At 39.8% G+C, this 72,089-nt stretch overlaps 3 protein-coding genes across 7 annotated transcripts in view; 2 read left to right on the top strand and 1 right to left on the bottom strand.

Annotated features, from left to right (window-relative positions):
- Positions 1 to 13,388: 13,388 nt before the first annotated feature.
- On the top strand, positions 13,389 to 45,235 carry si:ch211-57n23.4 (immunoglobulin superfamily DCC subclass member 3). The gene is made up of 14 exons (XM_042435742.1): positions 13,389 to 13,431; positions 23,145 to 23,450; positions 26,118 to 26,262; positions 26,774 to 26,904; positions 27,165 to 27,302; positions 27,414 to 27,572; positions 35,545 to 35,710; positions 37,095 to 37,345; positions 37,468 to 37,632; positions 39,306 to 39,494; positions 41,469 to 41,582; positions 42,414 to 42,540; positions 42,750 to 42,864; positions 44,807 to 45,235. The coding sequence occupies exons 1-14, from the start codon at positions 13,389 to 13,391 to the stop codon at positions 44,882 to 44,884; spliced, it is 2,127 nt and encodes a 708-aa protein (XP_042291676.1). The 3' UTR covers positions 44,885 to 45,235.
- Positions 45,236 to 50,790: 5,555 nt separating this feature from the next.
- Positions 50,791 to 59,576, bottom strand: LOC121912408 (gonadotropin-releasing hormone II receptor-like). 5 transcript variants are annotated; one of them, XM_042434535.1, is made up of 5 exons: positions 59,185 to 59,576; positions 58,347 to 58,441; positions 56,605 to 57,145; positions 53,756 to 53,957; positions 50,791 to 51,427 (listed from the first exon to the last, which is right to left on the bottom strand). In XM_042434535.1, exons 3-5 carry the CDS (start codon positions 57,142 to 57,144, stop codon positions 51,012 to 51,014), a joined length of 1,158 nt encoding a protein of 385 aa, XP_042290469.1. In that variant the 5' UTR covers position 57,145; positions 58,347 to 58,441; positions 59,185 to 59,576; the 3' UTR covers positions 50,791 to 51,011. The 5 variants fall into 5 exon arrangements, with proteins under 5 accessions (XP_042290469.1, XP_042290466.1, XP_042290468.1 ...); XM_042434532.1 differs by lacking the exon at positions 59,185 to 59,576 and adding an exon at positions 58,601 to 58,692; XM_042434534.1 differs by lacking the exon at positions 59,185 to 59,576 and adding an exon at positions 58,540 to 58,673.
- A 6,120-nt stretch (positions 59,577 to 65,696) lies between these two features.
- Positions 65,697 to 72,089, top strand: part of gatad2b (GATA zinc finger domain containing 2B) — a 47,155-nt gene continuing 40,762 nt past the window's right edge. Inside the window, exon 1 of the mRNA XM_042435634.1 lies at positions 65,697 to 66,477. The gene's annotated coding sequence lies outside the window, so the exon portion shown is untranslated. The remainder of the gene's footprint in view (positions 66,478 to 72,089) is intronic.

Here is a 72,089-nt window from a genome sequence, read left to right as displayed (position 1 = left end):
AGAGTCCAGGGTTTGTGCTGCCCTAAGATGATTAGGAAGGCTGTTCCACAAGCATGGTGAAGGTGAAATAAAGGTTCAATCACCCATGTTGTGGAGCTTGGTACTGGGCCCCGGAGGAGCAAGCTGCTGGCAGATCTAAGGATGCAGGTGGAGGTCTGTGGTGTGATCAGTTCCTGTAGGTAGGGAGGCACATGTCCATTGATGAATTTGTATGTGAGTAGCAGGACTGTATAGTCTACCTTGAGGGAGACAAGGAGCCAGTGCAATAAAAACAGAGTTGGTGTTATGTGTTTGTCTTGTCGCACTCTCATCAGGATTCAGGCAATGCTGTTCTGAGTATACTAGAGCTTCTGGATGCTCCTGCCAGGGATCCATGTGAAGAGTGCATTGCAGTAGTCCAGTCTTGAGGACATAAAGACATGGACAAGTTTCTCAGCATCTAACAAAGTTAGAGAGGAGCAGAGTGTAGAGATGTCTCTAAGATGGTAGACAGAGGTTTTGAACAGATGTCTTATATGGTCATCAAAAGTCAGGTGAGGGTCAAACATACCACCCAGAATAGTGACTGAGGAGCAAAGGAGGATGTCCTGGCCGTCAAAGGTGAGATGAGGTATGAGGGATGACTGGTGAATCTGGTGTGGAGTGCCAACAAGGAGAGCTTTAGTTTTGCTGCTGTTTGCATTCCTCTCTATTGATGTAACAAGGTCTGTTTCTTAAAATCCTTAACTTTTGGAACATTTATTTGTGTTTTTATGCAGCCTTTATCAGTTTTTGCAACTTCATGATGATGCCCTTGTCTTGCTTGTGAGCAAGTTGTTATTAGGGGTGTGCCCGATTACAAATACATTATTCGACAAAGCACAAATAGTGGGGGGGTTTTTACGAATATTTGTTTCATACAAATATTTTAAAAATTATTTGTTTTGGGGAAGAAAGAAAAAAAACATGTCAAATACCAGCGCGCATGTTGGTTACATCTCTATCTCAGTATCTCTCCTCAGCTCCATTGTTACTTGTATCAGCAGGTCTTAATGAGGGGAGTCACATCCACCTGCTACATGACGCACATTTCCTAATTTGGACATCCCCTAGTAAAGCTGCGCTACTGACACATGTGAAATGCTTACAAGGGAATTTCCATAACTTGTTGTTCCCCTTCTCCTTTCCACAAAGTTGGGTTGTAAAAAATAGGCAATAAATGAAAAGTGCAAAGCAATAATCGCCTTTGAAGATCTTCCTTAGATGCTGTGCTGTCTCTGTGTTATGGGTGTATAAATAGGTCTGTCTGCAATGAGGCAATGAGTAAAGATTTAGCTCAGTAGTCAGCGCAGTCTATGATCTGGAGACTCCAGAGACCCGGTGTGGGGACCTCCTTCATAAGGTAGTTTATTCATGAACACTTATTGTAACACTTTAATTTTCTAAAATTAAAAGTGTAATAAAAACAAAAACAGGATTTTTAGGCCTCTTTCTACTTTTATTCGAATACAAATACAAATAATTTTGCTGCCACAACAAATACAGATACAAATACAAGTACTGGGCTCTCTGCACATTCCTAGTTGTTTTACTTAATGTAGTGGCTATCTCCAGTTTGTATCATACTTTTTTCTTATTCTTCTATCATTTCTGTTGGTGACCACAGCTTTTTACACATTGAGTCAGTACGGTGGCAATGTCAACAGTAAAACAGCCTTATTGCTCTGCTATCCATTCGTCTATTAACAACAGACTTTTACAACAACATTCTTCTTCTTCTCTGTTTTTTTACATGTGTATGGAAGCTGCACAGGATGACCTCAAAACTCAAAGGGGCCAAACCAAAACTCATTTCCTCGCCATATTTCAGCAAGCTATAAAATTTCAAACCAAAAAAATCTGTCACTAGGAAATGGTGCTTATGTGGGTTGAACCATACAGACAGACTTTGTCACTGAGTTTGTCTGAAGGGGGTATTAATGGGCCCAGAGGTCAGCCAAAACAAAGAGCAAAGCAGAACAAAGTAGAATCCACACATCGTTCTGCCAACAGCCATGGCTACCTCTCATAACCAGAGATAACATCTCATCAACAAACACAAGTGAGTGTGCAGATGAGTGTGTAAAGTCTAGATGTGACTTAGATTCACTATGAGAAGTTAGATCTAACTTGCTACCTGGACGTCTGGATTTTTACTGACACCACATTCAGACTAACATTAGGGTAGCCCTCTCATTCATTTGATCTGAGGTGCCAACACAGAGGGTTCTGGCAAAACAACAAAGGGTCGTCCCACAAAAATGTTTAACCATGCTCAACGCAGCATGACGTCATCCAGCAAGACGCTGCACTGGCCAATTACATACACGCACATTCCTGGTGATTACTTTGTAACATGAATGGAATATTTCTACTGTTTACCATGCAATTGTTGTAACAAAAGATAACATAGTTCCCACCATGATAACTTTCTAGACTTGTAGAATCCTGTCTGTGAGTATTGTTAACTGCTGTGCAGCATTTTGGTGTACATCTGTACACTGAACTTCCTGAACTTTATTTTATGTCTCGCTGGTTGCCTGGAGCAGTTGTGGTAAGGTGAATGTAATAACTGGGCGGAGGGTGGTGTTGCAGTAAAAGTCCTTGGTAAACTATATCAAAACATAGCCTGAAAGTGTTAATAACTATGCGTGCGGCAGTATTAAAGTATTACATGTTTTTTGGGTGTGGATGGTGCAAGTGTAAAATGAAATTATTGCCCCATGAAGAGTGCAATGTTCCCCTTAATGTTATACACTGAGGGTAGCCAGAGAGAGCAGGCACACACACTGGAATGTGTGTAACATAACAGGAGTGTGCATTTACAGGAGATACAGAAACATGTTCTCTTTCAAGAGTGTAGCGATGTCAGCACGTCCAGGCATCGTGTGACCATGACAGCAGTTGATGTGGAAGCAGGGCGCTGGGCGTCCTGTTAAGTCTGAGCCAAGCTTGGCCTCTGCACTGATTTGAGCTGTCCAGCCTGTCTACAGGCCCCCTAGACAAACACACACACACACACTCCCTGCATCATCAAGCATGACCAACATCTGCAACCCATTGCACTTGTTAATGAACCTTATGGAAAATACGACACAAGACATTGGAATGTAAACACAACACTTTGGGAACTCCCATCTGAGTACAGAGTTTATGTTGTATTGGTTCTTATCAGTCAGGAGACATGGCAAGATCTTACACAGCGCACATTTTTTCCACTTCAGCCTGGTCTGGTATAGAAGTTACAGACAGCATGAGATCTAAGCAAGAACTCAAAAACATACATGTTGTGGATATAATTTATGTGAACGTGACGTTTCTCTGCTATGAAAGGGTTACACAACGTACTGAAGGTTGAATCAATTGCATTGGCTGTATACTATTGTGCCGAGACTGTGTACACTGTGTACTCAGCATATTTACCATTCCGTACCAAGAACAAATTCCACTGACTCTGGTCTTGTGGCCATTACAGTGACGTGAAGCATACTTTTTGCTACCCTAAACCAAAACATCTCAATAGATCAAAAATGAATTGAATATTACTAATATCCTGTCAACCTATCCCATATTTAAGGATGCATAACATATCTGCAGCCTGCTGGCGAGTGCAAAATTAGCATGACCCATAGAGACATAATAGCCACATATATGGGAAATACATGAAATTGAAATAAACTGGAATTATCTTTTAATGTGAAGCAGCAGCAGTAAGAAATGTTGGGGTTTGCTTTAGCAGTAACTTAATACAAAGTAACATGAATGTACACAGTGAGGCTGTGAATCACTTGTGTGTGTGAAGGCGATTTGAATCCATACATTTGATTAATAAATCAGAGGCAGTAAGTGTTCTCCTCTGCACAAAGTCAATCACAAAAATAACTACTGTATCTTTTAATAAACTCATCACACATTCACAAATGATCCAACCTCCAACAGATTATTTCTCTCTGACGTTCATCTCATGGTAACATTACAGGTTAGAACACTTCTCCTTAATATCAGCAGGGACAAGAGTAATGTCCTAGCTTTTACTCATCTGATTAAAAGAAGGAGTAAACATGCGTCACTGAGAATTTTTGGCAAGTTAGAACTGAGTTCCTGCTCTGGACCGGTCTACGTCTGGGGTCAGGTCAGCAAACTGTGTTGAGTGTTTTCAATCCCAGAACATATGAATTTGAATTTCAGGCATTTTATTGATGCTTACTTGTCCAGTGTGTTCTTATGCTTTGAACAGTCGTGCGTGATTCTCTCACACAACATGAAGTGAAAACAAGATGTCACAATAATCAGAGATGCTTTATGTGTTGCAACACATGTAGGCGGAGTTCTTTCCCTTCCAGTAAACTGCTCTTGGTTTTCCACTGATACCAAAGTCATCCAGAACCAAGCTTTCACTACAGGAATGTGACTGACACATTACCATTACCAAAGTACCTCAACCAGTTCAGTTCATATATTTATTTCTGTATGGACAACAGCTCTAATGTCATCACTATGGAAAAGAGCAGGTGGGAAAACTGGTGGAATGCCAGCTAGCAAAATCTAATGCTTAGAATGAAAAACAATGCGAGCCTGTGGAGGGTTATTATGTGCTATGATCAGTCTGTTGTACTACAGTAGAACTGATCCTGCTGTGCTCAGTGTCATATGTTTCGAAACTGAAATACAAGTTCCATATGCTAAATTAAAAATGTTCAAGACAAGTTTTTTCCACATAATTCACTGTAATGTAATGTAGACAAATCATAACATTGAACTAATTGGTGCTAAAAGCTAAAATGATGGCTGGTGTTATATTTGATGTTTTACATTTTTGGCTGTATGTTACGCTTTAGTTCCAGCTTTTCAGCTGCTATTGAGCTGGTGAAGCAGCTGGATTTAATTCAAACCTGGACATTAGTGGAGGGTATGTTGGAGGGAGACCTGCCACTCTTCTGCTCTGAGTCAAACATCCCCATCTGTAACACAACCCGACAGCACACAGGGAAAAAACCAGGACACCAGAAACTTTGTGCCAGTCACAGCCAAGACATGTGAGCTCCCCCGAGTCGTCAAACTCTTTCTACACCACATCGTTCTTCCTTCTCACGCACCTCTGTGCTACTGAAACACAGATGGAGGATTGAATCTGGCAGCAGTGAGCGGTTCCGATTAGCTGCTCTGCATGGAGGCCAAAAAGATTAAAGACAGACTTATGTGATAAAAAAAAGAAAACCAATCTAACAGCAAATGCAGTCATTTGCTCTTGTGTAACTCAAATTTACTGTGCAGTGCAAACAGCATAGTGTCGTTTTTGTCACTGACAAATGGAACTTCAGATCTATCCATCCTTTTTATATTCCCTTTTCCGGTTAAAGGTGAAGTAGACATCAGGAGTCATATCCCCTTAGCATCAGCGTTGAAGTTGTCAGCTAGGAGCTGTCATAAATTGACTTTTTATTGAGTTTTAAATTACATTTTTATGATACACTTTTTACATCTTGGTTGTTTTAAACAATATCTTTTAACCAGATGAAGGATTTTAGTAATCGGATGGTCTGAATCTTAAGTTATCAGAGAAACAAGCTGAGCAAACGTTAGCAGCAGCTTGGCTCACAGCCCCTCTGGACGTCCTGTGTCCGCCAAACAGCGCCAGAGAAACACAGATTTTTAAGATGAAACTGCTTTATTCGTTGTTTTTACCTGTTCTGATCACCAGGTCTGTTTGTTTTGGAGAGGAGGAGACTTCTGTGGATAATTCAGCTCCTGGTAAAAACCTCCTGAACGATGAACACTGAAGGAATCCTAACCAGGAGAAGCTGACTGCAATGATGGTGGTTGTTTAATACCGAAGACAACAACTCCCATGATCCCATGCTACTTCACTATGTCGTCAAACTCCGTCTTTTGTTATTGTTTTAATTGAGAGATCTCTAAAATACATATCATGTGCTAAGTCTTTAAGCAGCTGCAAACAAAGCTAAACCCACGTTTAACCAACTTCATAATGCGTTAACTTAATGGTCTTTTGTAAAAACTATCAAAGATCTTATTAATGACAGTCTCATCTTTTAATCATATTGTCCAGTTTGGAGGACCGAGCCTTTGGTTGCACTGTTCTGCTGTTTATATGTGTTCCTTGTAAACATAGTGGAAAAATAGCTAACACTGTTCAGTGAAAGTCAGATGCATGAGTACAGTTTAAGCCTTTGTACTGAGACTTCATTCCAGTTCTCTATTTTTGTAAAATTGCAACATAAAGTTAAAATTTCTGGTTGCAAAACACTTAGAATATTTTTAACACGTTTAGCACATAGTGCATCAACAAGCTAACATTAAATGAAGTGTTTTTAAACTACTTCTTCAAACTTCTACTACTTCAAACTTTCATTTTAAAACCAAAACTGCTTGAAAACTGTGAACATGGCAACCCTGCTGGCTGCTGACCACAGCTTCACATGATCCCAACTGATCAATCACATCACAATCCACTTCAGGCTTTGCTTTTACCATAAATCAGCACAAGGTGGTGCTAACACAACAATCCTAAAGGCCACAGTACAGGGATAATGTCATGACATGCACTCAGTACACTTTTAAAACCTTTGAAAACCTATTTGAATCTACTGATTATTCTACTGGGACTAGATATATAAATATCTGTACTAGTATGCTGTGATACCAGCAGCCAGACAGGGCCGCACACAGATAGATAGAAAGCTGTATGGGCACAAACCAACTTTTAAGCTTTCAACATACTGTAGCATCTCCAGTTTCAGGGTAGGATGTCCAAATCATCAGCCCTGTGGGAAAAGTTGTGGAGTCACAGCATGTTAGTGTTCATTCTTTCTATTGTCCATGTTGGCCTATCAGGTAAGTTTGGTAAGTGGATCTGGTTGGCAGCTTTTTCTTATGTGGGGGTGTCACAGTGGAGTTACAATTAGAAGGTTTGACAATCCAACTGAAGGCAAAATAGACAGATGTAGAAAAGCTGTCTTAATCTAATCTAATCCCATTTACAGCAACTCAATTCACAAAGAGTATTTAAAAACTGAGTGACAGGGTCGAACGCCACCAGCAGCATGTGTCAACATTTATGGTGAATTTAATGTGTTATTTGGATTAATCTGCTGCCATTTATTGTTTCTGTTCTTACTCTGAAACAAAGTCAGGCCAGGCTTTTCAACAAAGTCAGGTAGTTTGAAGAGATATTTGAATGTTTGCATGGTATACTTGTGCAGGTAGGAAAACAACATGAAGTATATTTTGCACTTGTTCGTTCATATCTTTTAAGCCATACAATATGTTGTGGCATTATGTGTCTACCAAATGAGCAGACAAAGGTCAGAGGACTGAAAGTCTGAATTCTTTAAGTTGATCAAAATGTATGTGTATGGTAAATGTTTGAAAATCAGATTGTAAATCATTAGTATCAGTCAGAGGAGTAACAGTATGTATGTATGTGATTCAGAATCAGAGGAAACATTTTTTCTGTACCTTCAGTACAGTTTGAAAGAAGATAAACTTCCTTCTTTAAACCACTAGGTGGAGCAAAACACAGAGAATGTACTGTTGGAGCGGTGCATGCTGTGGTGGCCCTGCAGTGCAAAATACAACAATATTTCAGAAAACACTATGGAATTTCAAAAAACTAATCATCAACACAGAAAGCACAATTACATTTTGAGAGACAATTTAGAAAACTAAATGACTACTCACAAAACTAATTAATAAAAAATAACTATTTGTAAAACCAATTAACATTTAACAACAAAATTTCACAAAACAAATCATCAAAAGCCAAAACTAGTCTGCCCTGCTTGTATATTGCTGCTTATTTTGGCAGATAGCTAACAATTCTCCAAATTAGCCATAAACTTTGATGCCATGTTCAGGCTGTTTATTTTTGCATGCAAGTACTGTAAAAGTGAAAATACACAACAGACAGAAATAGAACTCACATATTTCCACTTTCATTAACAAATATAAAATATAGAATAATATTATAATAATCCCTGACACAGTTACAACAACCATGGGGACACATATGTACTTAATAGCATTATGATCATTTAAGACTCTAAAATACTGAATACATGTTTGTCTGTGCCTTCCAAAACCATAATACACCACTGCTCCAAACATGATTCATGTGACTGTACTCTGATCTGCCACCTCTATGCTTAAGGTTTGGTCACTAGTGTAAGGTGTAAATGTAGCTAAGTTTGAACACAACTTTGTCAAAATGGATTAGAAGTTAGTAAGAATGTAGAATTAAAATAGAACTTAAAATGTTCTTCTCCCCTCAGCAGGTGTAAGTCATACCATATTAAGAGTTATGGCAGAATGGTTAGAAAGATGAGATAGAGTGTTTTTCAGCCGGGCCCAGGTGCACCCCCTGACGCTCTGCCATTAGTGCCACTGTTTCCTACATTCCCTTCACACAGTAACTGTCTCATTATAGCAGTTACTGTTGACTCACAATCAAGTTGTGCAACTTGACTGATGTCAGCTTGTGCTGTCACTAACACACACATGGTGTTTATTAGAACAATGAATGGCTCAGAAAAGATTTCAACTATTTTTCACATTATTATTGTTTCCTCCCATTTGGTAAGAGAAAGATATTGCTGAATTCACATTAGAGGTTACATCTATGTGTGTTTATCTGCTGTTGTCTGTCTATGCCTGAGTGTTCCCATTTTCACTCCCTTCACATGTGCTGTCATATTTCAGGTAAATTACTGCACTGAATAACTCAGTTCTCATAGTTTTTGGTGATATGAAATGGTAGGGATCCCTACAAAAAGTGTAGCCTCTAGGTCCATGACCACCTCAATTCACCACTGAGTGTGAGAGTTACATTGAAACTCTGTAAAAACAAAGTGAGCTATATTACACTGTAAGATCACCTTCAGACATGTTTTAAGATGTATATAAAATACTCTACTTTATATTCTCTTTATATAATAACTTGTGTCGTATTGTTTAGTTATCTTGTTAAAATGCTTAAAATGACACTGTAAAGTCCATTCTCAGTGTAAGTGCACTGGAGGTTTCAAGTTTCCACATCACACTTGTGTAAACTGAATATTGTTCCAGGATTGGCTTCCAAACTATTTGTGATGTCGCAAGTCATGCTTGCAGACCCAACCCTTAAAATTGGATTTTCGATGAGCGCAGACAAACTTTCCACTTTAAACAGATGAATGTGAAAACAAACTCTGCACATACATCACTCTGCACAGTGAAGCTCAAACATACAACTGTAGGAACAAGATGAAAAACATGTTTTTGAGGGGAGGGGGACTTTAAAATGTACATGGAACAGTTAGAAAGATGGGAAAGACTCATGATGGAGCTTTTTTTAAATTTACATTGTTCTTAACAGACTACATTCTTTGACATGACACTAACATGCACACTCACTACTGTTCTGTGGAACAGCTGAGAGCCCAAATGTGATTTTATGCTGTGTTTGCTTGAGGTGGGAATGTTCACTGGCACCATTTGGTTGTAATAGAAACATATAACTATTGAGGTATTGATTTTGACAGAATGTTATGCACCAATATGGAACAACTGTTGTTGTTACTATTCAGGATCATATGTATGTGTGTTACAGCCATCTTCACATCAATTATATAGCAGGAATTATTATAGCGTCTTTTTTCAATAGAACAGCATGTTGTCAGTCTCTCACTTTCCAACACTGGGGCAGATAGTTGTCTCCCATTTTACCTGAATGTTTTACCTATTCCAGTGGACTTAGATTAAGTAGCAATGCTACAGTCAAACAAAGTAATGATTTCAGTGTGAAACTAACTAGTTTCAGCATATCAGATAGAGCTGACTTCACATTTAAACTTACAATCAAACAGTCAGGCGATGCATTAGGCTTCTATAAAGGACACACCAGCTCACAGTTCCTATAATTATATCATATAATACAAAAATCATAGACTCACTGTTAAAGGACATGTTCACAATTTTTCAAGTGTGTCTTTGTCCATATGAACAGTGAAATTTCCTCACTGTAGTCATTTTTCCTGCTCATATAGATAGAAGCTGATTTCATGGCCATTGCTGGACTATCCGGTTAAATAGGTGCTATATGTAGAGTTATCCCATCAATGAATGAAGATCTTTTTCAGTCAAGTGGAAAAAAAACATCTCAGTATAAGCATGTAGATGGTGTTTGTCAGATACAATCTACAGTTCAAATAAATACTTGACCTTGTATCTCTCTATACTGTATATCCATCGATCCATCCTGTTCTATCTGTCTAATCATGCTCTTATGTGTTGATGAATATTGTCTTTAAAGGGAAACTTTTTCAATCTGGACCCTATTTTTCCATCTTTTGACCACAATTTTTGGAATTACTCCAGTATTGAGCGAGAGTGTTTAAGCCAACAGCTGCAACAGGCTCAGATTGTTATTATAAATGTCTGACAACATTATGGAAAGGATCATACAGAGAAATAATATGTTTTTCTTTACCTTTCACTTGATCCGGTCTGTTATTGTGGCTAACCAAATCACACTCAAGGAGAGGTCTTGTTATGAAATCTTGTGAGAGAATTGTTGTCAAAATCAGCTAAATATTCAGCCATGACAGAGTTGGAGAGAGGAGTACCGGGAAGAGTTTGTTGTGTTGGAGTACAGAAAGTGTAGCTTAGTGTTATCTAAAAGATTTTCAAAGTCATGGATGAATATTTAGCTAACAAGACTTGAGCAAGACTTGCAAGACTTGGTTTGACATAATAACAAACAGACAGAATCAAGCGAAAGGTAAAGAAAAACATATTTCTCTGTATGGTCCTTTCCATAAAGTTGTCAGACACTTATAATAACAATCTGAGCCTGTCAGTGGCAAAAACAAGCACTTTTAGTTGACGTACATTGACGGGACGCTATTGACCCAAAGGATTACATTGCAGCCTGTTCTGTGGCTGCTGGCTGCAGTGTTCTCACTCAATATTGGACCAGTTTCAAAAATTGTTGTCCCAAATAGTCACTTAGACACAAAATGACGGAAAAATAGGGTCCAGGTTGAAAAATACTGATTCCCTTTAACATTCATTGATACACGGTCACCTCTCAACCAATCAATGTGGAGATAGGAGAGTAAGTTCAATGATGTCTTCTGTAGGAGTTCTCTCAGTTCCTTACTAAAATTGTCAGCAACAGCTTGGTGAATTGGTCTGAAGAGAAACTCTTAGTTAGGAGCTTTTAGTGCCATTTAAGAGGACTCCTAGTGGTGATGAGATACTTTGTGAATATGGCCCCAAATGAGCTAATGCACGCAGTAAATCTAATACCTAAGATAAGTAATGTTTTCAAAGTTAGATTTCTGAAAGGAATTTCACATTGCTGTATGGCATAGATAGACTTAGATTAAAGGAGCAGTTCAACAACTCTAAAGCTGTATTGTTTGATTCACAAGCAACTCACAGACAAGTGACAAATGAAAGAAAAACCTAAAGAAATGACAAGCTTCCATACAGATCATGGGAGCTCCTTGAATGGTTTGATGAGTATGAAAATGATGTGAATCATATGCTATGGCCTTCATAGTTACCAGATCTCAACCCAGCTGAATGACGTGTTAGACAGTGCTCTCTATCATCATCAGCAAAACAACAAATGCGGGAATATGTCTTGGAAGAATGCTTTTTATCCCTCCGGAAGAGTTCATACACTTGGAGAATCTGTCTATGATCTTGCTAATGCACTTTTTTGTTGGTGTACATCCAGCAGTTGCTCAACTACGATATATGTGAATCTACAAGTATTAAATGAACAAGACACAACATGTAAATCAGACGGCTTTAAAGATGTTCGGAGGGATAACCTGCTTATGTGCAGGTTTACTTCAACAAACCCTGACTTTCTCTGTCTCCTGCTGCAGAGCCTGAAGCAGCTGTCAGACACAATGTTTTATTTCCTCATTCATTTAATCCTTATCAAAGCCCATTCATTTGCAGAGGTTTATATCACAATCAATCAACATTTCACAAAACATAACAAATTAGAAAACACTACAACATTTTATTTTATTAAACAGAAATGATGATTTTAGGTTGGACAGAATTGAAGTCAATTAAGAGTTCCACAGAGTTCAAGGTTTGGTCAGTGATAAGAAACAAAAACTATGGATACACTGACATTGTAACCTCAGTAGTCTCATCAGTCCTACGTCTTTCAAGCCTGTTTTTAGGGCTCAAAGGGACATTTCAGAAAACACATCTACAAAATCAAACTTGGACCTGGAATATAATTTTCTACATCTCTTGCTAATGGTTAGGAAAGGTGTATGGCAAATAAACTATGGTTAAGGTATGGTTAAGATTAGGCAACACCTGGTTAAGATTGTGGTTATGGTTAATAAAAAGGCAAATATTAATTGCAGGACACAAACACTGATGTCTGATGCGCTACACTTCCACACACCATCCTGAACTCAATACCCATATTATCTGTAAAGGACACACTACTGAATCGTAAGGTGCGGAATCATCCTTTATGGATTTCTTTCCTGGGAATCAGAACACTGGGCACTGGGTATAAAATGTTCGACAAGTCCTCCTCTGTTAACACCCTTAAAGCTGAAAGTCAGCACTTGAACCTGAAAGTGAAGTGTTTTTTTTATTTTTGGAGTAGAGCCAGAACTATAGTATCTGTGTCACTATTGAATGCAGAATACACTGTACCTCCCAAACTGTGGAGTGTTTCCTAAAAGACAATCATTTTATGTGAATTTAGATAGAACTGCCGCCTAGAGAGGTCATTTATTTGAATAAAAGCTGCTCGGGGTCAGAGTTTGCTCCCGCAGCCTGGCTGACAGTTTTCTGGGATCAGTGTGTCCAGCTCAGGTCACAGCTGGCCCATCAGGCAGCAGGGGCGGGCGGGGCAGAGTGACCGGCCAGCAGCCCTCTGTTTAAATGAATATCAATTATGCCTCCCAGGCTGAGCCGCCACCCCTCCATCACCCCGAGGCTGCGATTGGTTCATAGGAGACCAACCTGCCATCAGCCGGTGAAAGCCGCTGTATCAGTGTCCATTCACTGACAACAATGAGGCTGAATAACTAATGAGCTTTGTCCAGGCTGAAGTGTCTTCCTCTCACTATTCTCAGAGTGGCTTTGGACATGACCAGCAGCCTTCCGTGGGCCAAGCGCTGGACCAGGGAATCTAAAGAATAGCAATGCTTTAATAATAACAATACAAATTTTAGCTTTATCAACCAAAGAAGACATATAGTAGGTGGAATAAGAATAAGACACCTTTCCATTTGGATTACTTTTTTGATCTTTTTGATTTTTGAGGGTTTTGGGGGGCAAGAAGCTTTGACGTCAAGAAGACTGGAGTGAAGATAACCAAAATGAAACCAAGAATCTTACTTACCTACCTGGCAGCTTTATTCTGTTTGAGTAAGTACAGTTTATCTTTTGAATTCAGTAGCTTGACTTGAGAGTGCTGGATGAGAACTGGGGGAACTTTGCCAAGTCAGCAAAGCACAGGATGCTGCTGCAGCTCCTGCTGTTCTGCACCTGCTTTGACTTTGACTTTTAGTAAACTGGAACTTAAATCTTGGCACCTAAGTTATTAATCATCCAGTTTATATACAGAACAACAGCTTGCTTGTTGAAGACCCAGTTATTCCCTAAAACCTGTCATGAAGTTTAACAAGGATTATGTTCTACCAGCATTAGTGTCTTGTCTCTATGTATTTTAAGGTATTAAAACTGTGAATTGGAGAAACAGACTTATTTCTCGTCTGTTCTCATTTGCTAATCCAGGTATTACCAACAAGGTCTGAAAGATCAATTCCACTCAGACCAAATGACTGGAAGGTCTTGTCAATGTCTACATGGATGTGAATTGATTTTCACTGATCCTCTGCACAAATATGCACAATATCAAATGACTGTAAATGTCTTGATATATATATTGTGGATCTGATAAACTTATTACAACATTCTCTGGATCTTTCACAAACTTTATTTTTCCAGCATTGTGTCAAACGACCATTTTCAAAGTCAAAAATGAATCTCCAACATAATTCATGTACAGTACTGTGCTGAATAAACATAAAAAAACACCTTATAGTCCATTGAAAGTTCTTCTAGCCTTAACACCACCATATAAATTCTCAGGCCACTGTGCCACTTTCATCCCATCAAAACAGTGTAAGTAGGAGGCTACTGAATGGACATCTATGTGGGGGTGGGGGTTCTCCAAATAATATACATGGTTGATAAGGTTGAATTATTGATCAGTGAATCAACATTATCATATCATATCATCATAAACTCATATTTCCAAACATTTTAAAAAAGAGCATTTCAAACAGAATTGAAAATCTGAGGGTCATTTTATCCTAGTTTTCAAGTTGTTTCCAGCTATACTCATCACATGATAAACCTCCAAAACCACCTCAGAAGTTATAGATGGCAACCACAAATTTTTATGAGGAAGAAAACCAGAGAAGCTTTGCATGAGGGGGCAAGCAGTGCAGACAGTGTGGGAGGCTCCGTCTTGAGTTCAGGCCACAGTGAGGGGTTAGAGTCAGTGACCTCTGACCTTTAGGGGAGGGGGTAGGGCTCTGGTTGTCCTGATCAGTGGTGCAGTCTATGGAGGTGGGACTATGGACACAATAGGTCCCCCCACGTCCTCAGTCTTTAGTGACCTGACCCTCACACCCTCATCTCCATAAGACTACCCCCAGTCTGCGCTCAGATTGAGACCTTATTAAAGATATGTGTGTAGAGGGTAATCCCCCTACAGCTGCCCATGACCGTGTCCTCGACAACCCCCTCCTGTCAGGGCTCCTCACTCTGTCACACACACACACACACACACACGGTGTCCATGGTGGAGTAGGCCAGCAGAAACACCCCTTGGTTTAATTCACAGTGGGGACACAAAGGGCCTGCGGTGGACAGCATTCCCTGCAGTGTGGCAGAAAAAAGGCTAACATCTCTATCTGTGGAGAGTTTAGGCTAATGCTAACAGGATTTGAACAATGTAAGCATGTAAACAATCATGTGGTTGATAGGACTTTCTGTATAGGGCTGACTGTATGAGGTGTTAACAAGTGCACACTACCTTGTGGACTTTAATGCACATATTTTATGATCATGTATAAAACTGGTTTATTGAATGCTTTGTAAAATCTACTTCCACTCAGGTAGAACCTTAGAATTCTAATGTCTCTTTCTCCATAACTAACACTGAGTTGCCTTTGAGCACAAACATCCAAAGTGCTTCAGTGCAGCCGCTGAGCTGGCTGTAGAAACATTACAGAGCAGCTCTTAGTGACTGACCAACCAGGATGAATATGTGCTCAAAATGTATCCAAAGCTGGTCAGCAGCTAACCCAGTAATCACTGTAAGAGCATGAACAGCAAACATTTCAGAATAAGTGCTGGTTAGAAAGTTTTATTTTGCTTTGTAAACAGTTTGACCAGCAGGACACCAGTATATAACCAGATCATCTTAGAAATGATAACATCTTAGACCAGTGGTTCCCAACTTTGTTGACTTGTGACCACATAAAATAAAGCAAAGACTACCTGGGGCCCCTCACACATGTTGCATTGTAATGAAAGAGGAGATAACATGCAGTAATCCACAAAAATAAGGCAAAAAATAGAGGAAATCTTGAAAGAAAAACTATTTTGTTTGTCAGAAATGATTTTTTTTCTGTTGTCCTATTCTGTCCTATCATCTCGCAACCGCTTAGATTAATCCATGGACCCCTTATGGGGGTCCCGGCCCAACCATTCTCTTGGACCATCAAAGAGCAGCTTTTTCAACCATCATCAGCTGGTTTGAGATGGATATTTCAGCAGACTGTGGTTGCACTGGCAGCTGCCTTTGACTGACAGAATGAATATGTGAAACATGGTGCTGCTGGAGAAGAGCATCGAGCTCATGTCTGGAAATGTTGTGGTGTTTTGGTGACAATTGTCTCTGATTTTGCACTGAGAAAAGATGTCTGAGTCTGAGGAGCAGGCCTGCTCTCAGTGCAGTGCTGCACACAGCAGCTGATATGTTTATAAAGTGCCCATGAGCATCACCAGTCTCAGTTTTGAAGACATGGTTACTTTATCCTCCAGGCTAAGGCTGCTTGCATTTCAGCCTTTGCTGTCAAACATTCTTTCTTTCAGTTCATCTCCCACAGCCACGTGTCATCACACTTTCATTTGGAAATATTTGCAGACAAATTCACTTTTCAACAAAAGCTTAATGTTGTAGAACAAATAATGAAGGCGATTTTCTGAGAATAAACAGAAGAAGTTAGCAAGGGCAGCAGTGGCCACCATGACTGAACAGAGAAAAATGTTGCACCTCCAGACAGCCAAACTATATTAACAACACATCCAAGAAAAAGAACAGCACAGCCTTGACCAACACAGCAATCCCCACCAAAAAAAACAACAATAAGCACTGAGCACTAAAAGACTGAGAACAAAATAAAAGAATAAAATCCAGTTCTTTAATAGAATTGGATATAAGTTTAATATATCTAAATTGCATGTGGGCAGATAGGGGGACTTTCAGCACAGCAGCTACTTGATACTATGTATCCTAATTTCCATGTAATCTGGAAGTCATTTTGAATTTTAATTGGTAAATTAATTGGTCCCATCTAATTCACAGCAATGGTATGGCAGCCTTTAACTTATAGTTACTTCTTCTACATCTACTATTGTCCCATTATGTGACAGTCACATTTGTCCAGTAGTACTTCCTCCAATGTTGCAGAAGCACAGTAAAGAGTCTGTGAGCGGTTAGATTTACAGCCTCACCTGGCTGTTTACCCCTCTAATCTGAGTGTCTTATTAGCTTGTGTTTTGTGTGGACTGAATGTCCTTCCAGGTTTTTTTGTAGTGGGGTGGTGGGGGGGCATTTTATGCCTTTTTTATAGGGACAGTTCAAAGATGACAGGAAATGAAAAGAGAGAGAAATAGGGGCAACATGAAACAAAGGTCCACTGCCAGATTCGAACCACGGATGTTGCAGTTATGTGGCCTGCATCTTAACCAGTAATGTTACTGGGTTGTGCCCTGCCAGGCTTTTGTTGTTGTTGTTGTTGTTTAATGAGATTTCCCTAATAAGAGTTGCTGCCCCACTCTGTGAGCTGACACCTCACTGATTAAAACTGCAGGACAAACAAAGAGGCCTCTTTTCCATCACATTATTGCTTATTGATCCACAAGGCTGTGGGGCTCCCTGTTTTTGGACAGGCTTCTTAAATCTGCACTGACCATTAGAAATAAAGCCCCAAATGCAGATGGGACTTACTGGGCCCCAGGGCCCATGAGGCCAATATCAGTTTATGCATAGGTAAGCATCTTATCAATAGGTCAGGAAACTGAGAGACGTTGCCATATAAAGAACAACACACTAACCCTTATATCACTGTTTTGTTCAAAAAAATAGGCTTTCACTCATCATATTTTATTCAGGTTATTTACAAAGTGAAGTGAGAACATGTTGAACAAGGCTGGGAAGCACCATCTTGTTTAATGGTTGATCAGATAATTCCTGATCAAAGTTTGGCTTCTAAAATGACAAAAAAGAAAACGGGTTTATATTTCTCAAAGTAAGGCATCTAAATAGGATTGTTTTGGTATCAGTACCAAAACTCAGGTGTCATATTGCCAGTACAGTAGTATGCAAAGACTTGCAAAAACTGAATTGAATTACTACTTTTGACCACTCTGAGCTTAAAGATATAACAGAAAGCGTTGTCAGAAAATTTTGCCTGTTATCTGTTAAAACTGCACTCTGAGTTTTATCTCTGTTCATTTCTGAGATAAACATTGAACTTGGCATAAGACACCCAGTAAATGACCATCAGTTGGCTTAAACAAAAGACCCAGGCAGACCCCCCACAGCATCTACAATAGCATGTTAAAGTAACACAGTGGAAAGAGCTTTCCGCCTCTTAGCAAGGAGAGTTTAACTCCCATTAGGAGGACAAAGAAGAAAGCCCCGGGGCGATGGGTTTCATGCCTGCCCAGTCATTCCATTCTTCCAGCCCAGACCTTCAACTGCACATTCACTGTTTAAGCTGCTCCCCTTTCTGAAACAGAGAGGAAGAAGTCAGGGAACGCAAAGAAGGCCAATATTGGTACATAATATTTACCACACATGCTGCAATGTTTAATGTGCTCTGATTTGCTAATGTTTAAGTCAATTATCAAATATTTGTTTATTATGTCTGCAGATTTGTGAATCCATAAAATAAGCTCCAGGATAACCCTTACAGCTTAAACTTTATTCCCAACCCTAACATTTCTCAGTTTCATTCTACTTCTCATTCCGAGCTGAAATCCATGCAGCCCCCCAACGCTGCCTTTCAATCTGAAATGTCTAAAGGGGAGAGTGGAGAAAGGAAAAGACACTGATGAAAGGATTTGTGTATGCGTACCTTATCCCTGCTGCCTTATCCCAGGATTTGTGAATGCTTCTCTTTCTCTGTCCCTTTTTTATGAGGGGGTGGACAGAAATCTGTGAAGTTCAGGGGCAACAGTCTGCTAAACAATAGCAGTGGAGGGCTGGGGAGCTGCAGGAGTACCTCTGGATGGACACAAGCTGCCCCCCACCCTCATCTACACATCCATCCTCCTCGCCTCTGACTCTCTCATGACCCCTGAGGGGCTCGGGGTTACAGGCACAGGGTGCTAGTGTGGGGGTTGCTGGACAACCCCCTCCCTTAAAAAAATCTCATTATGGTCCTACCACTATATTGAAAACGGTCCAATCTTGAATGCTATGCACTTAATCATACCCCATGCAGATTCAGCTTGTTGGAACTTGCACAGGGTATATTTAAGTCTTGCAGTCTGGAGTTGCCTTAAAGGTTGTTGTCTAACATCCTTTAGTCTCGACACTGTTATAACAGGTAATCACCCCTCATCCACCTTGATGCTCAGTCTCTCTGGATTTGAAGCTTCAATCTGGAAACAAGGCAAGGGATTGATTCTATGCCAATGCCAGTGTGTGAAGGCACAAATCTCAGAGGTTAGCTCAAAAGCACTATTGAGTAACAGCTTATTTGATTCACCTTTACAATGTAATACAATCCAATACAACAGCTCTGCAACAAATACTACCTTTATGAAACTTATCTTTTTTACTTTTTGTTGACAGTGGTGTTGATTCAACATTGTCCTTTCTGAAGCTGTGCTTTGAAACATGTTTCTAATATTTTGTCCACCCAACCCTAAAAAAAACACTTCACTGATACAATGTCAACAAGAACAACATTATAAGTACCACAAAGATAGGATTTATTGCACTACTGTTGTATTGGAGTACATTAGATTGTTGGTATCCCTAATTATAAACTGGTAACTCAGAACATATTATAGCTCTCTAGTGACAGGGTTTAGCTTTACCACCCATACCAAACCGTAGGATAGTATATGATCATATAACCCCCTGGCCCTCCTATATAGACGCTCTTAGCACACAAGCCTTTAGATTTTTATTCCAACCAAACACTGCAGCAACACAGATCAGTTTGTTTTTCCTAGATGAGGATGTGTAATGAAAACATACAATGGAATATGGCTGAGAAAAATTGTTGTTCCCATTAGTCACTCAGATACAAAATGATGGGAAATTAGGGTCCAGGTTGAAAAGTATCGCAGTTTCCCTTTAAGTTACAATACTTTGCGCTACATTGCCTTATGACACCTTAAGTTACCTTAATTACCTTAGGTAGCATTACTTTACCTTACTTTGCCTGTACACTACCCAACTTTAGCTTACGTTGCAGTATTTTTCACTGGTATTAGGTCTTAGTTAAGACTTGGCATTCATCTAAAAGAATGTTTTATAATGGATATACTGTATAGCAGTCATTAGAAGTCAAAGAGGTCAAAACTCCAGCAACACTTGTAGTATAAAGAACAACTCTATTGTTTGACCAAACAATAAAGTTGTTTTAAATACTACAAGTGTTGCTAGAGTTTTGACCTCTTTGACTTCTTTCCCTTCTCTGTACACCTTGGAAGTAGGTGAAGTTGTGCCAGAAACCCCTACTCTGCATCTATAGCAGTCATTAGAAGTTAATATATAGACAGTGTGATGCTGATTATCAAGTAGAAACCTGGTGCTGAAATGTGGTGTCTAACTGCATTTGTGATCTATGAACCAATAACCTCAAAGAGTCTTGCTATGACATAACCTTCTTTATGTACACCTCACTCACCATAACTGCTACTCAGCCTCTCTCCATAACACTCATACACTCTCCTGCATCAGAGATTAACACTGGCGCTTTAGGCCTTGCAGGTTGCAGCGCCATGTGTTCAATAACCGTGGCCACAGAATGCAATGCAAGTCCCCCCATGGGAGCCCTGAATTTCATCACCATCCCTGAGGGATGAGAGGCTCGGGGGGGGGGGGGGGGGGGGGGGAGGTTGCAGGGCTCTATCAGTCCATCCAGGCACAGCTGACCAGTAGACCCACAATCCTCTCTGCTGGCTACATCTGCTGGATGGGAAATCTACCATTAGAAGGGGGGCAGATGCTCATTAATTGATATGATACATCAGTAAAGCCAATGGCAGAGATCACAAGGAGGGGGGAACAGCTCTGCTGTATCTGCAGGCTGTGGGTAAACTCTATGGCTGTATTTTATAAGTGACAAACTATAATCTGATGGCCTGCGATAAAACCTCAGAGCCAGCCACTTCATCAGTTACTTTGTCAAAGAGTCATCAACATGCTCACATCCAAAAAAGTTGACAGAATCTTCCACAGAAATCAAGTATGCTGAACATAACTGCTGTGGAGGATATTTTATCCATATTCACTGGCATGTGCAGATGTAGGGCAAGGTGGAGAGTGATGACATTTTTAAAGGGCCAGTTGAAGTGCCTGCAGGATAACAGTTTGGGGTAAGCCATTTATTAGGAACATAACAAAAAATAGAATAAAATTAATGTATAAATGTGCACTGATGAGAATGTTCAACACAGGCCACCACAGGCCACCACAGGCAAACAGTATTAAGTGGCCTTCACGGTGGAAATTAACTTCACTGGGAAATACTCAGGATGACTGAAACTTTTCCAAAGTCAAGTTCAGCTGCAAGCTGCTGTGTGTGGGATGTGATGTGTGATGGTGTCTGGACAACAATAAAGGCTATGGTACAGCTCACAACTGAGTTGAGGGGATGGGTAAATTTGGTTGAACAGATGCAAGACTCCATAGTGACATTGATAAGGCATAGTGCAGGTTCAAGTCCAGACTGCCATTATTATGGTTTCACAGCTGGGAATGAGACAGCGGCTATTCCAAGGGTTCAAGGCTCTTTGCATATGAGGGCATTAACACCAAAAATGGCTGAAAGAAAATGGGGAAGGTCACAGAGGAGAGGGGACAAGGGTGAGGTGGAGAGATCTGGTGGCATGGGAAAGTCACCTCAGAGATGGATCTGAAAGGACGAGAAGGGACGGGAGGGGTGGAGGGGATGCATAAGAAGGGGCAGATGGTGCAATTGGGTGCATGGTGGCTGTTGGGAGTTTTTACAGAGGTTACTGGGGGTTGGGTGCAAATAAGCATAGTCACAACACTATTGTTACAATTGGTCCCTGGTTCTATACAGGCTCTCCTAACTTGACCCCAGCAACCCTTGCCAGTGTTCTCCTCCCCAGCTCTAGTATTGTTGTTGCCCTCTCTGGCTGGATGGCTTGCTGGCATTCATCACCATTGTGGGCCGTCTTCAGTAAAAGCGTTATAGGCCACAAAACCAAATGCACCATCAAACAAATGAGATGGTTTTTGGTGTTGAGTGAAGTTTTGTGGGTGAGCCGGGTAGGGTTCCCTGAGGCTTGGCGTCAGACAAAGAAGTCTCCCCCTGTGCTGTTGTCCTTGGAACCATGGAATGTTTGTGGGTTTGAGATGAAAAATAGATTGAATTTTATATGATCCACCATCATTTTCCCATGTCTTTATACAAAACACTCCTGCAGTTCAAGGTTGCTTTCCCACATACAAGTCATTCCATGTTAATGCAAGAACTTCTCATGGTTTCATATGACTATTCTTTTGGATTTGTTGAATTTGTTATTTTGGAAGCTGGGCTGTGCAGTCCAGGTTTATTAGCAGCAAAGAGCCAATGAACTAATGAACTAGCCAATGAATGTATTGCTGCAGGTCTCAGGTCTGTGTATTAGTATATCAGTCTAATATTAGACTGTTCTTACGTCCCTTTCAGTTCAGGTCTCTTTTTAAAAAACACAAAATGTATTCATCGACTGAGGCTAGGTTTTCCATGGGTCAATTTCAATTGCAGAGGTCATAACTGCAGCAACACTTGTGGTACACAGAACAATGTTATAGTTTTTCTTCATAACAATAAAACTGCCCTTTGTGCTGCTATGGAGTGCTTTCTTTGTGTGACAGATAGTTCAAACGTTCTGACTGATCTCAAAATTTACCTAGTAGTCCATTTCTTTCCATCGTTTTCCTCCAGTTCCTCTCCCTTTTCCTCTTGTCGCTCACTGTTCAATTACAGTCATACTTTGGAATAAACATGAGTGTTCACTGTATCTGTATGCATCCACTTGCATCTTTCCACTGACCCTAAATGCAGCCGTGCACCCTCTAAAATGTATGTTGTATTCAGTCTGAAGTCCTTTACAACCAATGTTTCTGAACTTTCCTGAAAATACTGAAAAAAATACAGAAACTCCTCTTAGTTCCAAATTGTAATTAAGTTCTCTGAGGGCCTGTTATATTTCAGACCCAGTACCTTTCCCAATATGATGACCAAAAAGGTTACAGATCTCTTTCTAAAATACATTTTGACTATAAAACACATTCACCATGAGTATTATTTTCTTGCTGTTTTGAAGAAGCATCATGATGCACGAGTCAGAGTTAGAGGTGTTCCTATCACAGAAATTTATTTCAATTTGTAGAGATACACACAGTATGTCTGGACCTTTATTGAGCCTCTTGTCAAGATGGTTTTATTGAGTTACATAAGCCTGATTACATTTTCTGAGTTTGAATATTCCTCTGGATTGTACCATGAGTTATAACTTTAAGCAAACCAGTAGTCATACAGCCTTTCTGATGAGCAGTTTTTCTCTCTTTTTGTCTCCAGGTGGCTGCCTGGCCTCAGAGCTGTCTTTCCTGCTGGAGCCCAGTGATGTGATTGCAGTGAGGGATCGCCCACTCATGCTGGACTGTCGGGTGCAGGGCGAAGAACCGATCATGGTTACGTGGCGTAAAAATGGCGTGCCTTTACCCACCAGTCCGCGGGTTCAGGTGTTGGCGAATGGCACGCTGTTCATCCAGAGCTTCCAGAAACGCAGAGAGGGGAGTGATGCGGATATGGGCGAGTACGACTGTGCCGCCCAGAATCGCTATGGCATGCTGGTCAGCCGCAAGGCCAAAGTCTATTTGGCATGTAAGTGTTTGACAGTGTAACACAACACAGAACTGTTGAAATCTATGTGTGCATGCTCTTCATAACAGTATAAACACTGATTGTCTTTTTCCCTAATGAGAAGAGCAAGTTTCTCACAGAACAAATGACTGCACTTCACTACCACAACATCACTCCCTACAGATACATTGATAAAATATGGAGATACAGAACTCATAATTAGTAGATTGATCTTAAATTTAAGATCATTTTGAGGTCATGAAGTGCAAAGTTTTGACCAGACACCAAAATCAAACATATGTTCTTATTTGGATTCTTCATATTCATTGTTCAGTTAACTGTTAAATTATATTTTCTGTAAATCAGAATTCCCTGTCACAGCCCTGTAATACTGATATACTTTAGTGTCCATAGTGTCAGCCAAATGCTGGTGGAGAAAACCCGAATTTATGACTTGAATAATCATTGGCATACAAGTCGTCAAATTGCTACAATAGCTACAACCCTGATTGTAATGATCTTGAAGGCCAGAAGCCCAGATAACTAGTTTACTTTAAAAAAAAAAGATAGCACAGGCTGTCATGACTGGTAAGATGAAATAGGGCAGACTAGTCTCCATTTTTTGGTTAGATTACAATCTTACAAGAGCATAAAGCTTTAAATTGGTTTTTCATTTAGAGTAACAGAACCGAAAAAGATTTTTTAATTTATTTGCAATCACAGTGGACTTTTACATCACATTTCCCAGATAGCAATTTAAGAAAAGAATTGTCCTTCTCTGTTTAATGTGGAATGATGGACAAAACTATAATAACAAAATCCAAATTCTAATAAAACATAATTACCTCAAAACTTTTAGTGTATATAATGAGCATTTGATGAAGCTGTTTATATGTCACAGATAATCACATAATAACGGACCCTCATGAAAGTGATTTAGAGGTGAAGACACACTCCAGCACTGCCCTCCTCACTTGAAGATAACAAACATCATTTCCTCAGGCATTTTAATATCCATATTATTGCATTACCCACAGGCTGTAATCCCAAACCTGCACAGGGAGCAGAGACCAGCCCACAGAAAGCCACCACATGTTGCCTTTCCTCTGTCAAAATATCCCATAGTCTCTGTTATAAATGATGCTTCACATGGTGAACACCTCTGCATCATACCTGGCAACCCAAACCCCCCTCAGACACTTTGATCCTTTGTGTTGTCACAGGGAACAGGCCCCTCACCAAAACATCCCAGCTTTTCATTATGGAAAACCCATCAATTATGCTGCATGTACAGTACTGCACATCGTACTGGACACACACACCTTCTACTCCCCACCCCCACTACTTCAGCCATACCAATAAAACCAGGGGTTTATGTGTAATCCAGGAGAATTATGGCTATCTTGAGGTGGTCTTACTTCAATGCAATGAGTTGCCATGGTGATGCTCTCTCATTTGATTAGCAAACCCCTCCTCTATTGTATACCCTTATTGATTATGGCCACCAGGTTATAAGGAATGTATGTGTGTGTGTGTGTGTGTGTGTGTGTGTGTGTGTGTGTGTGTACATGAATGAGTGGATGTCTTTGAAGTGGCAATACTAATTTAGGCTATTCCGAACCCTCAGTAGGACTTATGCCACATTTAACTTTTGAATACAGGACAAAGTATGATTAAACTGTCATGAATACTGTCATTATACTGTAAGACATACAAAGTAAGACGAAGGCTACATATAATTATGAAACAGATTGTAAATCAGATCTGTTTATAGTCTATACTACACTGACCAGCAGCTAATGTACAAAAAGTTTAAATAAAATGCAACAACTCACATGGTAATATTACCTGATGAGTTATATGCTACTCTCTAATTTGCTGAGCCCCTCCGGAGTCACATGGTAGAAATAAAAATATGTGAAAATCCATGTGCACAGATTGCTAAATGAGCACACCGACTACTAAACTGATTTCTGATTGTCACTTTGTGTTTCAAGTTTTTGCTCTCTGACAATGAAAACAGCTATTTGACAACTTGTATGCCAATGATTATTCAAGTCATAAATTCGGGTTTTCTCCACCAGCATTTGGCTGACACTATGGACACTAAAGTATATCAGTATTACAGGGCTGTGACAGGGAATTCTGATTTACAGAAAATATAATTTAACAGTTAACTGAACAATGAATATGAAGAATCCAAATAAGAACATATGTTTGATTTTGTTTTGTGAAGTGTTTTTACAACTTAGCCAGCTATACTATCCAAACAGTTTATATTAAAGTGATACTCCATCACAAGACACAGATTTTAAAAGAATGGTCATAATCTGTGTAGCAGAGGCTGAGAGATCCTGAATCTCTTGTATGGGTCAAGCTCCTAAACATTGCATCCTACATTTCCCATAATGCAACCAAAAGCAGCTTTTCATCAGACTCTCTCACTTTCAAACTCCACACCTCCAGTTTGTAACACAGGTGTTCTGTAATAAATTTGTACTCAAGGTGAGATAATCCTGATGACATCACTGTGACATCATCAGGGTTATTTCCTCAGACTTGACAAAACTCTTTCAGAGACACAGAAGACATAATACAACTGTTCAGTCCCCCCTCCTTGTTTCAAATTCATATCCATATCCAGCATTTTTCTGATGAAGGCTGAGCATTGTGTGGTTTCCTCCTCAGCTCTTCCTAAGTTCCATACACACCCAGTGTCCATGTCGGTGGATGAGGGAAGTGTTGCTCGCTTCCAGTGTCAGATCAATGGAGTCCCTGAGGCCAACATCACCTGGGAGAAAGACAGAGTACCACTTAGCACCAATGACAACAGGTAACACCATACACACATACACTAGAGTGTAGTACAATTAACTTAGACTGCACACAGTCTACACAAATATATATTCAATTTATGTCTATATTTCATCAATCCACTTCTTTCCAAATTTATGATGTAAGAGCATTCTTTTGATTTTGATGTGTTTTTGATGTACAGAGGTTTCCTCTGGTTAACTTGTATCATACATTACAAAAAGTGACATTTTCTACTATGGATTGATATTTTCCTCTAGTTAGTACTGAAATGCCGCCACAATTATTTCATGTTTTTGTCAAAATATTATTTTTAAGCCTACATGGGGTGAGCATTTGATAAGATTAGTACACTAAGTTATACTATTTGTTATCTGTAGAAAACAAACTGTAATCACTGTATAGTTTATATTTGCAAACTTTCTGTCTTAATTTTCACATAAACCAGATAAGAGTTTTTGTCATGCCTAAAGTCACTGCCTGTGATGCTCAGTGCCTCACCTGCACCCTGCCCTCCCCTCCATGTCCAGGTACACTCTCCTGCCAATGGGGATCCTCCAGGTGACAGGTGTGAGGCAGGTGGATGCAGGAGTTTTCCGCTGTGTCGCCACCAATATCGCCAACACTCGCTACAGCCACGAGGCTGTGCTCAACGTCACCGGTAGGTAGATGCATGTAACATACAATATAGTTGAGAAACCTCTGGGAATGAACAAAAGTTAGCAGCTCTGTTCCCTCTGGGACTAGCTAGCATCTATCATCTAGCATTATACATGCCTGTATGCAAGAATATATGGACTGTGTCCGTGTACTTTTAGAAGTAATTTGCCACAGTACTGTTCCTGTACAACAGTCCACTTAACTACAGCAGCTGCCCAGTTCCTCAAAACATCCATATTCACTCTTCCTTCATCCTTCCAGGTGGAGCTTCCAGAATCTACAAGGAGCCAGCCATCCTGTCAGGACCCCAGAATTTGACCATCACTGTCCATCAGACAGCAATCTTAGAGTGCATCGCCACAGGAAACCCAAGACCCATTGTTTCCTGGAGCAGGCTAGGTACCACTGGAACCTTCTAATAGAATGCATATGATAGGAAAGTCTTAAGCTTACATCCTCATAAAACTTTTATTTCACAACTTATGTGTGTCTCTGTTTTCTCTCCATCAGACGGCCGCTCCATTGGGGTGGAGGGTATCCAGGTTCTTGGGACGGGGAACCTGATGATCTCAGATGTGTCTCTGCAGCACTCAGGTGTATATGTGTGTGCTGCCAACCGGCCCGGCACCAGGATGAGACGTACTGCGCTCGGCAGACTTGTGGTACAAGGTCAGTACAAACTACTGCTGAGGTTTCCATGAGCAACGCACCTTGCTCTCTACTGGCCCAGAGATCCTCAGTGTTGTCCTCAGTGTTGTTCACTGATTTTTGTATTGATCACCTCCAAAGACAACCATTAGGTCAACAACTGTTAATAATTATATTTCATTCATGAAACATTACAGGAACAATCCAAAAGGTTTCAAATACGCTTCTTTGCTATCAAATCTACATCAGACAAGAAGATCATCATAGGTTTGATGATTTAGATTTAAGTCATTGCCTAAAAACAACAATACTGAGACAGAGAGATAACAGAATTAGCCATAAAAAAACCCACCATGTGAGCAAATGAAGAATATAAACCTGTCTTCAGGTCGTTAAAACTTCAAATTCCACAAACACTGTGTCCTCAATGCTAGCTATAGCTGAGTACAGAGAAAGATGTAATTTGTCATTTGTTTCGTCTGGTTGAAAAATACTCTTTCCAAGAACATCAAGGTTGTTATTGCTGCAGTTTACTGTCCACCATTTTGTTTGAGTGCCTTCAAATCCCACAATGCAATGCATCACATTTTATAGATCAGAAAATTACATGTGTGACACAGTGATGATGATCCATAGGTGTCTGATTTACTGCTCACTGTAGAGTCAACTACTGAGTGTCTGTTATGTAGGAAATAGTGGATGAGTGAATGAAGAAGTGGTCTCAGCTTAAAGCTGTCTAGCGTACATTGTTATGTTCTTTGGGTGCTAGTGAAGTTATTTACCAATAGCCTGCAACCAAAGTCACCTGGTCTTTGTTCAAATTTACAAGTACTCAAACTTGACAAAAACACTATTAAAATGTTGTATGCATTCACTGCACCCAGCATCTCTTACTATGTTGCTGTTCAAGACTTGGATGTGAGCAAATCACTGAGATTGGAACAAAGCTAGGCAGTTTCTACCTGCAGTATTTGTGCTCAGTGAGGCTAAAATGTCCAATCATAGACCTGTCTCTGTACTGGACACACAGAGATGAAACTGATACCATATTCTCATCTGAGTCTGGGCGAGACAGACAAACTTCCCAAATGTTGGACTGCTCCTTTAATATAAAAATACAGTGCAGTTCATGGTGGCAGGGAAGGGAGGGTTGTATGAAGATACACAAACCACTTTAAATTACATATAAACATACAATAATTGTCATACAATTGGCATACTGTTGTGATTCTGTAAACTGACCAACTGAACAGATTCATCTTCTCCAGCAAACATGCAGCCATTGTTGTAGCCTTTGTTTAATGACTTAAAAATGGCCAGTTCTTCATTAGACTTCCATGTCTGTGTGTGTGTGTGTGTGTGTGTGTGTGTGTGTGTGTGTGTGTGTGTGTGTGTGTGTGTGTGTGTGCACTTGACCATATTAACTGTGCAGTGGCAGTGAGGGGAGGGGAGGGAAAGGGTCAATAGCAAAGCTCCACCCTTTCTTCTCACCTTTGCCCCTAGCTGTTTAGTGGGGGTGGAGGCTGGGAGCTTGGGCCTGCTGTATGGTGTATGGTGACACTATTGGTGTGAGACCCTCCCTTCCTCCACCACGCACACACACACACACACACACGCACACACCCCTCCCAGTTCCTTTCTAACAATTAAGCACTGACACCAGTGTCCAGCTGGGTGTGTGTGTGTGTGTGTGTGTGTCCGGGGAATGAGGGGGGTGGAGGGCCCTCAATGACGTGGACTCATCCATCACCCTGCACATGTCCATACACTCAGCCCACTCATATTTCTCACTGTCATTAGCTTTGTTTTAATTGGCTGTCTTGAGGCCAGATCATTAGCAGCAGAGTGTTAGAGGGCAGCACAAGGGGACAAGACACAAACATGGAGAGCGTTTAAGTGTTCAATTCTAACTAGCAGTCTGTGTCTGGTTTCTCTGCACAGGTTGCATGTTCCAATACTCTATAATACGAATATAATATATTATATAAAATAGTTAAAATTAGCTCCAATTTGATACAACACCAAAATGCTGCTCACATGTTAATGTATTAATACTAATAAACCACTGATGTGCTAGAAAAATGTTGTTGAAATGTGTGGTGGCACTCTGTCAGCCTGTACACCTGCAACAAAGGATGTGACTGTGTTCAAATCCCAGTCAGAGATAAGACATTTTAACAATTCATAGACAATGTTATTGTTTCTGCATGATTTAGTCCATTTATTACAACTGACAGACTGTATACCTCACATTACTGCTGCCATTAAGCATGTAACAGTATTTAAAATATGTTACACTTTTTTTTTTTCATTTAAATTCATTTCATTATAGTGTGAAAATCAACTAGCAGAGACTTGAAACTTGCTTTACTGAGGTATGAAAGTTACATTAAAATTGGTTGGTGCTGCATTTGAAGTGAAACGTTATGCCTTTCTCTCTGGAAAATGGTAAGATATAATGTAAGCTAGGTAATGATTTATATTAAATGGGCAAAAACATGCAAATCCCCAAATTTCTTCCCAGCTGACTGATGTTCACTCAGCTGTTTTCTGTGTTGAGTTTCAGAACATTAACAGTGAGCTGAGAGGACATGCTGGAATCAATTGTTATTGTAGGGTACTGTAATGAAATCATTGAGTGTACCTTTAAAAAATGAATTGTATGTATTTTGAATTAGTGATTGAGAAAATTATAGTATATACGTTATCTTCTACATTTATAACTTCAAGCAATGTATTTAGAATGTAAAGCAAAAGAAAGAGCTGAAGCATATTTCATTGGATTTCTTCTAATCTCAGTGACCTAAATCTATATTCATATAATTCAGCTCTTTATCCATCCATCCCTCTGTTCCTGTTCTGTCCAACTCTTTGACCGGATCAATCAATATTTCCCCCTGTCAGTCTCTCTTTGGTGTAGAGGAGGGGAGAAGGGGCTGATCTCTAATATATTCATTAATTTATTGATCTATTTTCTCTCTTTTTGGGTTGAGAGAGAACAAAGAGCTTTAAGCTTTGGTCATTTGTTAACATAATCACCCACAATGTGGCTTTGAGAGCTTCAGTTGTGTTTTAGAAGTTGAATCTTCTACCATGCATTTGTTTTCAGACAATCCTACAATTCCCTGGGCCATATTAGAAAATGCCACTACATCTCCATTACCCCTAAAGCTCTATCTGTATTCTGATACATCGAAAAACTTGCTAAAAGATACCCATAACCCATTTGTCAGGAATACTGTAAGAGTCTGGTACAAAATGCAAGCATGTACCAGGTTTTACACCAATATGGGAACACTGTAGATTTTCTCCAGGCAGAGGTGACACAGGCTTTAGATTTTGGGCAGAGAGAGGGATTAGCAAAGTTATGGATATGTATAATGGCAATGACATACTTTATAATTTTGATGATTTGCAAAGAATTTACCCTTCAAAAGACTTTCAAAACACACTCACCCCCCTTGTAGCCTTTTCAAGGCTAGACAGGAGTGTGTGTGTTTGTGTAGACCTTTATAAGTGTATCTGTTGCGTTAAGAATGAAAAACCCAATATATATATTCAAAAGTAGAACCTTCCTCATTTACTGCATTAGAGCGTAGAGTGTAGCAGGAGAGAGTTGAGATTATTTCCTGTGATAATGAGATCAGATGAAACTGGATCATTGTAGGAAATATAAATTCTTTAATAAGGAATGGTGTTACATTATGTCATCACTCATATGATGTGTCAAGTCACATACGGTATATGGGATAAATCTTCATGGGTTATAGCATTATTCTCACAAGTATAATTATCGCACAATATACTTCAGCTATCCAGCTGTTTGTGATTGGGAAGACTTTATGGGATCAAATAACGGTCAAGAAGATTTTGAACTTGTGAATGTGCAGAAAAAAAACTGTAGTTGAAGTAAAAAACTGTCTAAATAGAATTTGTGCACAGATACAGTGTATCAACAGTAAAGTTACCCAAAGACTCTGAAACAAATGAGCTGCTTCTGTCATCATCTGAGAACCAGTTCAAAACAGAGAACTGAGATCACTCTCCAATTTGTGCACAAATCTTTTTCTACACAGCCACAAACTTACATTTCACACAACATTAGTTTATTAAGCATGATATACAACAGAACATCATTCACAAGCTCAACTTTTTGAAAATTGGAGAATTTTTAAATTTGAAAATTTAAATTTTTAAAAAAAATCTGGTTTTGAACTACTTAGACAAAACTATACATTGAGAAGATATTACATTGGAAAATGTTTGATCTGTCTCCTTTCAAATCTGTTGAGACAGTCAAGTCTTCCATTCCTGTTGTCAAGGTTCAAATGTGCAACACTGTTGTGATGACTCACAGCGAAGGTGAAAGTTTTATTATCCAGCAAAGTCAAGTTCAGAGCAGATCAGTGATGCTGGCTGCTGTTTGTGTTTAGTGTGTGAAGGTTAACAGAGGTCTGAACTTTCACACAGTCTGTGTGTCAGCCTGTCTGTGTGTGTCTGTGTGTGTGTGTGTCCATGGTCATGGTCAGCAGGATGGGACAAAGAGGACAAGAGACAGAGAGACAAAGAGCAGAAGACGACTAGACGGTCAATGCAGGGTGCAGGAGGAGGGATGCGAGGGAAAGGGAAAGGGGAGTGAGGAATGACCTACAACCTCTAACCTGCAACCCCAGCTGGGGTCAGGGGTTAGAGGGGCATATGTCTGAGAAAACGGTTGAGGTGAGATAGGAGGCGGTGGAGTCAGGACAGACAGATAGGGAAGTGAAAGGAGAAAGGAGGTGTGGTCTCAGGGTTAATTAGGGACGGCTGGAAGATGGATAGCATCCCGGCGGAGGGGTGAGGGCGACCAGGGTGTCACCATGTGGAGGGACACAAAGGATGGCCAGCCATTTTGGAGAATGGTGCGTTAAATACAACCACCACCCCCTCCTCCTTCCTTTCCTCTACGTTTTTGTCCACATTTTCCTCTGAAAAAAGATGAGATGAGTTCTTTTATCATGCAGATCCCACTGAGGCCTTCAGTTCTCACATTTTATATGAACCCCAGCACCAAAAATCTTCCCAACACTAACCGGATTAAGTATCACACACAGAGCCACAAATGTGATGACAAAACCATACAATTATAAATCCATGCTGAATTATGTATCACCATTTACTGCAGGGTTTTCATTTATCTTTAATAGAATGTTCTGTTTATTCATGCATCAAAATAGATACTTAAACACCTCTTCCACCACTGGTTATTGAAATACTCATTCATGCTTTAAAATTTAGCATCAAAAATGTTTCATTAAAATCTGACCCAGCTTAAAAACAAGTCAACATTTTCTAAAACTAATAAAGTGAACAGACATTAGTTGTGTTACAGATACTTTGTAATACATGTACCTTGTAGTAATGAAGGACTATGAAATCTGGCAGTAATTACACCTACAGAGTCACAGTCAGCAGGTCAGCTGAACGTGTAAGCGTTCAATCCAACAAATATGATGAATAAACTCTACAATAATGAATATGTACTGTGTGTAAATAATATGTGTAAATAGACCATTTCAATAAAACCAATAACAATAAATAAAAGAGTCAGTACATACTACATGTATTGTCACAGTACATTGTTTCTATTTCCCTACATTTACAAATGACATAGTATATGTTTCTTGGTAACATTATAGCATATGATTAGGAAATGACAGGACAGGACCAATGGAATACTCTTTGCATGTTATTGCAGTAATATTTAGAACCTCTGGGGAGTGCTGGATTTAGGGTTAGGGTTAGTACTTTTTTAACATTTCGATACATCTACTATTCTTAGTTGTTCTTTAGTATAAAAAATGGACTCATCATGGGCTGGAAATATAATGTTTAGTTTTATAAAGAAAGAAACACAGTATGGCTCACTGATATGTAAATCTAGTCAAGTTCAGTGCCTGTCTGTGCGGAGGACAGATGTATGGAACCCCCCCCCCCCCCCCAAATCAGGCTGCAAACAAAAGGGACTGAACATAATAAGATGTATGAGTGGTGGTGAAACTCAAGGTCAACAGAATCACTGATCAATACAGAGTATGGATCGGCTGATGAACGGTCAGCTGAGGACGCCTGACACTTTCTAACATGATGGTGGGACAGCTGAACAGATGAAGGGGTGGACAGATACCCCCCCCCCCCCCCCCCCCCCCCCCGAGAAATAATGACCACACACACACACACACACACACACACAGAGAGAGAGAGAGAGAGAGAGAAAAGAGAGAATGGCAATGACAATGAAGGAAACAATGCATTGAACTTGATCTTTTATTAAATATTATACTGGTGTGTTTGCATGTTTTAAGCATCTAAGACATGCTGTAGTTCTTTCATATATGATGGTGTTTTCACCTTTCATGCTTGTGTATGTTTCCATTCATTTGTCAACTCACAGAGACTTTAAACTGACCTGAGATAGTTCATGCATTACAGTCAAAGCAGTCTGCATTTAAACTGCAGCACCATGCACTGTACCATAGTCCAAGTACTTTTCGTTTTTAATGGGTTTTCAGTAAAATCCCATACAGGGACAACTCACTAGTTGTGACAAGGTATTAAACTACAGGTAGCCATAACAACACTCTCTGTCTCATGCTGTGTTACCAGTTACTGTAGTTCTCATAGGTGGAACTAACCTTTTAAACTGGGAGTTACAGACATGAACAAAGTCTGTGTTTGTATCTCCCTGAGATGTCTGTATCACACCAGTCCATGTCCACATCTAAGTAACTAACGCATGTAATGTTTTTGTAAGCAGATTTTCATCCTATGGTGAAATGAAAAGTAAAGAATTGCTAATTAATGCAGGATAAACACATGGAAAAATCTCAAACATATGCAGTAAATGGGCTGTAACATGCAAAAGCACAGGGATTAGTCCTTTAAGTGATATTAAAAAAAAACACTGCTATAGTTTGCACAGACTAAATCTGTTTCCTGACACCCCAAATTGACATCACCACTCTTATGCCTTGTCACATCCACATTTCCTGCTGACAGTGTAACGCCACAACCACACACCTGCAGGCTGCTATTATCACTGCTCCTACTCAAAGTGGTCTGAGCAAAACAAAAAGGAAAAAAAATCTGGCTGCAGTGATGAATGTGTCCTCATTGAAATGGTCATCTTGTTGACACATCCCCCTCAGCTTATAGGGGGATGGTTGGGGGTGTAGGGTCACAGTGGATGTTGAGGTCAACAGATCAATGAGATGCTGAGCTAGGGCTGAAGTGGGGAGGGGCTGTAGGGCTTAAGGAGCACTGCCTATATCCCAGAATATATATGCATGTCCATTGTGTCACTAATATTGAAGTGGGTGTCAGGAGGAGCAGTCAACCCAGCATCTGTCCTGGGACAGCTGAGGCAGGCTGGGGTTGGCAGGCTGTGTGGGTGTATGTGTGTGTGTGTGCTGTAGAGGGACCTGGCTATCCTCTGGGCTTTGAAGAGAGACCGATGACAAGTGCAAGCACTGACAGAACTAATAATAAAACCAGCAAAAACCCAAATAAATTATTATGTTTATTGATGGTACATAATGTTTTCAAAGAAAGAGTTTTACATATAACAGTTGTACTATTTTCTTTATTGAAGAAAAACACTGCTGAGTATTTTTGAGGGTTTTTATCCTTTTCAAGTTGAAAAGCTCCTGACACAGCATCTTCCCATTGCAGCAATGTTTTTATTTCATTTATTGTATATCATTTATTTGAGTCCATACAGAAGGGTTCATGGGGAACACAAGCTATTAAATGATTATTTATCATTTTTAGAATTATGATTCACAAGCCACACAAGCAGTAAGTTTCTAGAATCAGCTCCAGGAATTGCAAAATGTGAATCAGTATCCAACAACACCATCTGCAGTCAATGGAGTATCTATGAACACTTTATACTTGTGTTTTGTCTCATGTTAGATGTTAAAGTCCTCATCTCTCTGTTTGTGTTCTTCCTCAGCTCCTCCTGAGTTCCTGCAGTGGCCGCAGTCTGTCTCTAAACCAGCAGGAGGCAGTGCTGTGTTCACCTGTGTGGCTCAAGGTGTCCCTGATCCTCACCTCATCTGGCTGAAGAATGGCAAGGTCCTGATGCCCGGACACAATGTTAAACTGACCAATAACAACAGGTAGGTGATGGCAGTGTCTTTACTGGAAACTGATGAAGGACTTTAATTTCTCTATTTTTAACCCAACACTTAGAATGTGGACAGTCACACAAATGGAATGATCTTTAAAATACATAATTAAGTATTTAAATACTGTCTGACTCAACATGATTAATTCTGTATGATGCCTTTGTGTCAGTTACTGTGATAAGATAGATAGAAGTCATTTCAGTTCTCAGTATTCTGAATAACATAATACTACTGAACTCTTAGAAAACAGTCCTCAAGAAGGTCTAGTTCAAGCGTAAAAGGACATTACAAACATGTGAGGAATGCATATTGACTGAAGTTCAATATTTTAGCAACCCAGGATCAGAGCCAGCAATAATAGTGTGGTCTGGTGCTGTCTTGAATTATGTGATGTCTGTAACACTGAAAATAGGAAAAATCTAGATGTCAGTTATATTTAAATCTTTGAAAATAGAGAGAAGAGCCACAGACACAGGCAGCAAATACCAAGCAAGAGAAGAGAAACACATGCATTTGGCAAACACATAACAAACAAAAGGAAAGACAGACCTGTGTGTCACATAGGTCTCAGACATCTGAGGAGGATTTAAAAATCCACAAATTAGAGGGTTTCCTCTAAAAGAGTTGCAGTATTCTCAGATGGAGGCTTTGGCTTTCTATGAAATGCCCAATCTGTGCAAGTCAACCCTTACGCACAAAGAGCCTTTTTCAGCCATGCATTATACAGTTGTACCACATGGTGGCAGCACTGCACAGAGAGTGTGGAGTTGCAGCCTGTTAGAGACTGATGATCAGTGTGTGGTAGTAAATTGTGCCTATATTATGAATGATGAAATATTTGTAATGATATTTTAATTACCTCGTATCCCAATTATATAGCTGCAATGACTGTGTTACAGTTTCAAATATTTCCAACATTCATTGTAACCACATCTTTTGATGATGAAGCTGAGTTCTTTGCAGAGAGCCCCAAAAACAATCAGTCCTCCTACGGGAAGACTGCCTGTGTGATTAAACAGACCTGTAACAAGCATAAGTAGAGGTTTTATTATTAGTGATGCTGTTGTATTAGTATTAGTATCAGTGTTATTGTGTTAGTGTGTTTTTTTACAGTGTCAAAGATGTTGTTTTATGAGTATTCTGTAGCTGTTTTAGAAGTAGTAGTGGTACTGGAGTAGTCCTGCAGTAGTACTAGTGGTAGTAGTAACTGTAGCAGTAGAGCAGCTGAGGTTTTCAGTACTAAAAGTAGATATAGAAGTGCGAACATTATTTCTACTGTAGCATTTACTGCTTGTTTTTCCTTGCAGTCTCAGTACTGTAGAGTCTGGCAGTATGTGGCTGGCAGAGAAATAATCCCATTGTGTTGTCTGTGCAGTACTCTGGCTCTGACCCGTATCAGCTCCGAGGATGAAGCCATCTACCAGTGCATTGCTGAAAACAGTGCTGGGACCAACCAGGCCAGCGCCCGTCTGGCCGTGGCTCAGGCTAAAGACCTGCCCAGCGCCCCCCAGGGCCTCAAAGCCAGCAGCCTGTCCACCATCGCCCTGCAGATCACATGGAACCAGCCACCCGCCAACGTCACTGAAAGCATCATCGGCTATGTCCTGCACATCCGCAAGATAGGAGGTGAGTGTCAGCACGCCAACACACACAGGTAGACTTCTGTAGAGACACTTTCTGTACTTCATACTAAAAAATATCTAGTCAGAGTAATAACTAAATCAAACTTGCCTTTGTGTGTGTTTCAGAGCCAGACAGTCTGGAGCTGCAGGAAGCCATCAGTAAAGGCACATTCCAGCACGATGTGACCAACCTGGAGCCAGCCACCACTTACTCCCTCTACCTGAAGGCCTACTCTCCTCTGGGAGCCAGCCAACAGTCCCAAACTGTGGTGGCAACAACACTAGGGGGCGGTAAGAACATGAAACACTGATGAGGCATGCAGCAGATCAGACTGCAGGGAGTTCACCTCTGCTCTGTCTCCTGATTATCACAAGGAATGGATGCTTATCATCCTAAAAACAACAGAAGAGCAGTGGAAGTATTTGTTTTTAACAGTAGGGTCAAAAATGTGAGAAAGTGAAAAGATTTGTATTAGACATGTTGACCCCCTGGAGAAAAATTAAGCTAAATATAAGAAAGACATAAATTACTTTAAGATGCTTGACAGTCCTGATTTAGTTGTATAGCACATAGATTAGCATCTGGCATATTAACACACGGGTAGAACACATGAGCATTAAAGGTTGAAGATAAAAATTGAGGGTGCTTCACCATCTAAGCATCTAAGAAAGCAGTTATGCATAATTCTTTTGATAAATTGCGGGACGATAAAGATTTATGCACGATTCAGAAATTAGGTATCTGTTGTAAAATTGAAATTAGGTTTCATCACAGGTTCACAGACAGCTGAGGAATTAGGAGTTATTGATTGAAATATCCATCCAAAACTATTAAAGGACAGCAATTCCAAATTACATAGTAGAGTAGAGAATAATGTGTTTGACCATAATGGAGAAACAGAGTCATACAGCCAGTGTTTCCTCTAGTTAGAGCAACTGTGAGAGATGAGGAGAATGGAAAGGATTCCTTCAGTGTGTACCACTGCAAAGATATGTTTGATATGTACAAGATACAAAGGATAGTATACAGTCCTCACATTGTATCCTATCATAATTTATATAAAAAATAAAATGAAACTGACTTACTCTTCTAAAGTATGGACACACCTTCCCATCCACTTAAATGAGAATGTGTTTCCAAACTTTTGACTGGTACTGTATGCACACTGACAGAGTTGTGAGGTTTCAGATTTACAGAGTTACACAAATCAAGTGAGGATCTTGAAAAAGTTACAGACTTTTACAGACTGAAGGAATCACTTCATGATCAGTGCAGACAGCAGGAATGATTACAGCGATCTATAACTGTTTTAACATACAAATAGCATGTAATTGTTGTTTTAAGATAGACTTGAAAAACATTGGAACATATCCTTAAAATATGCACATCTTTTGCCATATATGCCTTCTCTAACAACATGCACAATTTGATTGTGCTGGTTGCATATTCACACCTTTATGTCTCCCTTGTGTTCGTTAAATAGGTTTCTCATTCATCAAATGTTCCTTTTCCTCCCCTCATTTTGCCCAATTACAATTCTGTCATCATTTCTACATATTTAATGTCATCATTTACTTTACAAAGTTTTCATAAAGAGGGATGGCTGCTTAAAAGGTGTAAAAACATTTTGACCCTTTGCTTGTATATAGGATATGTGGTTTAGGAATTATGAATGACACCTGTTACTTGACTCATTTGTAAAATTGAATTGCTTTTTTATGAAGTCCATCCTTTAATAGCTTCCCATGTTTTATTAGTCTTTATAATTTTCTTTAGTTGTTGTGTCTTTTTCTTTTCAGTGCTGAGTCCACTTCCTGTCAGCTGCTTCAATTGTCACATTTTTCAACCGAACCTGCTCTTCTTATTGTCTCCTCAGAGAGCAGTTTATTTTACTTTTTTGTCCTCTCTAATCTATCAGCTCATCTTTCATCACTCTCTTTCTCTGTGTGTTCTATCCGTCCAGTTCCGACCCCTCCCACCTTCTTCACCAAGGTGGTGAACTCTAGCGCTGTGCAGGTCCTGTGGGAGCTCCCTAGCAAGGCTGGCAAGGCTGAGGGCTTCAGGCTGTCCTACCGCAGGGTCCCCCACAGTGACTTCCAGGGGCCCATCCAGCTGCCATGTCACATCAACGCCCACACCATCTCTCATCTGGGTGAGTCTGTGTGTGTGTGTGTATGTGTGTGTGTGTGTGTGTGTGTGTGTGTGCTTGAATGAAAGATTTTGTCCTCAGTCTTTTCTCTCAGACAGTGCTTTCTGTTAGGCTGCATACAGATATTGCCTCCGCTGTTGGGTTGACACACTCTAATCCTAACCATCCCCCTAACACTGACTTGAATCTGGTATAAAAAAATATATCTTGTCATGTTTTATCATGACTCTGGCTGTTCATTGTGTGTGTCATGGTTGCACCAGCATATATTCCCACATTAATCAGTATGAAATATGCAGCAGGTCAGCATGAACAGAGTACAGGGACTGCTGATGAAAAAGTTATACATAGACTACGCTATAAATACTTCCACACCATACCACCACCATGTCACTCATTCCTTTACCTCATTTCTGGACAGCAGAACCTGTCTCTCCCCCAGGTTTGTTTACACAGTGACACCTGCAGGCTCAATATCTGTAACCATAACAACACATTTATCTCGGTCACCCAGAATACAATGTTATTGAACTGGAATACAGGACATCAGCTATGCTGTGCTGTCACCTATTATTTGATTATATTTCAAAGGAGGAATGAACACCTCTCTTAAAGACCAAATGTACAACTTCCGTACAACAGAAGTACAACAAAATCTGGGCTCTACAGACATCACTTACATCACTATGTGGTGTCCAATAACTACCCCACCCCTTTTTCCACTCCTACATAGAGCTTCTCCCAGTTTGATTTAATAGATTTAGCTTTTAATAGATATAGCTATTATGGTAATGCTTCCTTTCCAGGTCCCACAGTTTCCTGTCATTTCCTAGAGAGAAACTGTAAAGTGTAACTGTAAATCACTGGAATGATTAATGTTACTTGATGTAATGTAATGCTGATTATGGGAGTGTTAAGTTGGTATGCTTCAGATGAATTTCTAGTTTAACCTTAATAACCTTTTTTATCAGTAGGTCAGCTGAATATGTAAAAATGTGAAATGCAGCTAGGCAACAACAACTGCTTAGAAACTCAATTGAACTGTCTCTATTTTCCATATAATTAATGCCAAATGACACTGCTTGCCGGAAAAATTATTAGGAAATTACAGACCTGGAAAATTAAAAACTATTGTCACTTTTACTTATGTCTTATGAGACAGCTAACCATGACTTAATATCTGTCTCTCTAAACTGCAGTATGAATAAAGGCTGAACGACTATGAAGTTATTGACAGAGTAATGAGCCTGTGTCTGTCCATTGTCTGTCAACCTTTGCACCTAAAGCATCTCTAATAGCAGCCGTCACTGTCACTGAACACACATTGATTTTCACAGCAGAAGTGCTGTCAATGATAATCATGTTTGATGCAGCAATGTGTTGCATGACAATTAGCTCATCAGTTCGTCATCTAAGAGCATTAGGTGTAATTGCAGTTGAATGTGGAGCACCAAGAAAATGATGAAAAACAAAGAAAGCCATGCTGGAATGAATGATTGAATTTGTTGATGACACTTTCTGATTGAGTCACTTGAAGTCACAGCATGAAACATCATCACTAGCAGCATAAATGAGGAGAAGTAGCTGTAGTGCAGGGAATAAGACCAAGATATATAATGGTGTAAAGCTCAGACACATTTAGATTTTGTTGGATTGTCCCATTGGTTATTAAGCTGTGAAATGATAACATGTAAACTGTAGATGATTTGATAATTGTCTTTATTCCAGTTAATCTAATTTCCCCTCTGATCTTCAGGGTATGCAATTATGCCCCCTGCACCGCCAATAAAATAGCCAATATGAAGGTGTTGTAAGAATGGATACTTGAGTGTAATTTTGCCTGTAAAGAACACACATCCTCAGCAGGAAGGAGTAAGGAGAAGTTAAGACACATATTCCATTTCAAAGACGCCGCCTCAGTTTATTGTGTTTGACATCAAACTCTTGTGTGACACTGTATGGGGCTCTCTGTTTTAGAACAAGGTGCAGTGTATGAAGTCAAGCTGGTGGCCTACAATGGAAACGGGGAGAGCGAGTGCTCCAAGAGACTGGTGTCACTGGCAGAGGAAGGCACGAGTGCACAAACCACTGGTGAGTATGATCACAGACTGTGTCTTTGAACAGCTTTCAGCTGCTCCTCTGAGTAGATGTGTGAAGCTTGTGCAAAAGTACAAAATACAAGTAAAGACAAATATGTAATGCCATATTTCCTGTATACTCTATGTTTGTTCACAACATACACACCTTTAATATGCTTTAATATGAGTAAGTTAAAAGAACAGACCACTACAGTTTACAATACATACTCATTGAAACAATGATTCATTCTAATATGTCTGGGTCAGAGACTACTTTAAGAAATTCAACAATTGGATGATAGAAAACTTAATTTGGTCAACATATTCATAGATGCATACAATATAAGAGACAACAAATATCCAGTGTCTTGATTATTTAATAGAATACAAAACTCAAAAAGTGGGAGAGAGAATCTGACGTGGACATAATGAGGAAGATTGTCATAATATCTTGGTAAATCAGAGTGAAGACCACCCACTCAAGGTTAAAGTGAGAGTTCTGTTGGAAGAACATAATCTGATATTGTGTGACTCCAAAGTAAAAGTTTATATGTAGAGGCTCTCAGGGACAGAACCATTGCTGGAGGCAGCGTGGTAAACAAGAAATAGCTGACTGTTGTCATATTTTGTGGGCGCCTCCTTATTAAGAAATTTGGAATAGAAGTAGATTGTACTTTTTTCATATTGCACCAGAGCAAAATTCCACATAAACTCCTCCTCTATCACACTGAAACGGCTGCAGGAAAACCTCCACTGCATTGCAAATTTCAATGAAACAAAACTAGGTCAAAACCTTAAGATTATGGTATCAGCAATATGTAAAATACTGGAAACTTGTTTGCAGGAGGGAACAGTCTGTGTCAGTGCAGGGATGGAGAGGCCTCTCTGGGCAGCATTGTTATTGGCATTCATATTGGCACCGCCTGCATCATCTTCTGTGTTCTCTTCCTCATGTTTGGATACCGTCGCAGGTAAGGGCCAATACACTGAACATCCTTTTTACTTGTATGTTATACACTATCACTGATTCTTCTTAAATTATAATACAATGGATTATGTGTCATGTTTATTGATATAGACACGTGGACATGACTTGTTCATTAATTAATAGGACTGATCTTCAGTAATGCTAATATAAAGTTCTGCAGGATATGTACTCATTGCTGGAACCTGTTTGCAGTTTGTTTTGCAGTAAAGGGACTCAGGACAGCTGGTCTGTACCGAGGGACAACACAGGGCACAATGGTATCCCTAAAGATGCAGCAAATCGCCCCAGAGTGGAGTCAATGCCTCAGGTAGTCACAGCTTGTTTGACTTAATTTATTAAGTAGAGTTTCATTTCAGAACAAAGTATTCTAGTCAATAAAACAAGTACGCTGTAGATGGACCTGACAATTAACTTAATTGATGAGTGAGTTAAACAATCACAAAGTCAACTGTTTCTATGACTAAAAGTGGTACTTACACTGTATTTTACAGGTCTTGCTCTAGTGTCAAATCTCTTTCGTTACACTGCAGCATGCTCGATTAGGCAAAACACATGTATCAATAAAACAATATGCCACAGCCACAGAGTAGTTTTACACAGTAGTGTAGGGGGCAATTGGGGGCGAGAGTCTAAGAAGGAAGGAAGGAAAGAACTATTACACTATTAGTAAAGTTCATTGTGATGCAATATATAAGGTGTACCTTATATATTAATAGTGCTACATAATGTTATCCAGCAATTTATTACAACATCTCATAACATTTCATGATTGAATCAGACATTTTTGCATGATGGTTAATAGACTTATGCACAATTTATATTTTTAATCATTAGTGTGGTGGGACAGCCAGAAGTTGTCTTTACCAAAAGAGAAAGTGGGGAAAAAAGGAATGCATTTTTTGACCAGTGGAAGGTTTATTTTGGTGAATATCATCCAGACCATCTAAATCAAAGATCTGCTGAGTCAGACTAACTACCAAACCCCACTGGCATCAGCACATACTGTATGTAGTGACAATGCCATGCATTCATCACAGGTCAGCAGGCTTGCTAATAGCTAATAAGCTTACCAGATAGTTGTAGGATAGTAACTGGTTTGGAAGTGGAAGATAAACTGGGATAACTAGCTTAAACAGATAACTGTACTGGGCCTCAGCCTATAGTTCAGAGATGCTGTCCCTGTTAGCTCTATAGCAAAGACCAACCTGGTCTTCACACAGCAGCTTTAAATATCAGTGTAGCCACCTTTGGCTCTACCCTTTGATATGCTTTTGTAATATGATATTTAGGACTAAAACTCAAATTTGTTCATCTGCAGGAGTGTATGAACTGGCCATCACCTGTAGTAGTCAGTCCCTTTCCTTACAGTTTTAGGTGTTGTTCTTGTATATTTGATCAAAGCAAGTCCATCTAGCACTGCAGTCAGTGATGTTTAGAGCTGATGCCACTGCATCTGTCACGTGTAAGACGTTCACCTTCAAGAGTAGCAGCTGCCAATATTTAGGATTACACTCATCTATCATTTTATTTGTTAGCAAGTAGCGACCCTGAAGTATTGGATGAAATTTGATGTTGAAATTCATCTATCTGTGAGATGACACAATGATATATTTTACCTAAACCACGCAGTTTAAAATCAATACCTGGGTAAGAGCCTCTTACTCTATCAGCCCTGAAGAAGTTTGATATCAGATTTAGATTTTCACAAGATTATTCTTTGATTGATACCCCAATAATCACCTCTTATTGTTACCCAACAAAGAGTCCAAAAGTACTTATGGTAAGAATCATAGATTTTGCTGTATCACTATGTCTATGAAAGGTTTTAAGACACCATCATTGGTTAGTCATGATAAGAAATTGTTAGAGCAGGATCTAGGGTCCTCTGAGATGAGCAACAGCCTTAGGTAGCTGAATTTTGACTGACAGTCAAAACCATACATAGATGGTTGTTCAGTGCGATCTATCTTTGTTCTCAAATGGAGCTACCAGAAAAACAGACTTAACAGTAAGTCAAACTAGACTTCACAGCTCAATAGTACAATGACTCAGTGGTCTCATAGTGATGCAGTGGACAGCCAGGGGAAACTGCCAGGAGTACCTTGCTCGGTACTAAGGTTTTTGACATATGGCCTCCACTATCAGGATTAGTTGAAATCACTGGTTGTACATGTCATACATATTTCCATACTTGAATAATATCTAATTCCTTGTCCTTCCTCTCTTGCTCTTGTGATTCTTCCTGTCAGCAGGTGGTCTGTCCAGCGCAGTGCCAGGTCATCATCGAGCAGCACTCGTCAGGTTTGCCTGGCACGGGCACTGGCTAGCACTGGTCAATAATATCCCCATCCATATCCCTATCCTTCCCACCAGCAGTCTGCTACTCACAGGAAACTCAAGCCCCCTATCAAGGAGCACTGTTCGTGCCCTTTGATAGGGGTCAGCCATAGGTTTAGTCTCGCCAAAAACCTGCTGCTTATAAACTGAACTAGTAAAACTGTGACAGAATGTTTATAGAGCTAGGAAACATCCTGGTCCTTTGCCACCCCATCCTCATCCTCTATCCCTACCTCAAACCAAAGCTTATTGCCTTTAATGCCTGTGCATGTGCACATGTGCATGTAGAAAAAGCCTTCAGAAAGCATTGTCACTCCAGATATTGTCCTGTTATATTCTGTCCTGTGTACACCACAAACATTCATGTCACTTTTCCAGTGGGAGTCTGTTCCATAACCAAAATATTCTATTTCTCAGATCTCCCCTGGTAAGCTGACATGTGAAGATGTGCACTCTTAAAAACCCCAAATGAAGCCAAATATTTTCACCTTATGGGGACATGCCAATTAGTCTGTTGTGACAAAACTCTTGACTTTGCCTTCAGTTCCTCTGCAATAAGAAAGGGAAGAAACATAGCGGCCTTTGCGAATGCCTTACAGAGGTGAGTCTGATTAGAAATGATTGTCTATCACCGTACGAGCCATTTAGAAGAACCATGTAAACTCTCCCTTCTTTACTACCCTCTTCCTCACACATAAGCTGCACACCTCCAAAGAAAAGCTACCTCAGTCTGATAAGAATGTCTGAGCCATAGTTGAGGCCAATGTTAGCCTGATGATGCTGCTTGTGCTAGCCTACCTCAACCAAAAAACTGAAACCCTTTCCCTTCAGCAACTACTTCCTCAACCAGTGCCAATGCCAGTGTACCGTGCCAGCCGCCACCCAGGCCAGTCCAGAGAGTGTTCACTGGGATGACTACCATGGAGAGCATAGCTGTGGCAGAGCATGACATCATCTCCACAAGCCAAAGCCTTACTGTACCAGAGATCAACATGAGCCTGAACAACCTCCTGTTCAAGTCAGGTCACCTTTTGTTTCCATCAACATATCCAGTTTTGCTGGAAATGTTGCATTTTTCTGATATGACATCAGAGGATATCAAGAGGGCCATGTAGTCTTTCCTCCTTCATTATTGTTGCTCCATTATGTGGATATCCATGGCTTTCATGTACCCACAAGTGTCCATCTCCAAAGACATATTTGTGCAAAGGATGTACCTCATGGAAAATATGGACCTCAAAGAGTGCTTTGTGAACATTTTAAGCCATGCATTCTATTTTTTCTATGAAGTCCTTCAGAGAAAACAAGCTAACAGGATGCATGTTTGATCTGCACACACCTGATGGCATACTGATGACAAGCCAAAAAAAATACTGTTTTAGGCCATGCTGCTGAGTTAACTCTCCAGATGCCAAATTGGTCTCCCTGGGACCTCAACGACACTGAGTTGGCGGCTTAAGAAGATTTAAGGTGATACTTGCCTGAATGCACGGACAAGGCTTGTATTTCACCGTGTCAGCCTATCCAAAAAGTTCTTCTATGAAAACCAAGCTGAATGATACCCAAAGATGTAAACATTTTGATGGGTTTCTTTATTTTCCTTTAAAAATTTTATTTCTAAGAGAGACTAGATTTGCTCACAGTTTTGGATTTTTCCTGTTTGAAAGGGGTCACCTATATGTAAAGTGCTTTAACTGAACCCAAGCCAAAAACATTTTTGCTCATGATTTCATTACCATTTTTTAAAAAGTATCTTTCATGTCCTTAATTTTGGAAGTCATTCCAGGTGCACCCCTTCAACATGGGACTGTTTATTTTGTTGATTCTAACATTTAACTTTTAAAGAGTGACCAAATGAAAATGTCAGATATTTTGAAAGACTTTTTATTTCAATACTATATGGAATACTTGCTTTCTTTTTTAAAGTAGTTGAATTCTTGCCAAATATTTAGAAGAAATATGTAACCAAATGCGTGTGAGCGTGATAATATACATGTGTGTGAATGGCTGATAGCAGGTGAACCTTGAGGGCAGCAGCTTTGAGAAGGAGCCACAAAGTTAGATTTAAGAGGTAAATCTTGAGCCAAGTTTTTTATACACAACCGACCCAATGAACATGACGCAAATTTAAAGTCCACCTGAAAAATGCATATTTAATCAAGATCTGCTATGTTCATCATAGATCCCATACCCAAAACTGAGTTAGCTATGTTTGATTTATTTGGTTTCATGACGGGGCGGTTGCTTGCTGTTGGTTCTCTATGTATGCAGAGTGAGAACTTCTTTGCATGTAACCAATCTAATTATTTCACTTGAGGTCCATATATACAAACAGCCAGAAAACTCAACACCACAAAAGAGCTACAGACTTTGAATAACATCCCACATTTGCTTTTTTTCCTCATGTCTCCTTCTTATCTACCAGCTTGGACACATGTACCGGAGGAAAGGTACAGTGCTAACAGTTTGCAGACTACACAGCTAACTAATTAGCTAGTGAGCTGCAGCACAGAGAAAACCTTAGAAACACACCTGCAAATGACAACGTTACTCAGATAATACCCTAAATGGTGTGGTCATTATTCTTTAACACCGCTGCTAACAAAGCATTTTCTGCCCTTAGCTTATAAGTTAGTGTTACCAGCGCAAGTGTTTTGTCTGGATGCCCCAGCCAGCATAGCTGTCAATCAAACACCTACCCTGGCCTACCTAATCATACTTTAATAACAATTAATTAAAAATTCACTTTGACATGATTTTTGACTGCAAATCGGAATGTGATTTCAGATGGACTTTAAATGGGTTTTCTCTCCGCTGAAAACATGAAAATAACCAGGGTTTAAACCTCATATTACATGACTGAAGAAACTCATATATTATGGACCAAAAGTGTGTGTTGCCTCAAGCTGTTACTGTCCTCAGGGTTTGTCTTAACCCTTTATGAGTGTTAAAGGTTTACTCAAAGCAGAGCAGTATATAAGATGTGGGCTTTTTGCCTCGCCCCCTTTCTTACACAACTGAAAGCTGTTAAACCAACATGATACCAAAAAATGTTTTTGATATGGAAGACCTAAAAAGTCAATGTGTTAGTGTGAAGTGTGTAGTGGTTAAACTAGGTTTTAAAATGGAAAGCATTTGTTGCTTCTGTTTGGAACGTTTCATTTCTCTGCCTCTTTTCATTTGAGTCTTTTGTTCTTCCTGCTGAAAAGGAAAAGTTGCCAAAACAAATGTTTGCTTTTTTTGGAATGTTTATTATTGTTATTATTATTACTAGATCTGATAACATGAATTATGATAATTTCAAATTATTTTTTTCATGTGTGAGGGTGAAATGAAAATTTTGTTAGGATTACTTTATGATGGTCTTTGAGCAAGTGATGTGAGTTTTCCAGAGATTGTAAATTTAAGGCTTTCGAGGCCAAACTCATGTTCTGCCCTAAAGAGCCAGCAAGTAGTAGAAAAAGAACTACAAAAAAGAAAAAAATTGTAGTTAAGTAGAAACTGGCTGCTAGTACCAACAAGAAAAAAATGCTTTAATGATTATAAGTGCTTCTCTGTTCTCTAAGCCTCCCACTGGTGTATTGTAGCCAACTGAAAATTTAAAGCTTTAACCTGTTGTGACTGAGGTCCTCTCCTTGGTCTTTGGCCAAAATGAGAAGGTTTGAAGGTAAAAGACTGCAGCTGGAAACAGAGACCAAGCTGTGACTTTCAAGGGTTTCACAGTACATTTGTTTTACACGTTATGTAGCACATTCACACAAAAACTATTTTAAATGATGTCAGTTCACATAAATCACAAAAAACTCATTCGCAATGGTGTTGTAATCTTCACTCCTAAGACTTCTGTCACCAACCCAATGCAGTGGAAGGTAATGGAATTCCTGTTGCTTAAAGCAAGACTGTGTAACTTTTGAAAGTAGAAATTATATATTTTTTGCCATTACAAATCACTTAATAAGAAATAAAGCACATTCTTATTGAATTCATTACACTTTTGCTACAACAGTCTTACTTGGTTTGGTGTGACCAGTGGCTTTTGGTAGCTAATGCTAGCTAATGGAAGCAAACTATATATAGATATTGCTGTAACTGACATCACTCCTATTTTATGTATATCACGTATTTTGCTGACTTTATGAGTCTTCTCTACTTGCTGCTGTCACAATATGTTCTAGCATTTACCACTACCATCCAGCAAAAGTTACATATTCTTGCTGTAAAGCATTCAAAAACTATTTGAAAAACTCAGCAGCAGTTGTACTTTCTACTTTGGCAGTATTACCTGCACTTTTGTACTACCACAGGTTTTTTGTGATTTGTTTGAACTGAACCTTTAATGTTATTTATTTATTTATTTAATTAGCCTGAGAGCTACTTTTTTCTTAAAGTTATGAAGGTACTTACAAGACAACACCAGCACTTTGCCATAGAAACTGTGGAGCTCATATGACAAAATGATAAAAGTATCTGCTAGCCGTGATAGCAGCATTAAACAGCTTGGTCTCTGTGTGTCTGCTCTATCTGAATGTCTGGACTGTACTCTGCTTTCTCTCCTTCCCTGATCACATTCCAGTATGCCTAAAACCAAATAAAGACATTTTGTTTAATTAATGTTTCTCTGTTTTATTTTTTTTTAGCATTGAACAGATTAACCCTGTGATAGCCTGTCTACGTGTACCTCAGTGCACAGACACAGACTGATCAGATCATCCAAGTGCTAGAGCTGTGCACTAACACCACTTTAATGTACAGACGTTCAACATGTAGTCCACCGGGGCCAACTCTGTTCACTGATGAAGTCCCTAAAATGCAGGTGAACGAAATGGCTGAAAAGGCTAGTAAGTGAACCTTTGAGTTAATATTGTTTTGGCACACATTAAGTTAAAAAGTGTACAGCCTCTCTATGGAAGCAGGCTGCTCTTACTGGTTTAGAAGGCCAATATCATGTAAGTTAAACACATCACATAACACCAAATAAAACTAAATATTTCATAAATTCAGGCAGCTCATCAACATCAGGATTGATTTTGGAGACAAACCAAGCTGCAGGCACCCAAGTCCAAAATCAGTGGTCTTTCATTCACACATCATCTGAGAGTCACATCACCATACAGGGCAGTGAACATGAATGGACTAATCAATACCACACCTACATGTGTTAAAACCTCTAAATGTTGTAAAAGACAGGACTGAAATTCCTTCACAGTTGTCAGAGATATTGTCCAGCAGACTTTTATTGAGCATATATGACATTCTGATACTTTACATCACACCTGCTTGCACTTCGAGAATAATCATTTTGGTACAGTCACATTCAGTATATTATTACATATAAATTACATATAAATTGCACATAGGATGATCATATATATGCATACATAACAACAGGTTATTTTTGGCAGACTATTAGAATCTATATTTAGTTTAATACTGGCCAAGTGACTAATGACTTACTTTTCCAAGAAAAGCTCTTTACAATACAAACTACTGTTTATAAGAGATTTTCACAATCATGCAAGGAAATAGTAATTATCCAGTTTGCAATGTTTGTCTTCTCTTGGAGGTGACAGGTAAATACAAAACCTTAGAGGGATAGTTCAACTTGTTGTGAAATACTCTTACTCGTTGTCTTTCTGACAGTGAGATGTTCAGATGGATATCAGTTTCATTGTCAGGAGTCAGTATGCAATTAGCCTAGCTCAGCATAAAGACTGGAAGCAGGGGGAAACAGCTAGCCTGGCTCTGTCTATTGTTCAAAAGAATTCACTCTTCCCAAGCTCTGGACTTCATGCCTGCAAGATGTTTAAAGGCAGAATGAGTAGGATTTTCCTAAAAAATAACGTATAGACTCATACAAAAGTAGTCCTTCTCAATCATCACTTATGACCCACTAGAACTGTAGCAGTGTCTGTATCTGCAGAGACCCTGCCCTCTGCTTGTATTTTCTTTTTGTTTTGCTGTGTTCAGAATGTTTCTGAGCATCAACCTTTGGGAAAACTGTAGTTCTAAAGGGCAAGAAAAGCCAAAGTCAAGTTGTACTCATAGATTCCCTTGAGCATCAAACACCTGTGTTAAGGACATTGGGTGTATGGTAACAAGAGTCAGATCATCCGCTGTCTATCCTGGGTTCCCACTGTGCTGGTTTGAGCTCAGATCAGACTCCATCTCCCCCGCAGCCCCTGCACTCCGACCTGACAGACGATCAACAGAGCGAGGCGAGGCGTTGCTGGTTTGGCGACCACAGCAGCACGCCACCACATCAGTGAGGTCAGCTCGGAAAGAAGGTGTGTAGAAGCCGTAGATGACTGGGTCGCAGCATGTGTTCAGGTTGCCAAAGACAAAGAGTATGTGGTGCACATATTCTGGGGTGTTCTGGATCATGGCTGGTTGGAACCAGTACCAGATCCCTAGGAGGTAGTAGGGTGTCCAGCAGATGACAAAGGAGCTAACAATCACAATGGTCATCTTGAGGGTCTTCATCCGTGCTTTGGGTATCATATCTGTTCCACTACGTCTCAGGCAGTGCTCACCATCTGCAGAAACACAACATGGACAAAAGCTCATATAAAGGAAATCATACATTTCTTAAATGTAAGTAAATGGTTAATCATCACCATCACTTCTTGTTGAGATGGGGATTATCTAGTTTAGGGTGTGGGAGTTTTGGTGTCTTTTCACTGGGGGCACAAAATTGGACAGTTTCGAATTCTGCACATAGTAGTTTTAATGCTAGTATTTAAGGCTATGTTCATATTACATGCTGAAATGGCCCAAATCCAATTTTTTTGCCTCAGATCAGATTTTTTCACAGATGTCTTAACAAGCCAAATCAGATTTTTTTCATCTGGGCCATTTTTCAGATCTGGGTCACTTGCATATGTGATCTTAGGTCTGATTCATATCTGATCTCTGGCTATGTGACCGCTGTCAGGACAGACTTCATGTGTTTTTTTTAACATCTCACTTCTCTGCACACACACATATTGCCTGTCATCATCATTCAGTGCCTGCACCTCACAGTCTGGTAAAAACAAGGGGAGCAACAACAGTGAATCAACAGAGAGATGAGGAAGTTTTACAATTGTTGAACATTTATGGAGAAGTTTCTATTCAAGCCAAACTGGATGAAACTTATTGTAACCGAATGCTAGCATAGCCATGTCCTGTATGCTTATGACTTGACATTATTGTTGTTGTTCTTGAACACATGCGGTTCACATTTCAGTTAAATCTGTGAATGTGTGGCAGTTTCAGACCTCAAAGGTGTTCACACCGGGGTAGGATACATGTCACTTATAAACATGAATGTGAACCATCAACGCAAAAAGATTGGTGCTGACAACAAAATCAGAATTGTGCATTAAGGCCTGTAATGTGAACGTAGCCATTGTTTTTATCTCATGAAACTCTTTGCTTATGTTTTGTATGTTTGCTGGAATATCACATACAAAACACTAAACCTGTTCATTCATGAGAGATGTTCAATAGCTTGTCTGGGCCAGTGCACTGGAACACACTTTACACAATTGTTTCAAAATCAACAGCATAAGCCCACGGTCACACTTCAAGTTTAGCAATGACAAATTCACTAAATAACTGGCTGCCACCCAACTTTCCCCCAATGACTCAAACACAGTTCAAATACTATTTTAAATACCCCTTACAGCCGGAGGGAGGTATAGTGTGAAGCCACTTACAGAGATTTAAAGGATAATTCCAGTTTATACCCCCTTGGATCTTATATTAGTTTTGTCCATCATTTCTATAAGTTATACATTATGGTCACCAAAGTAATTGCCAAAATCTGGGAACACAATGACAACACTAAAAAGAATCTGACAAGCAGTCAAAAGATCAGACAGGATGGAACCCGGCCAACAATTTGTTGTAGATTATCAAAACCACTTTATTTGAGCTGTCACAAACACTGTCCATGGTGCTCCATTCCTAGCATAACACTCCCAAATCTCCAACTAAACTATCTGCAGTTAAGTTGTATTGTGGATAATGTATGTATGCTGGTTTTGACAAGGAAGAAAGATTATATTTCTGGCTCTGCTGCATAAATGTCAAAACCTTTCAAAAAAAACTGTCTGAAAGAAATGTAATAGTAGTGCAATGCTTAATCAGTTGAGTACTCTTTTACGAATGCACCACTGGTGCTGGACCCACTGGCAGGCACGAGTGATGAAGTAAATCTGCACAAATATTTCAAGTTAAGTTTGAATTTGGTGAATTTATATGAATTTGTGCCATTGACCATAAGCAAACTGTCTTGACAGTGCTGACCTTTGAAAGAATGAGGAGCTGGAGAATCAAACACAGTGTTCGTAAGCCAGCTAAACTGAAGAGATATTGTGCCTGAGTTGGCTCGTACTAGCATGTTCTCAGCTTGCTAGCATGTTAGCAGGTTGGTTACAGTACAGTAATAATGTGATCACGCCTTTAATCTCTAAATACCCTGCTTGAGAGACAACACCTCAGAATATAAGAGAAAGTTAAACTTTCAATTTATAGTAACATTACTTCAGTGTATGAAGTCAGTCATTATTTATTTGACACTATTTGAAGACTTCAATACATCCTGAGTTTCTGTGTCTCTGTTATTGATCTTCATTGTCAATAGTTACTGTCAATTCCTAAACAGGAAAACTGTCTGCAGGGTAAATGTGGTTCTGTAAACTGATGATGTGTACAATGTTATTAACAAGACGGAAGTACAAAAGACCCAAGTTGTAACAAGCTGGACTAATCCTGTAAACCATCAGCAGTTCTGAGTGGTGTAAGGTGAAAAGGGTTCAAATGTCCTTCTCCAGATTGTTGATTCCCTCCAGAGGTCACATTGTTTAAAAGTCACACACCTTTGCTCTTGTGCATCTGCCCATTGATCTTGGTGAGGATGCGAGTATAGCAGAAAGTCATGACAAGCAGGGGGAAGACATACAGCGTCACAAAGTGAAACATGTTGTATGCCGTCTCCTGCCAGCGATGCTGGAAACTTCCATGGGTCACACACTGAGTGAAGTCCACTCCATCAGCTTTAATGGCCCGAAAGATGAACAGCTGAGGATGAAGAGTGTTAAGATGAAGGATGAATATCATGCAGTCACAGAAAAACACAAACAAACTTGATATTTGTTTATATTAAACAAATGACACAAAGAACCGCATGACGTAGCCGGTTCTTTGACTCCATGTTGTGCATTAAAGTCGTTTAATGCACCTCAGTGTCTGAATTATACAGTACCAGAAATGTAACATCAGGGCAATCACTTGTTACTGGAACAAGAGTCAAAAACTAATGAAGCTAAAGTAGGCTGTTAGCGTGTTAACCAGGCTCGTGTCTGCATGATGCTGTGGCTGCACTGGTTGTTTAATAACTTGGTGTATGAATTTACAACAGTGATAATACATGAGCTCAACTACTATGCATTAAATGGCTGTCAGTGGCAGTGCTGTGAGTGAATTCCATGTTAAGTTAACAAGACATTAGCAAGAAGACCACATGTACAGTAATAGAGATTTGATACAGCAGTAGTGTGAAGAGTGTCTCTGACCTCACAGCTCATCACTGACGGGCCCCAGGACAAAACCCTATAATCCCCATTCTAATAATTGCTACTACAGAGTTGTTAAAGGGCAAGTGTGGTGATATCCTGTATTTTTGTCATCTTGTATGTCATCTGTATGTCTTGTCATCAAATCACATATGCAGACCCATACCATCAATTAACTGATTCTACTTAAAGGTATTGTGTGTGTATCCAAACCCTGATACATTGTCTTCCTCTGTGCCATAGAGCTCCATTGTCGTTCAAAAACTATTAAAAACACATCAGTGAGCAACACTGTTGCAGTGGGTGATATGTTCCTTCATCACTATGAACACACACACTGTAATTTATTTTGACTCAATCCCACCCACTCCATCCTCAATAGAGCACCAAATCACTAGAGCACCACTGCTGAAAATAGTCCCCACTATTTCCTTCTGTTTCAGTAACATTTGTTAAAAACTACAGTGACCAGATGTTTTAGGAAGTTAATGAGACTTTTTAAAAATGTCACTATATATTTGTGAACCATTTTAAAGATTCACATCTTCAGTAGGAACTGATTGGAGCTGAGAGACACAGACAGGGTGGGGAAGTCAGGACTAAACACATTATTGGATTTAGTTTTTTCATGGGATTTATGAATCAGAAAAATAAAATAACGTTGGTAGGAGAATGAAAGAAACCACACCAATGTGTGTGCTGGGCTTCCTGTCTGTCATGTGAGATAGGTAAAGTACTGAGCAGTGTTGTACTGATACAGTATACTGGTTATACTGGGTTTAAATTCACTGGTTTCACTTTGTGTGGAGTCTGCATGTGTTTTTTCTCCAGGTGATTCATTTTACTCACACACTCCAAAGACATACAGTTAGGTGAACTGGAAATTCTTAAACTGCCTCTATGTGAGAGTGTGTCTGTCAAGTTGGACATCCAAGGTGTAAAATACCCCGCCTCTCACCAATTGCATGCTGGGATACACCCCTGTGGTAAAGAATGTCCAACTTAAGAGGATCAGTAACCTGCCCAGAAATGCTACCGACTCACAAAGAAGAGTATCAACATCCAGACCCCTCTGATTAAACTGTAATACCTCTGCAGATGCATTTCATCTGTCCAGAAACTACAGATAAAACATAGATTTGGGCTACAAATATTAATGTGCACTAACCATACAATTCTTATTGTGTGGTCACTGCAGTCAAAACCTCTTCATACTATACAGATACTGTAAAAACCTCAGCAGTGTTCCACTACCTACAGAACTATCATGAAAAACTTTAGTCAGCGAGATAAGTCTCTTATTAAATCATGACCAAATCATATCCTTTCAGTTCCTTGAATTGTTGAGTTTCATGCAACTTTACTGTTACCTTAAAAGCTGTAATTACAAGCAAAAATACATTTGAAGACCTTTTACTGCATGGCAGTAAGGTTATTTTATTGCTCTGATCCAGGACCTTCATTCTATATATCTCTGTCTCCCAGAACTCCAACTCCCAGTTTGGCAGAAGCTATATAAAGGAGATTTTAATTGTTCTGTCTTCTAGCCAGCAGTGACAGAACTCCAGTCAGTGAGCAAGGAAGACAAATCCTGTGCCATATTTGATCTTATACGGTTTGTGTTGACTGTAATGAGCATTTCTCGTTTGGAGTAATTTGTTGTTTTGTGTTATTTTGCATCTGCCTGGTGTTGGTTTGCGCTTTATGTATTTTCAACATTCACCTATGATACGTTTTATGAGCTGCTCAGTGACTGAAATGTGTACGTTCTGTAAGATAGCAATGCAGGACCGTGATACGTTTCGAGAATACACAATGTGTGTCATGTCCAGTTTTGTTGTTTGCAACAAATCTGCTGTTACATGACATTATTTAATATTTTGAGGTTGGCTGATTGACTGCAAGCTGCAAGCTGAAACTCTTTCAGCTGTTGCACACCTTCAGGGCAATGCTGATAGGTTTCTGTGGAACACCATACTTACATTTCACTAACATTTCCACATTAGCAGGTGAAAAAAAGCATGTCCAATGAAGAAATGTAGGTCTAACTGAAGGTCTTGTGTTGAGCATGTGCACTCAGGCTCAGCACCAGTTGGTGAAAATGATAAAGACCATAACCTGAAGCTCAGTGTGTAACCTAGAAGCTACTGTACCTGTGGAGATGCCAGCAGCAGACTCAGAGTCCAGGCCACCAGCAGCATGCGTTTGTTCCTGAGGCCAGCATCCAGTGAATCCAGAGGGTGAAGGATGGCACGATAGCGGTCCAGGCTCACCACCACCAGTATGAATGCTGCTGAGTGCATGGCAAAGAGCTTAAGGAAGCAAAGCAGTTTACACATGATGTCCCCAGCATACCACTGCACTGTAATGTTCCAAATGGCATCCAGTGGCATCACCACAAACGTCATCACCAGATCAGCTGATGCCAAGCTGGCAATGAGCGGGCGCAGGTGTGCTGCCAGGCGATAACCCCGTCCCCAGCACACACTGACCAGGACTGACAGGTTGCTGACGGCTGCAAAAACAAACAGCACTAGGGTGGCAGCTACACGGCAGCGGGCGGCTACAGTGAAGGATGGAGCCTCCCAGGGCGGAGGAGACGGTGGAGCAGAAGAGTTCAGTAGAGAGAAGACGCAGCCATTCTGTGGAGGATATGCAGGTGTGGAAACCCACAGAGACAAGTTTCCTGTCATCCTGAGAGACACAGAAGAACAAGAATCTGATACTGACCACAGCAAAGTGTAGATTACAATCCCCTCTTCAAATGGTTTGATTTGACAGACAAATACACAGTCACTGTGTAAGACGTTATAGTAAGATATGTTAAATGTATCTGTTCTGCTCATTATGTCCCAAACTAAATTTCAACTGATCCCTTTTCTAAGAGAACTGATTTTATTTTACAACTTTTTGAACTTTTTACTGTGAAAATTAAAGTCTGATCATTACACCAAAAGACCTTGATGATCTCTACAACTTTAAATGTTTTTAGGCAAATTATTGCATTTCACTGTTAAATAAATGCACCATTCAAACTGCGCTATAACCCTGCAGGCACTCACTGCCAGTGATAAATTGATTGCAAAGGAATTGAAACTGTCACAGTTTATTTGCTCATACCTCTGAGTATGAATCATCCATACATAAATATGAATAACCAGGTTATCCAAATGGGGATACTGTGCATGTGTGTGACGCAGGTGTGTTTGTAACTCGAGTCATGTAATTAGTTAAACAAAAGATATCATGATAAACGATGATCTACACAACGCTTTATAATTCTACATCCACATTGGTGTCCTCTCACTATGAATCAATACAGCAGGACACTATACAAAATATTACAGGTAACCATGTGAATGCTCTCTATCAGCTGTAAAAGATCTAAATTCATTTAACCAATTTTAATGCAGATCTGTGTGTTGGCTTGTGAACACTGCAAGTTGTAGAATGTGAGAAAAAAAATAATCAATATCCATCTAAAAGTGAAAGTCAGAGAGACGCTCAAAACACTTCTGCACAGATGATCAGAAACCTGCATAGTATTGGTCATACAGAGATAACAAGCAGGTTTCTTCTTTTCATATCATATTCTGAATATGATGAAGGCATAATAACACTGATGACAGGAACGCTGGTATGCATGTAAAGCCACTAAATGACGATATGTGTTGTTGATGACATGACACGGGCCAGAAGAAAACTGGAAAAATCTAAATGTGTATTAAATTATTTGGCGATAAAAAGATCAGTCCCCTCAGTGGAGTCAGTAGAGGTACCAACATGTCCACAAACAGTCCTGTGTGAAATTATACATTTAACAACATTTCGCTATTGAAGATTGTACAGAAAGGATTCATTTGTATCTGAAAATGACTTCATGGATGGGATTCACCTTGACAAGTCATGGTCATGATGCAGCTGTGAACAGCAGGTTTGCGCTTAAGCACTTGTTGCTATGACAACAGATCCAGATCAACCTTGAATTAGCTTTAAAGAACAGAAAAAGGCTTGTGTCATATCATCAATATTCAAATCGGTTATCCCCATATAAAGAACAGGCTCTGATGTTCACTGTTATAAATTACCGTGCTGATTGTTAGACTGTAGTTAAATGAATAAACACTAACGTCTGCTTCAAAAACTCACTGAAAAAAGTAGAACACAAGAGCATATGCTTCTCTGAGTAGTCGGCAGTGGTGACGAGTATACGCAATGTGTGATGGGCTACCACATACAGAAAACAGTGGTTTGATCCTTTAAGCCTGCAGCGAGAGGCGGTGCAGGCGCGCCCTCTGCTGGCGCACCGCCGGGGCTCTGTGTGTGCTCCTGCACCAAACAACTCCGTACAAGCATTGGTTCTGTCTTCAGCAAACCCATTCAAACATACAGATATCCCAATATGACACATACACACACACACATACAGACACATACAAACACAAACACACGTTTTTTCTGCAATAAAGCCAAATAACTGTTAGAGAAATCTTCTCTTTTCTTTAGAATGACGGTCTGACTTCATGCATTCTGCTCTTTCTTTCAGTCTTTCCTTATTTTCAGTTCCATGTTTTGGACTGCATTACTTCGACATGGGGTGCGACACGTTCTCATCCCTCTCCCAATATAGCCTACACATGCACACACTGATTCTCACTTAAACACACTAAACCATATCTATTCCCACACTTTAGTACTGGAAACGACTGAGACACAAGCTGCAGTATTCTTACCTGGAAACGATTCTTATCTTTCTACTGACAGTGAGCTGAAGAAACCTGCAGGAATCCTGTTACAGAGCGGAGCTGTCCAGCGTGCTGAAGCATCACCTTGCCTGCTCTCTGTCCTCCGGCTGTTTCACCTGCACACTTTTTACTTTCCGATAAACCAATGATCCAATCTGATCAATTTGTTGCTGTTGCTTAATTGCATCCATCCGCCCGCCTACAGACGCAAGCCCTGCCTTCTACAGTGAATATATTCAGCGTGAACAAGGAGCCGCAAAGATCAACGCCGATTGGTTAATTAAGGTGGGTGACGTGCAGGGTGTCGCAGCGGTAGCCACCTTTGTGACAGAAAGACATCCTGGGAAATTTCCAGTACATGTGTGGGCTCTTTGTGCAGAGCTGAGGAGAGAAGAGCTGAATGAAAGATCTGCTCTGCGAGAATCAGCCTGTCAATCAAATACATCTGCAGTGTCATCTAAACATCACAACTGTAACTCCAGCAGTTCATTCTTTACCTGCCTGCTTTTACACCTTAGTTGGTTCTGATTATGACTCTGTCTGGTCTTGTAATTATAGTGAGCCTCTTTAATGATTCAGTGTAAAAGATCAATAATATATAACTGTAAAATAAATACATATCTGAAATGTGTCTTTTCAATTCTATCAGAATCTAGATCTGACAGACAGTGCTGGAAATTCAAAAGGTAAAACATCTTATTAATGACAAATATAGCATTATACTACAGAATACAATTCCAACCACCACATTACTGCTCATAATGTACATAGTGTTTACACATTACTGTAAATGAATGCCAGAAATGACAAAACACATGATGAATCAGGAAAATCACATCTCTGTGTGTGTGAGTGTGTATTTGTGTTATCTGCGAAGCTTGTATGCAGGCTAAATATAGTCCTGTGCAGTATTTGATAGATTGCAGATTGGGAAACGGTGTTCAACGGATTGAAAAACCTGATTAAATTTATCTTCAGAACTGTGTGCACTGGGAGGTGTGTGTGTCTGAGTGGAACACGTGGATTCATTTGGCTGCAGAGAAACTGTAATGCAGTAAGAGAGGGGAGGAGGCCAGGTATGAGAGTGTCTGTAATTCACTGTCAGTCATCATTCTGTATTTTCTAATGGCAGTAATGAGATACCTCAGTATGCGTGTGTCTGTGTGCGCAGCATCAGTGATAGAGATATGGGATATACCATACCGAGCATTTAGACTTTCAATTCCTGATGATTAGGCCTTCTGTGATTAAAATATGTACAAATAAATATCTTAAATATATATTAGAATATATTATATAGCTTAAATATTAGAATAAAGCTGATTCTAATAAATATACAGCACAAACTAGCCACAAAAATAACATACATATAGCCATTCAACATATGGTACAATCTCATCCACTCACTCATCACAAACATCACATCATGTGAAGACATATTGCACAACCCCTCAATATTGTCTCTCAATATTGTGTTTTTCTTCTCATTTTGGCTTTATTTTATACTTTGTGAAGAAAGAGTAAACAATAAGACTTTGCCTCTTAATCCTTAAAAATTGAACTATTAAACTGTACATAAATAGATTTTTTTTTTAAAAACTCAGTTAAATGTTAGGATTTATTGTGGTTGTGATGTGAATCTTGATCTCATTTAATAACACCTTAAAAACTCTCATCCAAAAGTATTCACATTAAAAACATATATATTATATATTTTGTAATGTATTTATAATATTTATTGATGCATTATAAATATGGATATGGACTTTACAAACCTAAAATTCTTGGGTGTTATTGAGCATTTTCTTTCAAACAAACATATCTTAAATTAGACTGATAAACAGACTGAATGGCAAAATGTGGGTACTGATTCAGAGCCTTGAATTTGAGGACATTAAAAAATTAAAAATGAAATGAAATAAATTTAAAAATGTATTTTAAACTATGTAAACTCAATCCAGCACATTGCTGCACAGTACACAGAATGATCTACTTACATGAATGTAGTGAGTGTATTACTGGGCACTGTCACTGTATCTATCTAAAAGTGCCAACGCATCTGAGCTATGGAGCGAAAGATTACTTCTCTCTGTAGTGTTCAGTGGTAACTGTAGAGGAACAAAGATCATATTAAAAAAGATATTGTAAATATAGGGGGTTCAGCACACAATGATGTAACAGTTGTACCTCAGTGGTGAGTGGGATCAGTGGTGGGCTGCAGGCTATTTATACAGTATATACTGCCCTATGGCAGTGGTACATGCCATGCAAGTGGTACATGCCATTTCCCATGAGCTTCAGACAGGTTGAGTCATAATGATGTAGCAAGATGTATTGGTGACAGTCAGGATGCTGCACTGTCCAGCTTGAACTATCAGCAGCAGCAGCAGCAGCAGTAGCAATAAAAAGCTTCAGCTGGTGCTGCCGTTAACAGTAACAAGGCAAATTTATGGTGGAAGTTGTTGGCACTTCAGCATATTCTGCTCTATAGCCTCAGTCTGCAGTCTTTTGCAGTGCTGCAGAGGTTCTATTGATGTTTGCGCTCTCTGGAACTGGGGAGGATATTAAGTCATTCCAAGTCAAGACGCCTAAGTCTAAGTGAAGTGATTCAAGTCCACACCTCTGCTCAGCAGAAAGAAGGCTTTTGAGCTCCATTTCCACTCTGTAGAGGACTTTTCTTCTTTATCTTCCCTCTGGAATTGTCTCTACATATGTACATTCATTTTCTTGACCTCTGTGTTAAAGGATAAGTGTACAATTTTTCAAGTCTGTCTTGAATCAACAGTCAAGTTTGAAACTAATATGAAGCTTCAGTGTCCATATGAGTCCAATCAAGTAGATATCTTTCAACATGACAGTCTTTTAGTGCTGAAGTCTCTTTTTGTCACTATACTTTCACCACAGCTCAACAGGGAAACACTGTCTGAGGAAACACAAAGAGGGAATTTGATGCTAAAAAGACTGTAAATGTGTCAGATATCCACTTGATATGACTAACTCAGACTGCTGAAGCCTCATATAAGCTTCACATCAACTTTTAAATGACTGTGTGGACACACTGTGGATTTTGGCCTCCATCACTTACATTGAAAGCACATTTGAAGGATCTTTTAATGTCCAGTATGAACAGGAGGAATAATTACAGAGAGGAAAACCTCTTTCACTGCTCATATGGACACCTGACTGTTGTTTTAAGACACAATTGAAAATTTGTGCACCTATCCTTTAAGTAGATAACAGATAATTCAGCTATTCAGTTATTGGATTTGAAATCAAAGCTCTCTAAACTCTCTACTTCTGTTCTGCTCTGCATGTAAACAGTAAGGATGAGTCACTGTTATCTATCACTGCATTTGCTCAGCTCTCAGTGACGTGATGGCCAAGCTGTTTTCTCATCCATCCCCTCTGCTATATTCTGCTCTCTCCCATCAGGCCACACATGAGCCTGTCCTGTGATGACTACTGTGAGCCAATGCTGCCTTCCTCTGTCTCCAGTCTCTGCGTGCTGGCCCTCTGTGTGATAAATATTACAGCCAGGTTGGATGTTCTTTTGTCCACCCAGGATCATCAACTCCTAGACAACTCTCTGTGTCCTAAGAGAACCATCCTAATGGAAACTCTGTTTGCTGCCACCACACTTCTGTGTTTACCACTGCTGTGTTCTTCACCCACTATAACATCAGTAATGAGAACCATATAGGTACCAGAGAGTTGTATCATCGCATGTGTGTAATAACCCACATGCTCCTGTCTCCTTGCAGCTTGTCCATCAATCAAAATGACAAATGACAACCTGTGACCAAGACACAGTTGACTTCTACTCTTCAATAATATCTGTATCCTGGAGAAAAACTTGACAGGAATAGTCCAACATTTTAGGAAATTACACTTATTCACTTTCTTTCTGTGAGTGAGATCCTCAGATGGATATCAGCCTCATGTCTGTTTGTGCAGTACAGAGCTGGAGTCAGGATATGGTTAGCCTAGCTTAGCATAGAGACTGGAAGCAGGGGGAAACAGCTAGCCTCTGTCCAAAGTGAAAGAGAGCACCTACAGTAACATCTCTAAAGCTCACTGATCAACTCACTGTATCTGGTTTGTTCACAATAATCCACACACAAACAGAAATGTAGAAACAACAGTTTGTGGTATTAGGCGGATTATCTGCTGTAACTATTTCTTGATGAACAACAGCCGGGTTCAAGGACTGTATGCAGCTTCCTTGAGTCTTGTTGTCATGGTGAGGTTACGCCATGGCCAGAGATGCTGCGTAGAGGTGCTGGGCGGATGGATACACTGTTATGAATGAACAATGTTTATTATCATTCCAATTTAGTGCAAGTTGCTAGAAAAATAAAAGTATGTAATAAATAACTAAAGCAATGTGTTCAATTATTTTAACAGGCAGGATAATTGTAGTGTATACCAGTGGCAGGCAAGTAGTGGCCCGTGGGCTAAATCTGGCCATTCAGCAAAAATATTTGGCCCGTAATGAAAACTGAAGTTAAACCAAAACTTTGAATGTAATTCACAAATCTACTGTAGACATTTACAAAAATTCAGTAAATCCCAAAGAATATAATTTTGTTTCATCTAATACTGCCCCCACATGAAAAGAGGCATTAAAACCATGTTGCTTCATGCTGTTTGAATAGAGCATGCTGCGAAATGTCTAATTAACTGACCAGAGGTGAAATTTTAATGTGTGGATCCTAACACTGTTTTAATTCCACAACTTTAGCCTGTTGGACCAGAACACATTAGTTCTTCATGAAGAACTAGGTGGCAGTCAACAGAAATGGTGTGTTGATGCCATTTTTTTCTAAGGCAAAAACAACAGAACTTCAATTAACCATATATGAAGCAGGCTGCTTTTTATTGTGTGTGGATAACCAATAAAGGACGTCTTTAAAGAGACCCTCCACCCTCCACCTCCACCCCCCATAGGATGCAATAGAAGTTGACCAGGATCTTCAGGGGTGAGTGGACCCTTTAGCCTACCTGCTCCTGATGATGGTTTAAAAGTAGATCTAAAAGCTTAAGACAGCAAATATGCCCCTGGTCTTATACTAATATTAACAAAATCATTAATAAAAGGTGACCTTTTATCAATGACCTTATTAAAAGTTTCTCACTTTAATAAGCCAACCGTATAATACAGAAGGTCATCTGCAATCATAAATGTTAATAAGTCATTAATAAAAGGTCTTTAGAACAATCCATCAAGTCTGCCGTTGGAAATATTGGTAAGTTGCTGATAAATAGATTTGATCCACTGGTCAATTTTGCTCTGTAGCTCTTTTCCAAAAGGTCAGAGGTCAAACTCCATTGAAGTGATCTACCAGATATACTTAAGATTTAAAAAGACAAAATAAGTGTCCCGCTGGAGGAGGATGAACACCTGATCACTACTGATCTATACAGAGTTAGTAAATGATGTACTGACAATGTATGAAGCCATTGGTTGCAGCTCAGGGTTCAGTATTCTGCCTGCAATCACCTGGACAAGTCTACATCCAACAAACTCTAGTCTCTCTTTTAATATGGACGCCATCTGAAGAGGTGAATGACAGACTTGTCTTGCTAAATATGAAATAAAATGAGCATTGTAACTAAACACATGAACAATACCAATACTCATACTGTAGACTTCAGTGAAGTAACAATCTGTGGAGCCACTAGAGGGCCCAGTCTCCATGGTGGTGAATATAAACAGCTGCTACCAGCAACGTCTAACTTCATTCATTGTCTTCAGCCAGTAAACAAGGATATTGAAATGTGTATTATAGAATTGCATTGCCGTGTCTCCAGATGACAATATCCTATCTGTAGGTTACAATGCGATTTACCAGACAGAGGAAAAAACCCTGATTTCAATTCCAACAATAATCTTGGATGAATTTGACCCTCATGTAAATAAAGCCACACAATCACGTGACATGCATAGAAACATTATGATACAGCATCAGTTACCTGCAGACCAGTCTCTGCTCAGTGCCACGACTGAAAGCAAAGGATCATCTCGTTGACAGGTTCATACTGTAGCTGACACACACAAATTTGGATGTAAAAATGTCCCATAGGCTGGATGATAAACCATTTAATTTTTCAATATGCAAAATAGGTCAGAAAGTCTCTATGCATCTTGTTGGTGATCCTCCCGTCACTGATGGAAACATAGCCTATAAAAACAAATCGACCATTCAGTTTTTTATAATGTAAACATAAAGTAACTGTTAGTGTTTTAATGAGAAGCTGGAACAGCTAGGCTAATTAACAATAGACCCATACTGAGAGCGTCGACCTGATTCGTTGCGAGCCAAGTAGTTTATGTCGTTAACACTGTCTACGTATACGCAAACTTGAATAGGAAGAAATTAGGTTAAGTCAGGATAACGCATACATGCGCTGTAATAACCTGGTTACAATAAAACCTGCATTTGCATACAGCTTATCGGTTATCAGATTCTTCTTCTACCTCTGACAATATTTATGAACCGTGGCATATCTGAAGTGCATGACACTGCAGGCAGAAGAGTTCTCTTTGTCAGGACGTGTCGTGAGAGAGCAGAGTGTAGACAACTGTTTCGGGTTGCATTATTTTGGATAGGAGTGATGACGTTTCCTATCACCCATCTGCACTGCTGTCATAGATATGCACGCCTTGTCTTGGGTCTTTGTCATGCACATGCGTGCATTAACACGCCGTTAGAAACAAGATATAACAAGAAAACATGCTTCTCCGGCAGAAATGCAGCAAGCAGGTTTATTTGAATCTCTGACTGCAGTCAGTAAACCGGGTTACATCGTGTTGAAGAAATGATGCAGGACGTTTGTAATAACCCGGTTACTACAGTGAATGTAAACGAACACATTGTTTCTTCCGTCCATTGGAGTTAACATGGCTCTCCGTCCAGACACAGACAACAACACTACTACGAACCAATCAGCTGTTTTTCTGTCTCCGCCGCGGAAATGAACGGCCAATCAGCTGTCTGAGTGCCATCAACGACAAGCGCCGGAGGACCAATCAGCTATCTGTCTGGATTTGCTGGAGAAACGAACAGCCATTCAGCTGTCTGTCTGGGCTCCACGGAGTGAGTGCCTGGCCAATGAGCGTCCTGTCTGGCTGCACCGAGGGGGAGACCGTCTGCCGAGGCCCAATCAGCGGCTCAGTGCTGCCTGCCGGTGCCGGGGACTGGTGGTGAGGAGCCACTGCAGCGCGTCAGGACCGGACCGTGAACCCGGAGACGGTACACACTGAGGCGAAAGGAGACACAGGTGAGTCCGAGGATGTGCGTGAGGCCTGGCTGCAGCTGGGGATGTTTTGAAATGGCAGCGGCGGGATTCGTGTCGCGGCAGGGCGGCTAGTTGTTGTGCCATTTCCCTACCGGTGAATATGCTGATAGACAATAGAGCGGCTTTGCTTTGCTATTTATTGATGCGGGCTGACATGTTGGCGACCAGCAGCCGTCGCCTCGAACTGTTAATTTACATTTAAAGGTCCGGAGTTTATGCAGAAACATTTATAGATTTAAAAATCCGACGCGGCAGTTTGTGTGTTGATAAAAAACCGACGTGTTAACGGAGATGTTGTGATTGCATTGTGATGGAAACGTTGTGCGGAATGCCTCCAATCCGTTTCATTGTTTGATCCAGAGTCTCTAGGGGTTAACTCAGACTGGAGAATGAGCCAGGATCCTCCAAATATAATGCTCGTTTAAAGAGCACCGCGATGAGATGAGATGTTAGAAGGTTTTATTGAAGCAAAGCTGTTTGAAGTTGCGGATTAAAACGCGCTGGGAGGAGGCCGGCGGCTGCTGATGGCTCTCAGCAATTAGGAAGAAAAATTCGAAATGCATCAGCCATTTACGTAGAGACTCAACTGGCTCCATATGCACCTAAATGGCTGCCTGGCGCCTGACAGCATAACCAACATATTACTGTAAGGGCAAGGCTTTATTCAGGCCGGGCGGCTGATTGTTTCCTGAGCGGCGGATAAACGGAGGTAGATGTCTGGATGACGTTAGAGACCAAACCGGGATCAATATTTAATGTGTGCTGCCTATTATTCTGCAGTTTACAGGAGCTCGTTTCGTGTCTGTTGACCAGAATTGGCCTTTCCTCTGCTGCTGCTGCTGCACTGCTCCCCAACATTTACATGAGTCACATGCAGATGGATTCACAGATGAGTGCTATCACTGTCTTTGAGATTATATCGTAGTCTCTAAATAGATTTGAATAGATATATAGGATATAGATGGAGATAATAGATGAGGTGAGGAGAAAATGTTACAAAAGGTGACATTACATTAGCAGGAATTGGATGTTATTTTATGTTATAGTTTAGATATATAGTAGTTTTGTTGATTACAGCGTCTTTGGACAGCTTGGCAAGTAAAAACTTCGATTTCTGTCACAGGAAAAGTGTGAAAATGAAAAGTTGAAAGACGGTAGGAAAGCGGCTGTCATTGCTTAGAACCCTGCACCGTCCTCAGTAGTGTATCAGTTTCAACCAGCTGTTTGTTTCCCCTGTTTAGAACATTTAGCTCACTTCACACATTTTCATCTCAGCATGGAAAGTAAAGTAGCCCCACATCCTTGGGTTCTGAGATAAAAGTTGGCAGACCTCGATACACTCAGCCCTCCACTCACATCGTGATAGTGGGTCTGTATGAATGAAAGGTCCCTGCTGTTGAAGAGTGTGAATGAACTGTAGTATTCTCAATGATGGAGTCCTTCCTCTTCCTATTTCCAGCTCAGAGTCCCCTGGCAGCCCCCAGCAGCATACAGATGAAGACTATCGTAGTATTCTGACAGGTTTTTGCAGTACCTGTAATGTACTGTTGTGTAGTTTTTGATGAATATGCAGTCAGTGCAATTAGTGAATGATGGGTTTCTTTTCCTGATTGAAATAATACAGACTTGTTTACACAGCGGATGCGTATCAGGACATTTAAGTTTCATGTCAAGGGATTTCAAGCTGCTTTTATTTTTCACAGCGCAGATCAGCCTCATCACTGGCTGCTGCGTCTGAGACATCCCCACCCCCCACCCCCCCCCGCCCCGATGTTGGCCTTAAGGGCCTTCCAAAAGCATATATAAATCTAGCAAAAAAAATCATCCTGATGCAGAAATGTGTCAGTAAAAATCATTTCTGACATCCTGCTCTCATTGTAGCTGATACACTTTTACAAATCTCAACAATATAATAATGCAGACATGCAAGCTGATTGATCCAGTTCTTGGCAGGAAGCGGGTTCGAAACAGAAAATTCAAACATTATTCAAGCTGTACCTGCAAGTGTAACAGACACATCTTTGAATGTACATGTTTGTCTATGTGCAGCATGGAGAGGCTGGTTCCAGCCTTTAGTCACATTCTTAGTCTTGTTTTCTTTTTTGGTCGGTTTCCTTGAAATCATAATAGCTGTTCTGGAGCTTTCAATCGTCACGTGATCTTCATCAGCAGATGGAGTTTTCCCAGTTGTCATGGAAATTAAGATATTGGTATTTCCATTTTTTTTCTCAACACTTTAAGGGCTTCCCGTAAATATTAGCGTAAAAGCTATCGAAAGCTATTAAATAGCTATAAAAAGTCATGAATTTTTTTAATAGATTTTGTTAATCTTGTGTACTGTATTTTATTTTGGCAGAGTTCCAGTACAACTGGTATGTCTAGTGTTATTCTGCTCTGCAGGCTGTGGAAAAAAATTCCTCTTAGGACAATAAAGATTGTCTATCGTTTCTATATTTTTTTCCCCCATTGTCCACAAATCCAATAAAAAGACCCAAATCAACAATGTTTTAGCCCATTTCTCAATACTGTCTCACTGCTCTCTCAGGGAGAGACAGGAGGGACGGGGCCCATTGGCTCCCAATTTCCATTCTGGGCTGAAACAATGAGTTTAGTTTAGTAATTAGTTTATGGAAAGAAAAAAAATCTGCAACAATTCTGATAAATTTTTTTTTTAAGAAAAAATACCAAAAATGTACTGGTTACACTTTCTTAAACTCTGAGTCTTCTGTGTTAATAAATTGTAAGTCTTTGGTGTTTGGACTGTTGATTCAACAAAGCCAGACAGTTGTAGATGTCACTTCAGGTTTTGTGAAATCGTGATGGACATTTTTCACTACTCTCTGCCATTTTATAGACCAAATGAATAATCAGAAGGATTCATCGATAATGAAAATAATCATTAGTTGCCATCCTTGGGTCATTTTTTAAAAAAGAAGAATAGTTTCCCAAAACAGCTGCTCACTGTAGTTTTTATCAAACAGGAGGATATAGTACTTTTGTTGGGGACTATTTTCAGCAGCGGATAAATCCTCATATGGTGCTCTAGTGAGTTTTTCTGGCAGCAGGACAGTGTGTGTGGGATTGATGTAAAATAAACAACTGTGTGTGTTCATAGTAATAATGGAACATGTCACCCAGTGCAACAGTGTGGTTTAATGGCGTGTTTTTATAGTTTTTGGGCAACGATGGAGCTTTATGGCACAGAGAAATAAGATATATCTGACTTTAATGCACACACAATACTTGTAAGTGGATCCATTTATTGTTGGTTTGGTTCTACATGTGAGATTCAGTGACAATAAGAAAATATAGAAAATCATCATCAGATAGTAATATTAAATACTAATGCACTAGGAAGGATGATGTTTTTTATTTTAAAAGACATTCATAGACACTGTGCACTCAGGTATCATATTATCCCTGCTACACTATTTATTTAATGGCCATTTGAGCAGACCTGTCCTTAACTCCCAGTAATTTGCTATTATAATCTAAGAGCCGTCAGTATTTCTTCCCAGTCAGTCAGTGCATCACCTGACTTGGATGGACTTAAAGCCACATGGTTTAAATTTGTACATATTTCTCTCTAAAATTAAATATCCATGAATGAAAAAAGCATCACAGTTTGGGAAAAACATCCTTAATTATTATTTATTAGGATTTTGCCATTCAAATACTAAATACCTGCACAACTGTCATCACATATTATTGCTAAATTGTGATTGGTGCATTGAGTACACAGTATCACCTAAATATATGTCCCATTGGAGTTACAAGTCTGTGTATCAAATAAGAAGTTTTAAGAGATCATCAAAACAATCATACAGATCTATTAACTACTGTTAAGAGTGATGACATGATTGGTACCATTGCATTATACATGATGTGAGATATCACACACTGTGAACAGTGGACGTAGATTTGGGTCTAAACCAGAGCCAGAGGTGTATTAGCCTTCTTAAGACTAGTAAACTTAAGAAGATGATCAGAAAATACAAAATAATTGATATTTCTTTTTTTTTTTTTTTTTTTTAAATCATCCTATCACCACTATTTTGAATATCATCTGAGTGATGCAGGTAGTGTCAGTTCATATCCATGTTGGTAGTTATTAGGGGTGTGTCCGAATACAAATACATTATTTGGCAAAGCACAAATAATGTTGTTTTTTTTTTTTACAAATATTTGTTTCATACAAATATTTAAAAAAAATATTTGTTAGTTAGAGGTCTGTCAGCAATGAGGTGATGAGTAAAGTTTTAGCTCAGTAGTCAGCGCAGACCCAGTGTGTGGACGTCCTTCATAAGGTAGTTTATTTATGAACACTTATTGTAACACTTTAATTTTCTAAAATTAAAAGCGTAATAAAAACAAAAACAGGATTTTTAAGCCTCTTTCCACTTTTATTCAAATACAAATACAAATATTTTTGCTGCCTCAACAAATACAGATACAGATACAAATACTGGGCTCTCTGCACATCCCTAGTAATTATACAGTGGATCATGGTTATTATTCACTGAGAGGTTCAGCAGAATTCAAATTAGCCTACAGCAGAGAATCTTAAAGCTGATCCAAAACGTGGGCTTATTACCTGCTAAGGACAGATTATATGACACGTAGCACTCATGGTGGACGTTCACTATCTGAAACTGTCTCCGTGGTCACAGCAAAAAACCTAGAAACAGCTCAGGGTTCACGTATAACAATGTTTAACATGCTGGACACAAAAAGGCTGGTCTCATGCTCACTTCCCAGCCGGTTAGAAAGCACTGTTCCACACACAGACTGAAGTGACAGACTGTGGTGAGGGATTGAAAGTTGATGGATGTGGTGTGTGATGTAGCAGATACACCTGATCGACAGAGGACAAAGCTGGTGTGTTCTTTACAGGAAATGCCTCGTTACGGGGAATTATTGTCACCAACTCAGCCGTGTATACGGAAATGTACACTAGGTAGAAAGTGAACGTAATGGACTAAACATGCCTCTGTGTATTGCAAAGTTGTGTATTTCATGACATTTGTAAAAGAGTGGACATCATGTTAAGGCTTCAGTATGCTGAAAATCAAGTGTGTGTGTCAGATAATCAAACAGTCTGGATCTTCCTTGCGATTGGCCCAGTGTGTGTGGAGGTGAGAAGGCGAAGTTTGAACTTTTCTCTCAAGCTCTCTCTCTCTTTTCTTTCTTCACACGACTACTTCTATCACTTTACACGCGAACAACCAAGTGCAACACCACCAACGGCTTCAAGGAGAGACCGTCTGGAATTTGGATTTGTTCAATTGAGTGCGTTGAGACTACAAAGACCCCAAGTTGTTAGAGAGAGTTCAGAGCAGCAGCGGGATGCAGCCAAGAGGAGGCTATGACTGCAGGCTTTTCACCCCCCCCCCCCCACCTCCTAGTGTGGACGTTCACAACACTCCAGATTTTAGCCATGTCAAGGTCACGTGACACGTCGTGCAACCGAGGTCGTGTCAGGCGTTCTGACTACTTCAATTTCTCCAGTGTTGACCACGAAATCAGACATAGTTTAGATGTCTGCGGTCCAAAAGGAGAGTAAAACACTGCAGATGCAGATCATGAAAAATGTA

The sequence above is a fragment of the Thunnus maccoyii genome, chromosome 15 (assembly GCF_910596095.1).
Source record: "Thunnus maccoyii chromosome 15, fThuMac1.1, whole genome shotgun sequence".
Taxonomy (NCBI): domain Eukaryota; kingdom Metazoa; phylum Chordata; class Actinopteri; order Scombriformes; family Scombridae; genus Thunnus; species Thunnus maccoyii.
Note: the sequence above shows the minus strand (reverse complement) of the source record. Positions and strands in the feature narration are given on the sequence as shown.

Bases quoted from the DNA above. Each gene is read 5' to 3' on its own strand.
- si:ch211-57n23.4 (XM_042435742.1), top strand. From the start codon at position 13,389: ATGAAACCAAGAATCTTACTTACCTACCTGGCAGCTTTATTCT. The intron at 37,346-37,467 runs GTGAGTGTCAGC...TGTGTGTTTCAG, and splicing joins GCACATCCGCAAGATAGGAG to AGCCAGACAGTCTGGAGCTG. The intron at 39,495-41,468 runs GTGAGTCTGTGT...TCTCTGTTTTAG, and splicing joins CCACACCATCTCTCATCTGG to AACAAGGTGCAGTGTATGAA.
- LOC121912408 (XM_042434535.1), bottom strand. From the start codon at position 57,144: ATGACAGGAAACTTGTCTCTGTGGGTTTCCACACCTGCATATCCTCCA. The intron at 53,958-56,604 runs GTACAGTAGCTT...CTTCATCCTCAG, and splicing joins TGCTGCTGGCATCTCCACAG to CTGTTCATCTTTCGGGCCAT. The intron at 51,428-53,755 runs GTGTGTGACTTT...GTGTTTCTGCAG, and splicing joins GCAGATGCACAAGAGCAAAG to ATGGTGAGCACTGCCTGAGA.